This window comes from Emydura macquarii, unplaced genomic scaffold (genome assembly GCF_026122565.2).
Source record: "Emydura macquarii macquarii isolate MOO-44397 ecotype Brisbane River unplaced genomic scaffold, CSIRO-AGI_Emac_v2 contig_431, whole genome shotgun sequence".
Taxonomy (NCBI): Eukaryota; Metazoa; Chordata; order Testudines; family Chelidae; genus Emydura; species Emydura macquarii.
The window spans coordinates 12,590,751-12,652,097 of record NW_027130568.1 but is presented as its reverse complement, the minus strand read 5'-3'; the positions used below and the strand labels follow the sequence as shown (position 1 = coordinate 12,652,097).

General features: G+C 45.1%; 1 protein-coding gene across 1 annotated transcript; it reads right to left on the bottom strand.

The window, feature by feature from the left end:
* Nucleotides 1–2,578: 2,578 nt before the first annotated feature.
* Nucleotides 2,579–50,889, bottom strand: KIAA0319 (KIAA0319 ortholog). The gene is made up of 19 exons (XM_067537459.1): nucleotides 50,167–50,889; nucleotides 47,308–47,503; nucleotides 44,106–44,198; nucleotides 42,140–42,237; nucleotides 41,365–41,452; nucleotides 40,188–40,280; nucleotides 38,335–38,467; nucleotides 36,363–36,591; nucleotides 27,332–27,455; nucleotides 25,376–25,508; nucleotides 23,919–24,067; nucleotides 22,096–22,247; nucleotides 20,436–20,574; nucleotides 18,851–19,010; nucleotides 14,541–14,683; nucleotides 12,708–12,830; nucleotides 5,681–5,771; nucleotides 3,681–3,772; nucleotides 2,579–2,897 (listed from the first exon to the last, which is right to left on the bottom strand). Exons 1-19 carry the CDS (start codon nucleotides 50,860–50,862, stop codon nucleotides 2,719–2,721), a joined length of 3,111 nt encoding a protein of 1,036 aa, XP_067393560.1. The 5' UTR covers nucleotides 50,863–50,889; the 3' UTR covers nucleotides 2,579–2,718.
* Nucleotides 50,890–61,347: the final 10,458 nt, after the last annotated feature.

The window sequence follows — 61,347 nt, the reverse complement described above, 5'->3', positions numbered from 1 at the left end:
ACGGATAGCCACTGCCCAAGCATGGAGTTGGAGGAGTGGGACATGGGGAATGCAGACAGCATGCTCACCTATGTAGCTGCTGTTTCCAGTTTCTGTACCCCTCCAACCCAGTTCCTCTGGCTTTTGCCCAGCTCCAAACGGAGGGGAATATAGACACTATAATGTTCAACCCAACAGTGTCCTTTTATACATACTCATTTATTTTATTTTATTTCTTTAATGTCTGATCAGCCACCACTGCCCCAGATAATCCCCATGGGAGGGAGCCGGGTAGGTAGGAAACTCTACGAGGTTCATCTCCCAGAGTTCTCCAATTTGTTCCACACAAGGTGGGGTTTGTCCCCTCATAGAATGACCCAGGGCGTTCCACTGCCAGAACCATTCAGAAACCCTCTGACTCCAAACCAGCTCTCAGAGACCCTGCTCCTTGCCTGTACTGGGACCACATTGCCCAGGCTTCCTCCATCACTGACTGTCTCCAAAACAGCCCAGGATGGGAGGTTCCACAGAGCAGGACATATCCTGTCCCCAGCTCAGCCCTTCCCCAGCTTCAGACCTACAGCCCCCACTAAAGGTCTCTTCACTAGGCCAGCACAGTGCTGTAGAGGCAGATATCCCCACCACCCTAGCCATGAACAAATGAAGCCCACACACACATTGGGTCCTCTTTACACAGATCTCAAGGAGGTGATGGGGCACTTAGTGTCTAATATGGCACCCTGGAGGATAATACCTGGGTGCTGAACAATAATTATCAGTAAGGCTAAGATTTTGTCACGGTTATTTTTTAGTAAAAGTCAGGGACAGGTTATGAGCAATAAACAAAAATTCACAGAAGCCCGTGACCTGTCCCTGACTTTCATTAAAAAAATAACCGGGACAAAATGCGGCTGATAGGGGGGATGAGAGCCTGAGCCCTGCTGTGGGAGAGGAGCAGAGGCAGGTGGGGTCCAGCATCTGCAGTCCGTGGCGGCTTAGAGCTCTGGGGTCACCCCGCTACACACGATGGCTTGGAGCTCCGGGGCTGGGAGCTGCAGGATCCCGGCTGGGAGCTGCAGCGGCTTGGAACTCCAGGCTCCCTCCACCACCCATGGCCGTTTGGAGCTCTGAAGTCCCACCGCTGCCTATGGAAACTCAGAGCTCCGGGGCCGACGGCTGAGAGCTGCAAGGGCCCCCTACCACCCATTGTGGCTGAGAGTTGTGGGGTCCCGGCTCTGAATTCTGGGCTGCCCCCACCACCCACAGCGGCTCGGCACTCCAAGTTCTCCCCACTGCCCGCGGCAGCTGGGAGCCGCGGCGCTTCAGAGCTCCGGGACCGGCAGCTGGAAGCTGTGGGGTCCCTCCCACCCGCAGCGGCTCAGAACTCTGTGGGGTCTCTCCACCACCCGTGGCAGCTTGGAGCTTTGGATCCCCTGCCACTCACGGCAGCTGGGAGCTCCAGGGCCCCCCACCCAGGGCTGGAATGGAAAATGTCATGGAGGTCTCTGGAAGTCACGGAATCCGTGACCTCCGTGACATAATCTTATCCTTAATTATGAACAACAGTGAGCTCAAAACTCAGACAGTCTTGCCCTTCTTCCTGGCCCAAGACAGCCAACCCCCTAGCAACTAAAAAGTAAACCAAACAAAAACTAGTATTCAAGCAAAAGTTTTAATCAACCTAATCCCTACTGTGTAATCCAAGCTCCTGCTTCCTATCTTTGTTACAAGCTTTTGCTCAGTACCAATCTTGACACATTCTAGTTCCATTACAAGGCTGACATATTCTAGTGCCCATCTCAATTTAAGTGCATTAAAGTTCAATCTTGCAAGGTCCTGAGGACCTTAAACTCCCATTTAAGCCAAAGGAAGTTTACGGTGCTCAACACATTGCAGGAGGCACACAGGTCCTAAATTCTCCCTGCCCCTCGCTCCTCTTTATTACACACCCCTTGCTTGGGTCCTCAAGCCTCAGGGGAAAACAGAAACACACTCCTCAGTCATCATAAGAGAAGAGAATAAAAGACAGGATTTCTCTGCTGCCATCATTTTTTCAATGTAAATATAGGGAGCATGTGCTTAGTACAGGATACAAATGTATCACATTAGCTTGTAGCTGATTAAGTGAAACTACTAGATAGCAAACTTCCCTTAAAAACAAAGGCATTTCCACCTTACGCGTGCTACCCTAAAAACCATAGTCATAAAGCAGAGCTTAGAGATAATACCATGTACTAAAAATGCTATCTGTGGACTTCCCCTTTCTGTATCCAACGTAAAAACTGTATACGAAGATGGAGCTTATAGCCTCACTCTGCAGATAAAAGAGAAAGTCTGAATATTGGCTTTAACTATTTTCCATTAGCTCCATAACCATAGTGCTCCTTTGAGTGACAGAAGTAGAGTAAAGACACATCCTGTAGATAGCTCAAAGCCTCAGACAGTCATCATTGTTAGTAACATAATACTCCTGGCTAGGGTCATAGTAGCGAATCATTGGTCTACTATGGGAAAGAGGTCTGCTGAAACGAGGAATTAAATGTGTTTCTCTTTGTTCTTACACCAATGACATGAGTCAGTTGTCTGTTTGACCCCCCCCTCCACTGTACTGGAAATTTACTCCTTCATCTGCTGTTAATATATATTTTAAGGAAGCTTTTGATTTTGAAAAACAAAAGGCAGATCAACACTTTCTTGGTGTGTCAGATCAGCATGTCCTTTAGTTTTACACTCATTCAATTATCTGTCTTTTGAGCTGTAGTTGAAGGAAACTCCATTTTTGATGGAACCATTCATGATGTTCTTAGGATTCTCTCTTTCAACCTTTTCTCTGCTGAAGATAGTGTCCTGATCGCTGTCGAACTCAGACTCTGAAACCATCAGACTGGAATTGTGTTCTGTACTTCTGTGTTTTATACCTGAAAATAAACAATCAAACCAAAAGGTTCTTTGGAAAATTTTACTTTTAAATTTAGTAACCTCTCTCCTGTGCAGTGCTGTGCAGATTTAGTGACATTGTGCTGCACTGCCTATAAAAGTAACTACTCATGCCACCATCCATACTAAAGCTTATGCAAGTAAACACCGAATATCAGGGGCCAGATACTCCATTGACCTCAATGGAGCTTCACTCATTGATACTACCTGAGCAGCTGGCGTCCCATGCCTTGTTCTACCTCTGTTTTACTATAGATGCTCACAATTCACTTAAAGCATCTCATCACATAACGCAGTCCTCTCTAACAGCTTGAACCTATCAATTAAATCTATCCACACAGACAGCTATATGATTGATCTAACCGACCATGAAAGGTCTGTGCTCCTGGGAGAATTCATTACTTTTTAGAATATATATTGTTCAGGAGGTTTTCCTCCATTGGTCTTCAAGTTTCCCCATTAGACAGAGGGAAATCAAAATGAATGTCCCTTTATTGTGAATGTAAACTGATAACTAGGAGCATGATCTCAAGCCTACTGAAGTTAAATGGGACATACTTGGGCCATGCAACATTGCTGTATACCAGCTAGAAAAGCAGTTTTAGCTTTGTAGTGTAAAAATAGGTTATTTTCATGTTTTCTTTTAAAATGAAGAAAATATGTGTGGAAGAGAACAGTGTAACTAACGGCTATAAAAATAAGACAAACATAGGAGTTTAATGATCCACTGCCTAAAAAGGTCCTAATTAAAAAATAAATCTTACCATATTTGGGCCTTAGCTCCATTCTCTCCTGGTCATCTATGTTATCTAGGATGGTGTACTTAGTTTTCTTTCTTATTTTTGTCCTCTTTCTGCTAAAAGGAAAGTTACCACCAGTAAATCAAGTTCTCGTGCACACTACATAAATTCACACACATTCACAGAACAGGGACAGCCAAAGAGGACAATTGTGCTCTCACACCATCTCTATGCAGATATAACTCCACTGATTCCAAGAGTGACTCCTGATTTATGCTGATGTAAGTGGGAGCAGAATCTGCACCCCTGAGTGCAAGTCTTTCCTTCATATGCAGGAAACGGGCAAAAATGGGGCTGCTTAACTAGGGAACAGTCTTATACAACCTAGAGATGGGCCTAACAGGACGTGCATTATGATCACTGATCACTTTGCATGTATGCTGTGTCCCTTTTCCACACCCTTCTTCTGTCTGTCTTTTTTATACTGTAAGCTCTTCAAGGCAAGGACTGACCTCTGTTTGAGAAGCACATAGCATATAGTGGGCACTGCTACAAGCTAAATAAATAAATAGTAATTAAAAATCACTTGGACACTACACACTCCAGACAGGTTGATTTAATCTGAGATGTTGATAAAGGTACCTAAAAAACAAACTAATCCCTGGAAGCCATGCTATCTTTTTCTTATAAACTCCACAGGGCCACGGGCATCTCCTACCTCTGTCCCCGCCATTCCCTGCCCCTTCTCTCCATGTCAATCTCTGGACCAGTCGGATGCCCTCTGCAGAGTCTGAGACAAGTTAGGACAGAGCCAGAGGCAGCTATGGCCCAAATCTATGCAGGAGTTTCACCAGTCTCTGCCACATCCCAGTCTGGGAGGTACAACCCCCTCCACCCCAATGTCAAAGAAAGCAGTCCAAGGTGGACAGCTTTTCAAACAATATCCCGTATGTCTCATCAAAATGTCATCATGGGGAAGACTAAAAACCCAGACAATTAATTTTTTGTTTCATCTAAACAAACTCTTTCTGGGCTGTTTCATAAGCAACAAAACAATCAGACCAATGACTAGAACCAGCAAAGACCAAATGGAAAAATGTGTTACCTGGGAGAGAATTACTGATTGTCTTGCTGACATTTGATTTACGCTTAAAAGTTAGGTTGACAACATGGTTACGTCAATCAGGGGTGAGAAAAAAAACACACACCCTAGACCAAGGTAGCTATGCTAACCTAGCCCCCCAGTGTAGATGCAGGTACGTCGACAGAAGAATGCTTCTGTCAACAGAGCTACCCATCACTCAGGGAGGTGCAGTTCCTACATGAATGGAAAAATCCCTTCCATCAATGTCAACTGGTTTATACTACGGGGTTATGCTGGCACAGCTATGTTGATGTAGCTAAGTTAGTGTAGTGCAGATTCACCTGCAATTGATAATGAGATCAGAAAAAGCATATTAACAAGGCAGACAAAAAAAGAGACTCCTGCGATAGACTGTGTTAGCATACTTTGTACAGACTAGTTTCCTTGGATCTAAGACAGACCCAACCTGCAGAGCTACATCCATTCTCCATGAGGTACGCTCTACTTTAAAATTTACTTCCCTCCTCCCGATACAAAATAACCCTAGTTTAGTGACCTCCAGGACACACGGCTTTATCTTGGCGTGTGAGACTCGGAAAACTCTAGTGGGAGGATTGTAAAGATCTAAAATAGGTTTTCAGATGAGGGGTAGGATATACATTCATTGTTATGTGGAGCGGTGATGGTTCCAGAAGTAGTCTCTTTTTATAACTGTATTTTTTAAAATGTGTCAAGGAGCACCTAAAGCAAAGGACAGGTGAGATACTACTTTTAATGGAAAAAGTATATAAACCCAAAGCAGGAAGAATTATCTACAGACAGTAGAGTGTTTGAGAAGATCAGAATGGTTTAATGGCTGCAAAACTGACTATACTGGTCTCACAAGGTGTAGCGATGCCATGTTTAACACACTGTACTGAAAACTATACAATACACATACCTTTTGCAGCAGCAGATGCAGAGCCACGCTACGCCTACTGTCAGCACAACCAAAATGAAAGTGGATACTGTCACGTAGAGTATGCTCCATTCTAGAAAAGAAAACGAGAGAGTGATGTGCAGAGGAATGTCAGCAGGATCATGAATGTAACTGTCTTAACTGATCCCATGAGATAGAGAATGGCTTCATTTTTCATTAAGACTGATTGAAACTTGAGAGTTGTTCTCTTAAAAGGGAATCTGTAAAATTACATCATAAGGGTCCCTATTTCTCATTGCTGAGACTTAGGCTTCCAAATCAAATATGTGCCTTTTGTAAGTAAAATTTTTTTTTTTTTCTCCGGCCAGCCCAGCAAATTCAGCCTGGGATTTGAAAGTCAAACTGGGTTCTTTCCAGCTGGGGCATCTCACTCAAGTCATGTGTGTACCTCTTTGAACCCTCTGTACAGTACAGTTCTGACAGGGCAGGTGATTGGTGATAGTGTGCCATTAGAAAAAGGATACCTTCATATGAAGAAACTCAGAAAATATGATATGGGATCAGGGAGACAAAACAAACATGAAACCTCGAGATCCCATCTTTACAATCACTTTTGAGGGTATTGTTGTTATTATTTGAAGTCCAGCAGCACTTCGGATGGGGTACCATTGTGCTATTTTTATTTATTTGGATTTCTGCTAGATGGTGCACAAACACGAGTCCAGATTCTGATACCCTGGCTCCTGGTGAGTTGTGCCTTATTCCTCAAGTGATCCTATAGAAATTAATCAGACTACTTGAGGAGTAACGTATTTCTCAGCATAAGAGTTGGAGAATCTGTCACATACCTAAGCATAAAACTGTATTTTGGCTAATCTAATACTACTAGAACAATTTAATTAAATTAAGGCTATTAAAGCAATGAACAGTAGAGGAGATTTCAACTAGGATGTCAAATGGGTATCCCCAACAAAGAAGTGACAGTCCTGTCAAACAATAAAACAAACCAGTGACAACTAAACTGCAATTTCCAGTGGTAATTATAATGCACGTGAAATAAGGACAATTAGGAAAATAGTGAAAGTGGTCAAATAAAAAAGGCAAGTTTTTAAAGCTGACTAGGCAGTTTAGCATAGAACACAAGCATTTTGTAGCTACTACTAAAAATATGTAGGCCACCATATTAAAGCATGATGCACAAAACATACCTGCCAGAATGCTGGGGGTGTTATCTCTGTGTTGTTCCTCTTAACCTTAGCAGGAATCAAAAACTTTCAAGAAACAGCAAGTGCAATACAAGGGCTATCTACAGAGCCATCAATATGGCCCAAAATAATTACAAAATGTCCCAGAAGTAATATTTAGCTATTTTTGTACTTTTCTCCTAAAACTATGATGCAAAATTTGAAAAAAAAAAAATTTTAAATTACGTCTAGTAGTATTTAAAAGATTCTCAATCACTTTAAACTTTCATGCACATTTTCCGTAGTGCAATATTGATGGACTGGACAGCCAGAGAAAGTGCTAATTTTCTTTCATCATTGATTTCCTAATTTTCTCCATTTCTACAAGTAATACAACTCCAACCGTGAGGCGTATTCTTCCTTCCTTCTGTGCATGTAACTGCCACTGCCAGTAATGTGATCGCAGCACATGCAAGGAGGTGCCAATCCTGTGAGATGTCCTGCAAATTACTGAGTGCCCTCAACTCTGACTGAGTCAATGGTAGTGAGGGTGTTCCGCACCTTGCAGAATTGAATGCTGACAAGCCTTTTGGGAAAAAATAATCTTAGTAAACAGTAGAAGGGGAAAAGGATTCCAGAAAATTTGGTCAACTTTCTCCGATATACATTAGCAACAGTTTTACTACGTAAAACAAGGTTACTTACCAGTAAGTGATGTTCTTTGAGATGTGTTGCTCATGTCCATTCCACTAGAGGTGACTGCATGCCTCCGTGAACAGCTACCGGAACCTTTTTCCCCATAGCAGATCCCGGAGGGCTGGCTCTGGCACCCCCTCAGTCCTTTCTCAGCAGTATATGAGGCGCTGCCAGCCCTACGCCCCCTCAGTCCTTTCTTTCCGCCAACTCCGGTGGCAGGGACGGGGGGTGGGTTGTGTAATGGACATGAGCAACACATCTCGAAGAACATCAGTTACTGGTAAGTAACCTTGTTTTCTTCTTGGAGTGATTGCTCATGTCCATTCCACTATAGATGACTAACAAGAAGTACCTTGGAGGTGGGCCGGAGTTAGCGGTGAGCTGCCTGCAGCCCAGCCTTGCTGTAGCCCAAGTCTTCCTGTGCCCGTTGGACAGAGGCATAGTGGGACGTGAAGGTATGTACCAGCAGCCTGGCAGCTGCTCTGCAGATGCCCTGCCCTGGCACTTCCGCTAGGAAGGCTGTGGATAGAGCTTGAGCTCTGTTGAGTGAACTGTGGTGGCGCCCAGAAGCGGCACGTTCACCTGCTCATAGCTGAACATGATGCAGGAAGTTATTCACAAGGAAAATGCGCTGGGCGAGGACCAGTGAACCTTTCATCCGGTTGGCTGCTGCGCCGAAGAGCTGCATCGCTGTCTGTAATGGCCTTGTATATCTAATGTAGAAGCCAGGGTCTCTCTCACGTTTTTAGCGAGTATTGCCTTCTTCTCTCCGCCGAACCATGTGGTTCGGGGAAACCTAGGGAGAATATATGATTGGTCGCAATGAAACTGGGCAACCACCTTGGGCCAGAAGGCCCAGTGCGGTCTCAACTGAACCTTACCTCATAGACTATAGTATGAGAGGGGAGCTCCAAGGTCAGAGCCCTGATCCTGGAGGCCTTCTTTGTCGAGGGCCACCACTGCATCACTCCCTGAGGTGTCAAAGGTCCAGGTCTGAGCACCGCAGGTGATCGTGATCCTGGGAGCTGGGATCGCGCTGACTCGGAGGCTCCCAAGGCGGGCAATCGAGAAGTCCAGCAGTATGCTGAACCCGGGACAGTCGAGATGGCATCTGTTTAACCCCTCCTCATCCTTAGCAGGATGGAGGGGAAAGGCGGGAAAGTGAATATGAAGCTCTCTGACGGTTACAGACGGACAGCATTGGCGATCACCCCCGCCCCTTGACCACGGAGAGAGCAGCACTGTGGACATCTTGTGCTCCAGTCTGATACGGACAGATTCCTCTTGGGGGAACCCCCTTCCAGACAGTCGTAGATGCCCTCTGGGGGTGCAGCTGCCCATCGTGGTGAGGGAGAGCGACCCCTTGACACGGTCTGCCTCGTTGTTCATCACTCCTGGGAGGTGATCACTGCCAGGTCCTAAAGACCTATAGCCTCCCTTCATAAGGCTGATGAATGGGCTCCCCCCAGCTGTCGATGTAGTACATGGTCGCTGCACTGTCGGCACCTGTACTACCCTGCCCTCGATAAGGTGGAGGAACATTCCGGTTCTTTACACGTGTGCCGACTCCTCTCCTTCCTTGGCTAGACTCCTGGTGAGCTGAGGTCAGCGCTGATACGGCACCTTACCCTCTGCTCGAGGCGGCCGATATCAGGGTAACTGAAAGAGCCTGTTCCACGAATGGAACGCCCTTTCACACATACCGAGGAGTCGTTCACCAGTCTAGGGAGGCTAGGGCTTTCTGCTGTTGGTTTTTGTTTTTTGGGGGGTTTTTTGCATGGGGGAAGAGAGGGGATCGTAGGGTATTTGTGCAGGTGGGCCATCCCGAGGGACACTGTCTCACAGCAGGGCTGGGGCAAGAAGGTCTGGTCCCGGAGCAACCGGTCACGCCGATGCATTCCATAGGCTGCACCTGAGCTAACGTGAACTTTTGTGTGTTTATCAGCAGGACCCACCAGCCGCAAGTGGTGCCTGACCGGCTCACATTGCTCTGGACTTGGGACCTGGACCTGCGTGGGCGAATCTTGCACCCTCAAGCGTGCAGCTACCACTGCCAGGCCTTCAGTAAACACCCTCGAGGCCAAGTGACAGGCCACGGGGTAAAGCCATATAGCGTTAGAGGGAGCCAACCCCTACGAAGTGAAGGAAGGTTTGAAGATGTGCGTCCCTGACATCCAGGGCGGCATGCCAGGCTCCTGTTTCCAATACTGGAGCTGGGGAGACCATGCGAGACTTGAGTCCCTTGTTCAGTATTTGCAAGAGGACATAAGTCTGCCACTGTCCTTAAATCCCCCCTCCCTTTTTTTGGGGGGGGAGGGGGACTAGGAAGTACCTCAAGTAGGACCCCTTCTGCCATGCCCTGTGGGACCTTTCCTGCTGCTCCGGGCTAAGCCGGCCTCAACCTCTTGGATGTGGAACTGCCACTGAGAGGGAGGAAAGGGGAGGTGTCGAAGGGGCGGGGGGAAGAGACAACCGGGGGCCCTAGCTCACCAAACTATATCAAGGACCCTGTGGTCCGAAGGCATTCTGGCTCACATGAACCTGAATGGGGGTATAGGCTAGGGCGCTGCCCTTGCATGCCCCATCAGAAAGGGCCTTTTCCGATTGCCCTATCGCCGAAAGGACCCTTACTGAGGGCCTAAGGAGCCACTCAGGTCGGATATTGTCTTTTTAGATCCCCTGACTCTGTCCCATTGCCTGCAGGTCGCGAGACGGCCGTGGCTGACACCTGTACTGCTGCTGTCCCAGGGGGCCCGCCTGACACCCAACAATCTGTGGCATGTAGAAGCCCAGGGAACAGAGCATGGTCTAGGAGTCCTTGAGACCATGCAGCTTTGCCTCTATCCGAACGAAAGAGAAGGCTGACTCGGCCAAGGGAGAGCGCCGGATGGTGGCCCTTTCCCTGTACCGGAAGTACTGACTGCATCCCCGAGGGGTTGACGGACCATGGTCCGTCCACCCGCTGGGAAACCCCCTAGGCCTTCATACAGCCATAGGGGTGACCATTGCCTCTGGGGCCATCCATCTGGAGCTCTGGCACCTTTCGTTGGTGGTTGCTTCCCCAGGTACTACATCCCCAAAGGGACACTGAGGCACCGTCAACAGAACACTGCTGGGGCTGCCCAAAGGGCTCTCACTGTGTAGCACCATCGCTCCAGAGAGCGACCCCTCGACGTCGATAACCTCGACTACCAGGTTCGTCATGGGTGCCGCAGCCGTAGCAGGCAGAAGGATAATGCTCCAGTGAGCTGGGCTGACCCGAGCATCATCCCGGTACCGCGGACTTTGCGCTCTGCATGCATCTCGGCATTGAGTCAAGCTCTGGCGACTGGCTCTGTCCGGCCTCGGTGCAGGGCGAACTCCTCGGTGCCAAGTCTGTCTCCGGCCACCGAGTTTGGTGCAGCCTCGGTGCCCGGGGCTGGGGGGAGGGCGGGGCGTGAAACCTCGGTGCCGAGGCTGTCTCCGGCATCCGGGCTTTTTGCCTCGGTGCTGAGCCAGTTTCCGGCCACTGGGTTCGGCACTGCCTGGCGAATTCCTTGGTACCGAGACTGTCTCCGGTGACTGGGATCAGCGTCGTGTCCTTGCAGGTGAATTTTTCGTTGCCGGAGCAGCGGGATGGACCTCACCTGGTGCTGGGGGGTCGAGACCAGTGTCGGGCGGGCAACTTTGCTCTCTGCCTCGATGCAGGTCGGTCCGGCAACCGCAACCTGGGATGACTTTTAGGAAAGTGTTCCTGATCTACCCTAGGAAACCGGTCTGCAGGAGATCTTCCTCCCCATACCGGGGATCTCCTGAGCCATTCAGGGGCTTCCCCGTAACGCCAGCCCCATCTCTCTCGTGGACGTATGGGTGGCAGTGGCCTATGCAAGGCCAACAAGGCTCTTGCTGCCCTTCGACCACCAAAGATGATGGTGCCAGTAGGTGCCAAGGGGCTCCCTCACTCCCCCGAGTCAGAAGAGGCTCTCTGGCTGGAGACGCTGGCTCAGGCAGCGGGTCTCCGTGATCCGACCTCGGTGCGGATCGGTGCTCCACCCCGCCTGCTCCGACAATGCAGGGGAGTATCCATGCTCCAAGTGCCGATTCTGTCCTCGCGCTGTCGAGTCGGGTCAGTGCCGACGGTGCCCTCTGCATCGACGGCACACTGGGTTCCACAGCAGAGCGGGTTGGCTCAGAGCCGGCTCGGGGGCTCTATGAGCCAGGCTTTCAGGCGGATTTTCTGGAGGTCTGAAAGCCTTATCGATCCGTTCTCTTCTCACGAAGGGCTTCCCCCCCTACACTTCAGGCAGCGGGGGGTCACTTAGCAGAAAAGTCTTCCCGCCAGAAGCGCATGGCTTGAAGCCATGACACCAGAGCATACCTGGTCTAGAGCTAGACTATCTCTAACTACCACTATAATGGTTATTAATCTAACTAACTAGTTAACACAAAAAATCCTTGTTTAGAGTTTAAAACACGGGGAATTAAGCGCTTGCAATGGAAGCGCAGGCAGTTCCAGTAACCGTCACGGACGGAAAGAAGGAACTGAGGGGGCGTAGGGCCGGCAGCGCCTCATATACCACGGCATGTGCGTGGGACTCCAGGGGGCCCCGAAGCCGGCCCTACGGGATCTGCTAAGGGGAAAAAAGTTCCGGCAGCCGTCCACAGAGGCATGCACTCACCTGTAGTGGAATGGACATGAGCAAGCACTCGAAGAAGAATAAAGGTTTACACTAACTTTACCTCTGTCTTTTTTTCTAAACCTTGCTTGTTACATGGAAATAATTTCCCCATCAAAGAAACTGTGACATCAAGCTCAATCCAGCTATGTGCTGAGCACTCTGGTCCCATCTGGCAGTTATGCACAGGCTTTAAATTAAGCACATGAGAGGTCCTACTGATGTCAATGGGACTATTCGTGTCCTTCAAGTTAAGCAAGTGCCTACGTGTTTTGACAGATCAGGCTAGAGTGCTTGTCAACCTGCAGGATCACACCCATACTGACTTGCTTCTCTCATGCCACATAAATGACTGCATTTCCTGGTTTTGTTGATCGGTTCTGGAAGATAGTTGTGTGTATTGTTCACTGATTGTCAGCATATGTAACATTCATAGACACATTTATAAAACTGCTATACACAGACAAGGGAAATCGTTCTTGGAGCATACCACACAATACCATCCAAACTCACCACAATTACTCTCTCCATCATTTAGGTAACGCTGGATCAAGTTCTCCATCCACAGCTGATAGCAAATACAACGCTTTGTGATGGGATCACAGTGTCCGTGTCCAGAGCATTTTAAAAGGCAGACTAAGAACAAACCAAAAGTGAAGATAATCTAAGTTTAAAAGGGCAGCCTGTAACGCACACTCTGTTGAGGCACTAAAGCAGAGATGGCGCATGGTGCAGTCTCTTGCCCACAACTCCAGGGTAGAGAATGACAAATGAAAAGGTCACTTAGAAATCACACAGGGGAAATTTTACCCATGTGCTTCCATGAATCATTGGTAGACAAATATACCCCAATCACTGTTTTTATTGTCGTTACTAAACTGAGCCACTGTTGGGTCTTAATCTTCCAGTCATTTGTTGGGGATCTGAGTTAGTCAGATTTACTTTAGAGGCACAGTAGCCTGCTGGGTGGGAGCAGATAGATGAAAGCATATTATCCAACTGAATAATCAGCTGGCAAGCCAAAGATAATTTACTGACACTAGACCTGGAGATCAACCTGAGTCCGGGAGTTCAGTTTTATTTGTTTATGTATTATTTATTGGTATTTCTATGGGGTATATTCTCCATAATACCTGAGCACTTGAGAAATATTAATGTTCCCACACACCACCATAATGAGCAGCGTACAAATACCTGAAATAATTGTAGCACCAGAACTTCTGAGGGCCCAGCAGTCAGATACTTTATTTTTAATTATTGTAAATGCATGCAGCCAGAGGTAGTGTGATGTCTGCATTTTATGAATCAAAATATAAAAGAGTCAAATAAATTACTCTTTCCAAAAAAATACATAAAACTTGCTGCTGGGTTTGTTGGGGAAGGGTAGGGTTTTGCCTTAAAACTCGTTATGTGAATAAAAATTAAGTGAAGGCAAATTTGAAAATTATACCTCCAATTTTCTTCCATTCCAAAGTGACAAAAATAACAATAAAAAATAAAACAATTTTTACAGTATAACAGCTGTCATTTTCTTCCTCAGGAAATAAATTAAAAAATAAACCATATTGATCAATGACTATTTTAGAGCTACAGTTAATGTTTTTCCCCTTGCATTCTGATTCTCAGCAAAACACTCGTTTGGCTATAAATTATAAACAAATTCATATCTGTAATACCCCTGTGTCCTGAAGTATTTTAATTACCAGCAGCACTGCGACTTTACAGGAGATTAAAACTTGAAACTTGGCTTGAAAGCCCAAGTGTCACTGTGAAAAGCTCTGATTATGAAGAAACACTGAAGCCTGTCTACACTAGAATGTTTATCACATTGGGGGACTGGGTTATAACACAACGATGGCCTGACCATTTTGCCGCGGGAGGTAGGAATGAATCATATTATAATTCTGCTGGGGAATAGTGTAACAGCCTCAAAGGAACCAGGGATAGAACACAAATTCTGTATGGCAGTTACAGTAAGGTTTGTTCCATCCACAGAGTAAGAACAAACAACGTTATAGCACAGCTTTGATAGTATTGTGTTATAATACGGTTCCCCAGCATGGTACATATCCCAGCGTACAATTAATGAGCCTTAGTTTACAAAAATGATAGACAGCCATCATACTCTATGCCACCACTTGTATTTTTAAAAGGAAAGCAAGTAACTGGTACAAGTCGGTCATAGATAAACAGATATGTCAAGCATTATCAGCCTCATGTTTCACAAAACTGAATGCAAAACAGTGCAGAGAGGAAGCCCCTGCATACTGTTCCCATGTTGCCTATGCTAATTAATATTCCGATGGCTATAAAATGCAAGAAATAGGAAGCACCAGCAGAACATACCAGCTGTGTCCACCCGCAGAACTTTAAAAAGCAGGAAGTCAGCCTTCTCCTTTAACAGCTGCACGTGCAGCATCCGTGCGACATCGGAACCCTTTATTACTTTGAAAGGATGCCCGCTCTGCACATAGAATAAAATCGCTGTGCTGCAGAGAGAACGCACAAGCAAAATTAAGATTTGTGTTGTCCAATGAGCTAATATTTTTTCAGTTTGATTGTAAGAGACTATACTCTGGAAATCAGAAGCTTAAAATCATTGTCTTTTGTACGTGTGTGTGTATATATATTATTTAATCTGCCACTGGGTTAAACAAATTCATCAGAGTGATAGAACTATTGCACTACCATGGAGTTCAGGAGCGATAACAATTCTCTAGCTCCTCAGCTTCATGGGAGAAAGCTGAGGGGAGCGGGACACACCGTTCCCTCCCTCGTCCTCGCAAGCCTGGATTTGTTAAACTTCCAGGCATACTGCAAAGCCTCCCCCTTTTTTCACAAGCATCTGAAGTCTGATGCAAAACCCACTGCATGCAACAAGATACTCCTGGAGGGCTTCTGCAGCACTGCGCAATGCCGAATTTGCGCAGCAATTAATGTTCTGTGCAGAATTTCCTTTTTCCTCCACAGAATTGGCTCTGCAGAGCTGCTGGCCGCCACTACGGGCTGCTGGGTTTGGCAGAGCGCAGCTCCCAAAGAGAAGTCACTGCCATGAGGAGTCTGAGGGAGCTGGATGGTTCCAGGCAGCTGCAGTTCCCTGCATGCCCTGAAGGAAGGAGGTGATTTGCAGGAAACGCCATACAGGCCCAGGACACAGTCTCAGACTGTTTTCTCCCTCTGGATCTCTGAGCTCTTGGTCACCCCGCAGCTAGGCTTGGGCAGGGAGGGCAAAGGGACACAGGTGTCTGGGCTGTGGGGGCACCACGTGTGGATGTCTAGGCTGCAAGGCACCCTGTGACTGGGTTCTGGGGGGAGGAGGTGCAGGTATCTGGGCTGGAGGGGCCCTGTGGCTGGGCTCTGGGGGAGGGGATGTGGGTGTCTGGCCCCCTGGCTGGGCTCTGGTGGGAGGGGGCAGAGAAACAGGAACTGGTTTGTTATAGGGGTTTCTTTAACTCTACTCCTGGGAGGGGGATTTTTTTGGTGTGTTGTGTCCGTAGTGTTACAGACATAGTTGCTGACAGGTGTTTTGAAATAAATTATTAAAATAATCGAAACTGGCGTGATTATATTGTGTCATTTTTGACAAATAAAACATGCAGAAATTTGCAGAATTTTAAAATACTGTGTGCAGAATTTTTAATTTTTTGGCACAGAATTCCCACAGGAGTAATGAAAAGACTGGATCAGTGCTTTAGAGAGGATAGGGTGGATACGTGAGGGGGACTGGTGAACAAGAGAGAGATGATCAATATCCATCATGTCATGTTATGCTACAGTTGAGTGGGATGCTTTGGGGGGTTTTTTGTTTGTTTGTTTGGTTGGTTGGTTGGTTGGTTTTTTTGGGGGGGAGAGAGGGGGGAGTCCTTTCACTGGAAATTAGTCATTGCGATTTGAAAAGTATTAGATTTTCTAATAAGTGTATTTTTAAATTTTGGGAGGGGCGTAGGGCTCTGAATAGATGCCAAAAATTATTTTTTTTAAAAAATCAATTAGTTAATTTAGGAAGACATAGTTTAAAGATGAGTCATCTCAAGAGATTCCATCAACCCCACTGTCAGCTCTCATGTGCAAGCTACACAGAAATCTGGGGTAGGCTGAGAGCAACCATTTCCAGCTTTGCTGCCCCTCAAAGGCATCTGTGGAATATACTGCTCCATAAGACTCAGAAGACAGGTAGACTCTGCTCAGCATGCTCATCACTTACCTAGGGCAATGGTTCCCAACCGGGAGTCCATGAGGCTTCAGGACTATGGAGGTCATTCAGCCCCCGAGCTCCACGCTGGGTGCAGCCCCCCCAAGGTCCGCGCTGGCTGGAGCAGAGGAGCAGTCCCCCTCCCCCCAAGCTCCACGCCAGCTGGTTGCAGCGCCCCCCCCAGGCTCCGCACCAGCCAGAGCAGAGCAGCAGCCCCGAACTCTGCTCCAGCTGGAACGGAGGAGCAGCCGCCTCCAGCCCTGCACTGGCCAGGCACCTGGCTGAAGAAGAGCAGCCCCGCACTGCTGGGAGCCTGAAGCAGCCCCAGCCAGCCCACCTTCATTATGCTCAGTCTATGCGGGACGGAAAGAGGCCAGGCCACATGGGGCATGAGGTGACGGCTGCGCCAGAGAAGGCTTAGCTTCTTATTTAGATAAGAGTAATTTATTATTAATTATTATTATTATTATGTAATGTAGTGTTGTTATCATTATATGAGTTTATAGGCTGGTGGGGGAGTGAGGACACATTTTACCTAGTTTTAACTAGTGGGGCTTTCACTCAAAAAGGTTGGGAACCACTGACCTAGGGGATGAGATCCCCAATGCTGATTGTGAAAAAGCATCAAAAGAATCTGGGACATCAAAAATGGGGGGGACCCCCGCAGGGAACAAAAAGGAGCTTTGACCTGGATGGGACAAGTACATTTATTTAATGAAACATCTGCTTGTGACAATCTGTCTCTCTCTGTCCCATTCCATCTAGCCTTTGGAAGGACAAAGACAGTAAAAGAAACAAAAACATCAAAATAAATAAATGCAGTCTCTTTGAAATAGAGGGAAAGAAGTGTCTGCAGGGAGGTTTTTTCAAATGAGGCTCTCCGATTCCAGATTCCCTAAGCGTCAGAGAGCTCTCTCATCATACCGCCTGTAGAAGAACTGCTATTGCTAAAGCATATGCTCCAGGAAAATCTCTCTCAACTTCTCTTTACTCTTCCAGGTAGCTGCACAAAAAGTTATTAGACGTGAGCTTTGGCAAAGTCACAAGTCACAAAGCTCATTTGCTACTTATGAAAAGTAAAAAGTGTCTTTCAAAAATCTAATTGCTGCCATCCCGCAGCCTCACAAAATACTGTCAGTGAAAAAGCCATTTTGAAGGGAAAACCCTGTGTATAGTACAGTATTTTGCCTGTGTAGCTTATATCAGTTCTTCAAGCAAAATAAGTCATACTGGCAAAAGCATTTTTATGCCAGTATAACTGCACCTATAGTTAGGCTTTTGTTTTACAGCAATTTTGTCCCCCCGCTCCCCCCCCAAAATCACACCCCTAACAGACATTGCTAGCCAGCAAAAGTTTCTAGTGTAGATCTGGCCTCAGTGTAGCTTACTTATTTATAAAATGTATACAAGTCCTATTTCCTTGAACCAAGGTGGTAAAAAATGGCACATAAACATCTCCCTTTTGCAAAAAGCTCAGATAAGGCTCAACTGCTCTGTCCCAAGAAGCAACTGCCTTGGGTTCTATTCGGCACTGGTGAGGTCACATTTGGAGTACTGTGTCAGTTTTGGGCCACCCACTACAGAAAGGATGTGGACAAATTGGAGAGAGTCCAGAGGAGGGCAACAAAAATGGTTAGGGAGCTGGAGTATATGATTAATGAGGAGAGGCTGAGGGAACTGGGCTTATTTAGTCTGCAGAAGAAAAGAGTGAGGGGGGATTTGATAGTGGCCTTCAACTACCTCAAGTGGGATTCCAGGGAAGATGGAGTTAGGCTTTTCTCAGTGGTGGCAGATGACAGAACAAGGAGCAATAGTCTCAAGTTGCAGTGGAGGAGGTCTAAATTGGATATAAGGAAAAACTTTTTCACTAGAAGGGTTGTGAAGCACTGGAATGGGTTACCTAGGGAAGTGGTGGAATCTTCATCCTTAGAGGATTTTACGGCCTGACTTAACAAAGCCCTGGCCGGGGTGATTTAGTTGGGGTTGGTCCTGCTTTGAGCAGGGGGTGGGATTAGATGACCTCCTGAGGTCCCTTCCTACTCTGATCTTCTATGATTCTTTGAGCTGCCTCTCTCTCGGGTGCCTCTATTTTTCCCTCAGCCCCATCACTTTTCATCTGTGAGACCCATAGTCCCCCTTGGACTGCAAGATTTGGAAAAGATGGCCTGACCATTAACCCCCTTGTGTGCAGCTTCTCTGCAACACAAAAGAAACTCGAAGGTGCAACAACCCAGACATAGAAGAGTGCTTTAAGCCACACAATACCCCTTAATTATGCTCTGGGTGCAGTTACTTCATGGCATCTTTAACTCTGCATAGAGTTTCCCTAGGTGCTTATACACAAGTGACCCCTAATGTGCAACCCATTAGCACCTATCAACATACTGATACTTTTACTTTTATTTTAGGATGTTGCAGGGTAGCTGTCATATCCATAATCCCTCACAGCACGATATCTGCGTACCTTAAATCTGAATAGGCTTGTATCTTCTGAACTTTGATGTCTGAATCCAAGACGTTCAGCAGCACAGCTAGCTGTCTCACAAGGGTGTCCTTTTGTTGCTCGGTCAGCTGGCCAACTCCAACTTGCAAAATCAACTCCACCAGACCATTTTTTTTAGGGTCTGAGAAAACAAAAACACTGTTTTTTCAGAAACTGGCAAATATTTCAGTATTGATTGAAGGGCATGCTTAGTAACCCAGGTACCCCTAACCCTTGACTTTTATGGGGGAAAGTAATTTGGAAGGGTACTTATTTAATGATGAAACATACCAGAATATCTAGATTTCTACCTCATTTGCCTCTGCCCCAGTCAGTTACAATCCAGCACTATTTCTACATACAGAAATTAGAACCAAAGAACCTTTACAGCTAATGCCAAGTCTCTTCACCAGCTGTCCTGCAGAAGTCTCAATCAGTACCAAGAGGCCATACCCATACTTGAGTTCAGTGCTTAAAAACCTGAGGGTGAGTTCACACTCAGTCATATGTAATCCTATGTAAAACAATCCTGATGTCACCTTCTCTTAAAAGCCTCCCTAAATGCTATCTCTTCAGTCTTTAAGGCCCAGAGTCAGGAAAAGCACTTAAGCATGTGCTTAAATCCATCACTATGTGGGACAGCATGTATTTAAGTGAGTCTAAATGAGGAACATAAACTTCGGGCAGAAGTTAGACACATTTTTAAGGCAAATTTGACTTGATAATGTAGGTTTTGTTAAATACAATAATCATCATCATCATCAACATACTTTGTCCTTCTATAGGGCTTTACAAATATCATAAGTCTCACAGCAACTCAGTGACATAGTATTATCATGACTGTACAGAGGAAGAAAACGTGGCACAGAGGCTAAGTGACTTGGCCACAAATCACACAGGAAATCTGTGGCAGAACCAGGATTAGAATTCAGATTTCCCACATACCCATGCCCCCACCACAAAACTGTCCATCACCAAATAAGTTTTATAAAAATCTTAAAACCAAGAGAAAAATATTTCTGGTTTTTTTTATATATAATTAAATAACTCCAATAGAAATTAAATCTTAAACAAGATTCTTCAGAAGCATTTTTGCACCCAAGCACTGCAACATGGATGTGAGAATCAAGAAGTGTAACTGAGCGTTAAGTGACTAAAAATAAAAGTGACTTGTCTATTTGCATTGTCCAAACTAATTGCAATTGAAACAAATAATGAAAAATAAGTAATATATATGTGTCTTTCAGTTTTAATAAACAAAGGTGTTACTTGTAATATAGTCAAGAAAACAATTCTTTTTAAACTATGGGGCATGATTCTCCCCTGACTGATAAGGGTTCAATCATTTATACTTGTGCAAAGTGGACTTATAGTAGTATCACTAATGTGAGAAAAGGAAGAATTCAGATATGACAGTATTTTACACCCACTTTAAACAGATGTAAATAACAATACAAGGCAGTGGAGAATCAGACTCATGATTTTTAACCTCACGGGATCTTGCCAACAGCAAAGAAAAGAATGTGGAGATATACACAGCTTATAGATGACCTTTTAATGATCATACCAGGCCGCACTTCAACAGTAGCAGTATCAATAGCTGAATCTCCTTTAGCATCTGTGACTTTCAAGTGAAAAGTATAGAGTCCTTCCACAAGATTGGTTAGCTGCAGTACTTCCTCATGGTCTGAGCCATGAATCACATCCTGCAAAAAAAGATATCAGCAGAGAGTTATACTCCTTGAGAGAATTGAGGCTAGCAAGCTCTACATCAATCTACTGCAGAATGTGTATTCATAGATTCCAGGGCCAGAAGGGATCATCTAAATCTGACCTCCTGTACAACACAGGCCACAGAACTTCTCCAAAATAATTTCTAGAGCAGATCTTTTAGCAAAATATCCAATATCTAATCCTGATTTAACAACTGTCAGCAATGGAGAATCCACCACAAAGTTTGCCCTTGGACCTTCAAAACAAACAAGAAAGAGAACACCCAGAAAGAATCCTTCCCAGAATCCCTACGATAAAACTATTAAGCTACATCCACACTGCAACTGGAGGTGTAATTTGCAGTTTGTGTAGGCATACTCACGCAAGTTTTAATCTAGTGAACTCGCTGGAAACAGCAGTGAGGACACAGCAGAATGGTGTTCAGCATGGGTTGTAACAGGCACACTGCTGCGTCCTCACTGTAATTTTTAGCAAGCAAACTAGATTAGAGATAGTGCAGCTATGTCTATACAAACCGCAAATTACATCTCCGGTTGCAGCCCAGACATAGCCTTAGTGCAGCATGTTTACCTTCTATAAAGCTAGTAAGAGGAGATTTTGTGTTCAAGGCAGACATACATAGATGCACATCTGTTTGAAAATATAAGTCTCATTTGTTTCTGTTTTATCTCAATATTCTTAATTCTACCTCCTTGGACCCTAAACAATTCCTCTCCTTCCTTGGTGTTTATACCCTTGAGATATCTGCAAACTCTTATCTCTCCCTATTGTATATTAAGCTAAACCCTATTCAGTTATTTTAATATTCCCACATAAATCACTCCTTCAGATCCGGAATCATTTTGCTCACCCTCAGTTCCTGCCAATTTGCCACCACATTTCTGATCCGGAGGAGTTCTGATTCACAACCAACCTTCTGCGGGTAGTCCCACCTGTGTCCTATTGAGCTAGATTTTAGAGCAATTAGAGGAGCTCCTTGGTCTGTGATGCTATGCCTCTGCATATGCATCCCCAAACCATAGTGGTTTCTTTGTCATCATCTCACATTGCAAGTTCACATCTGATTTGCTACCTGCCATCATTCCTCAAGCTTTATCAGCCCTTGTGCTTTTTCAAGGGTCTTCCTCCTTTTGGAGTATCTGGGTTTCAGATTATTTTTCTCCAGGCGCATTAGCTTGTATTTTTCCCAGACAAATCTCATTTTACTATCACATGGCCATATTTCTAAGCGCTCTGTCTAGTGTCTTTTGCATCTCTGTCCTCACTGCTCTGCCCCCACGCACAGAGTATACTCTGCAAATGTAATTAAAGTGCCATTTACCCCTTGTACCAGTTCATTAATAGAGTTGTGAAATAAAACCAGATGTAACACCAATCTCTATGGCATCTGCCTGGACACTCTGCCAGCATGGTACACTGAAGTCAGAAAGGGCTTGCATGCATGTAAGAGGGGGCAGATTCTGTCTCCAATTAAATACTTTCAAAATACTTACGCCAGCTGCTGGGCTCTGGCCATCCCGAATCCACAGATATGATACAATCCCTTGGTCATCAGTAGACCAGGAGCCATCCAAAGTAATAGAGTTATTGGGAAGCACAAGAATGTGTTTGCCTCCAGCATGCGCCCGGGGAGGACTGTTGTTTTCTAACCACAAAAAACAGTAAAGCAGGAGGATTTTCTCTCAAAAGGGGCAAAATATAAATGATACGTGACTGCAAAGAAACACACACTGCTTGTCCATAGTACAGTCCTCTGAATTTCAGACAATTAAAGACAACTAAAATAATTCTGTTCAAAAGTATCAACAAGGTAGCAGGTGAAATTCGGCCCTAGTGAGTGAAGGTGTACAATCCTACTGACGTCAATGAAGCAGTTATGGCAGGGCTGAATTTGACCCCAGGATTACTACAATCTGGAAAAAACAGCTGCATTCCTGAAAGGATTACTGCTGAAGGGTGCTCCCACTTTGAAAAGTGACCCTGTAAACATGGCATTGTGCGGTCCCATATTTATTCTCTCTCAAATTTTCAGATCAGATTTTTTCAGTATACAAATGTGAAGTTTTTTCCCCCTAAAGGCTAGCTTCACAAACTCAACATGGGATCCGAGAGTCAAGCTGGCTTCTTCTCTTCCTGATCCTCACTGATTGTACTGCCACCACAGCACAAATGAGGCCCTCAGGAGTACCTGTGCAGCCATGTTGTCTTCAAATTATGCACTCAGCAATACCTGTGCAGCTCCTTTGAGTTGAGTGGATTTGCACAAGTATCACTGATTGGACCTGTAATTGGAATTCGGTAAACAGTTCTCTTGATGATGCACATGAAGGAATAGAGACCAGCTCTTTACCCCGGATGTGTTGGCGCTGCAGTGCTAACCAGAGCAAAGAGCATTAAGAACACATTTTTGTCACTAAAGCCAGCCACTATGATTTTGAATACACAGAGCAGTTCTGTTGAGTAAACAGGTATCATATTTACAGAGTGGAATAGCATTTCAGGCTACAAACAAATAACGTGCCAAATGACACACAAGCAAATTTTGCACTAAGGAGCTCACCTGATTTGCATGCAGTAGAACAGAGCGCAGTCACCTTGATCTTTAATACAGGGATGCCAGCCCATGGAGATCACTGGTCCCAAGCTATTCAGACCAAGAGGGACCAATAGATGCTGGGATTGATCACCCCTTACCCTCTACATCTCCCTATTGAAGATGAATGTGAACTGCAGGGTGAAGTGTAGATTGCATCTCTCACATGAACTGTACTTGGGCCCTTCCTGTTATAGAGTGCAGGACACCAGACAAACAGCATTGTAACTTCAGTAGGGCTTTCCGCAAGAGTGAGTGTGGGGCAAAACACTGTTTCTCTATCTCTGTCCTATAGATGAACAAACACGTACTAAGTAACTGTGAGATTTTAGCTGGAACGTGGTATATTTTGAGCCTGTGTTTCTTGAGTTTTACTTTCACCTGACAGGCGGCTGCTGCTAACTTTCTGACAGTGCAATACTACACTAGTCACAAAGGGTATACTCGGAGGTCAACCCCATTCCCAGGGACATTTTTTAAACAATTAATACCATGTATTATTTGTGTATGTGATTAAACATCAGTGAAATCCCAGAAGTAATTATATTACTGTCACATAAGAAAAAATATATCTTGATTAGATACTGGTTTTAGTCCAGTAGGGTGTCTATGAGTTCTCTGGAAACCAAATCTAGTTTTGTACTCATTTTCTCCCATTTTCTAAATGATCAACATAACATGCGAGTCAGACTGCTATGTACATGAAGAGGCAATTTGGCTTACCTTCCTTAACAGTAACAGAGAGCGTGGCCGTGCTGCTTAATCCCTGCTGGTCTTTCACTGTCAGCCGGAAGTGATAGGTACCAACCTGTAGACTGCTTACAGTTGCCACTGCTTTGTCTATGTTTCCCATTTGCACAGTGGTTGGCCCACTGAAACAAAAGACCACAGGAATAATCATGACAACAAGACACATTCTCCCCTTGATGTCACTCTGTCGTTTATTCTATTTGCATTTATAAAGCTCTTATAACCACAGTGTCTAAGCACTGACTGCACTGCAATTACACCAGGCATGTATTTGGCACACAGAATTTGAATTTTTATACCTGTTTTACAGATAAACTAAGGCATGCAGAGGTCACACCAAGTCACGAGCAGAAAAAGACTCTAGGAATACTGATTCCCACTCTCATGCTCTAACATTTCAGCAACACTTATGGGCACATTTGCTGTAATCATCGGAGAGCCACACAATCACAAAATATACTGAGTGTCAGCAAACGAGGTGCTTGCTGTGTTGCAAGTGTGATAGCTGAATGGATTTGTATCTGGTACTTTTTATTAAGAATCTGTTCACTTTGCACATACAAACACAATTATAAAATTTTGTAAAATATTGTAAATCACTGTCCAAAGATATTAAAGTTAAAATATTTAAACATTGAAACAGTCCAGTTAAGTATGTTGCAAAGAGACCGGATTCAAATATATTGGGAATTTAAGCTATTATTCAGTTCATTGTATTCACAGAGAAGTCTAGTTCTAGGAACATATGGGAAAACAGTGTACATTACTGATATGCAAATTTCTTGTTTGCTTTTTAATGGGAGACTTGTGAGTTCCTGACATTTTTGTTTTTTGTTTTTTTTAAACAAACCTTCTTTGTAGTAATCTGTCTTGAGGTGACTCATTGCAAAACATGGGCAGAAATCTCACAGGCTTTCAAGTTGAATCTGACATTTCTGTAGGTCACCACCAGACACACTACTAATCACGCTTAACAGAATGGCATGTTGATGCAACAGCATAACATGGCATCCAAGAAATCCAACACTTGGTGCTTTCATGTTTTGGTTGGGGGTAGGGACCCAGTATCAGAATGAGATCTTTCCTTACTTCCTACCATCTTCCTGGCTGTGTACAAACAATGGTACTTTTTGTGTGAGGAAAGGTATTTAAAATTGCACATGTTTGTAGGATCAGGGCTGGTTTAGAATGAAAGAAACAGGCTGAAGAGCTTTCTGGTCAACATTGTGGGGCAATAGTTTGCTCTGTTTAAACCCTTTACATATTCTCCTTTTCCTTCATCCCCATCAGTGCCATAGAGTTTCAATCCCATCCTCCACCAAGCCAAGCAGCATGAACCCCAGAGCTATCTCAGTCTTGCATCTCCTTTATAATGGTGTCGGATACTCTTTCAGCCGAGCAATTGGACTAACCTCATTTTTACTAGATACCTGATATTTTCCCAGTGATAGAAAACAATGCCTTGGTCATCATGGCTTTTGCTTCCATCCAGTATAGTGCTTTCTACTGGAAATGTTAATTCCTTATCTGGACCAGCCACTGCTACTGGAGGACTGTTATTTTCTGTAAAAACAATATTTTAAAATACAACATATTTCCTAATCAGTCACTTGTGCGGATTATCAATCACTGGGGCCATTTCTAATGAATACAGAGATTTAGATTATGTAGGACAAGCTTATGTAGGACACATTTGCTCAAAGAATATGAAGGCAAGGATCCCCAAGGTATAATTTATGGGAGTCTGCAAGATCTGCCAGGGTGTTAGTAAGTAGTTCTGCAGAAACCCTACTATGGGTCAGATTCTGTCCGGCATTTAGGTGGGGTGCACAGGACGGGGCAGGGCACGTGGCATTCCACCCCCCCCCCCCCCATACACACACACACACACACACTCACACCCATGTCACTTTTAGTCACTTTTCATGGCACAGTCACACTTAAAGAGCTTTTGCAGCTTCTTAAACACAACATTTAAAAATACTTTGCACCACGTGTTCCACTTAAATATAACATATACTTCTAATGGGTTATGATTCAGCCATCCTTGTGCAGCTCCACTGACTATGCATCTTGAATATGGCCCTTTATCATAAGAGAAGGAATCTTGAGTGTAGATCAGCATAACGCTATTGACGTCAACGGAGTTATGTCAATGTACGCCAGCCGAGGATTTAATAAGGAAACGTGTTTCCTATTCTTCTTCTTCTTTCAATCCTCACTCTTACAGCTAGGTCTCCGTCATGATCCATTTCCCAAGATATTTGGTCATCCTTGGAGCACATTGCCCGAGCCACATTTTCAGAGTGCCATGCTGTCCTGTAATTTTAAAGGCACAGACCCAGGCCGCCTTTGGGATTCGTGTTCCGGATTAATGCAGCAAACATCTATAATGGCGGTTTACTGCAGCGAGGCCATCTGTACAGAACTGTGTACTTAGAGCAGGTCTACACTGCAATTAAAAGCCAGCTGACGTGGGCTCCCGGGGCTGGGGCTAAGGGGTTGTTTAACTGCGGTGCAGACATTTGGGCTCGGGGATCCGCCCACCTCGCTGGGTCTTAAGAGTCAGGGCTGCAGTCCAAGCGTCTACACTGCAGCTAAACAGCCCTTTAGCCCCAGCCCTGTGAGCCTGAGTCAGCGGGCACAGGCCAGCTGTGGGTGTCTAACTGCAGTGTAGACATACCCTTAGACTACCCTGCTGGAAACAGGTCATTATGTGATTGCCAGTGGTATTATAGGATCTTCAGATGGACAGAACCCACCACCGCTAATGTGGGAATCAGAGATGGGCAAACACATCACCCAAAGAAAACATGCATGAAAATCTGATGAGACCTAGACCATTTGGGGTGTCCATCAGTCAGCTTCAAATCCAGAAGACAGTTTGAAAGGGGTAGTCTTTGAAAATGCATAATGCAATTTTTCAGCAACACTTATAAAGCAACCCTATTGAAAATCCAAACCACAAAAGGATTCCTGAAGGTGAACTACAGAGCAAAAAGAAAATTGAGTTAAGCACTGATGTAGGTGCTGAATACCTCACTAAGTGGGCTGGCTGTACAGGAAATTCAGCACAGAACTGCATTTCAACTGACTTCAAAAAGCCACTTAAAATGTATCTCTGGGCTGAATGCCTTCCACAGGCTGGTTAGCAGGTGCTTTCAGCACAGATGTGCACGCTCTATTTAATTTTTATTTTTTACTTTGCTGTTCACCTTTTTCTTTAAAGCAAGAGAGTCTTTGATGCAGCAACTGTTGGATACTCTGTCTGCCAACTGAGAGATTCAATACAGAAGGGACTCAGGTAAGCAAGGCCTGCAAGAATAGCTGTAATTATATTGCTGATGTACCATCTATAAAGCTAAACTTGTTTCCAGTCTACCTACCAGGCTGTACAATCACTGTGACCTCAGCTGTGGACCGCTGTCTAGCTGAGTCTGTAATAGTCAGCTGAAATGTATAATCTCCTTCCTGCATTGCAGATAACTGGAGGTATGGAGTCCGCACTCCCTAGTCATTAAATAAAACAGAAGATTATAGGAGATGAAGAAAAATAAAAAGGTCCAAAATGGTCTAAACACCACAACTTCGTATTGTAGCCAACCTACAGTTTTAATTCTTAACAACAACAAACATTTTGTCTGATCAAACAGTTCACATGTCTCTCAAATGAAAAAACAGATTTAAAAGCAAATTTCAAGTACACTATTCAAACTCTCTTATGCTAACATACAGTAGCATTTCATTTGTAATCAGTAAATTTAAATTTCTTATTTTGGCATAATTGCCATTGTTTAAAAAAATAATCAGCAATGAACAATAATACTTTCTTGTGGAGCACGTGACATTTACAATCATAACTAACAAATTAAATTATGATCATTATTATTACAACTTGTTTCATTTCCTTGAAGATATGTCTTTTTATTTAAACCCGGCACAACTGTTTAAATGTAATATTTGTAAAAAGAAGAGCTTCTCTCAGTTAATATGAAAACACAATTGAACTAAAATTTCATTAAAATGCAAAAACAGATCTGACTGTATTCATATTGGGAAGATAATATAGGTTTATGGGGGCATCTGTTTTATATCAATAAGACGTAACATTATACTGCATATTGTATGTTATCTTCTAGTGAAAATGTCAATAAAGAAAATATTTAGAATACAGAAGGACCAAAATCTGGGCCCACTGAAGTTACTAGGTATTATGTCAGGGACTTTAGTGGGATCAAGTATTCTCCTGTAATGCCTGACACACAATTAATAGCGTGGTAATATGATATTTATATATAAATGTGTAAAAGACTCATTATAGACCACCTATCAATCATTATATTAAATAAGTGATCATTATAATGCAACATCACCTATGTCTTTGAATAGAGATGTCATTGAAAACCATCTAAACTGGAATTTGTATTATTAATTAAACATCAGAGCTCATTTAATTACTAAAGATCAGCTATTGGTAAATGCAACATTTCACACATCTTCAGCTTTGTAGCCACGAAGACTATTCCCAGTTCTGGAGCAGAAATTGTAACACGTCCTCGCATTTCAGCATTAGGTAATTGATGAGCCCATTAGACATTTTGAGCCATTGTCCCATTCACACAGGGGAGTTGTTCTGCACTGGAGTATCTCCCAGAGCTATAGTTAGAGATTCTACAGACACTTGATTTCTCAGACTTGGAGCTTCTCTGCACACAGTTTCTCTACCACTGTATTAGTTTTGAAACCAATATAACTAAAATCAGTGCAACCTTCTATTGTGGACACAGTTATAGCCGTAGAAAGCTGCTTATATGAATGGGAATAAGTTATATCAATATAAGAAACTTTATACTGGTATAACTCAGTTCATATATTAGGGGTTTGTACTAATTATTATTATTAATTATTTTATATAATTTATATAATTAATTATTTTAATTTGTTTCTAAACAAATATAATTATAGAGGCACAAAAACTGTGTAGGCAAGCCCTGAAACAGCCTCATTTTCAACATGGACAAGCCCACATATCCTACAAATGTGGCTGATGTGGTTCAACTGACCAGGGAATTAATTAAGTCAACTCATTGCAGAGTTAAGATCTGTGTTTGGCCTTGCAGAGTGCAAAAAGTCATGGACAGTTTTAATTAAATTGAGTTCTTAAAATGGAAAACAGCCATAAAAATTAATAGACTAAATTGGCTTAACTTTAACATGACTCTACAATTTTATTGAGCATGGAAGATACTGTTATGATGGATGCTGAAGGACTGAAGCTGATGGAACTAAGAGCTGCCTTCCATTCATGATAAATGTAAGAAGCAGTTAAGCTTCTTTTTGGAGTAAGAGTGTTGAAAAACAAGGTTACTTACCAGTAACTGATGTTCTTCGAGATGTGTTGCCCATGTCCATTCCACTATAGGTGTGTGCACGCCTCTGTGCATGGTTACCCGGAACTTTTTTTCTCTTAACAGATCTCTTAGGGCCAGCTCCAGCGCCCTCTGGAGCCCCACGCACATGCTGCGGTATATGAGACGCTGCCGGCCCTCTGCCCCCTCAGTCCCTTCTTTTTGCCAATTCCAACAGTGGGGACGGGGGGTGGGTTGTGGAATGGACATGAGCAACACATCTCGAAGAACATCAGTTACTGGTAAGTCACATTGTTTTCTTCTTCGAGTGCTTGCTCATGTCTATTCCACTAGAGGTGATAACAAGCAATACCTTTGGAGGTGGGTCGGAGTTACCGGTGAGCTGCCCTCAGCACGGCTCTGCCGAATCTCGCATCCTCTCTCACCTGCTGGACGATGGCGTAGTGGGACATGAAGGTATGCACCGATTACCAGGTGGCGGCTTTGCAGATGTCCTGCAGGAGCACTCTCTCCAGGAAGGCTGTAGATGAGGCTTGAGCTCTGGTTGAGTGCGCTGTGATGGTTCCCGGAAATGGCACCTTCGCCTGCTCGTAGCAGAACTTGATGCATGATGTAATCCACAAGGAGATGCGCTGGGTGGAGACAGGTGAGCCTTTCATCCAGTCAGCCACTGCGATGAAGAGCTACGTCGATTTCTGGAATGACTTTGTGTGCTTGATGTAGAAGGCCAGGGCTCGTCTCACGTCTAGCGAATGCCATCTCCTCTCCTCCTCTGAACCATGAGGTTTGGGATAAAACACGGGGAGAAAAATATCTTGATTACAATGAAATTGGGAAACCACCTTGGGTAGGAAGGCCGGATGCAGCCACAGCTGAACCTTGTCCTTATAGAATACTGTATATGGGGGCTCCGAGGTCAAGGCCCTAATCTCGGAGACCCTCCTGGCTGAGGTAATGGCCACCAGGAAGGCTACCTTCCATGAAAGCATAATCAGAAGGCATGAAGCCATGGGTTCAAAGGGGGGCCCCATGAGTCTCGAGAGGACCAGGTTGAGATCCCAGGGAAGCACCAGGTCACAGACCTGCGGATAAAGCCTCTCCACCCTCTTGAGGAACCTGACTGACATGGGATGAGAAAACAGTGATCTCCCCTCTAGCAGCTGGTGGAAGGCCGAAATGGCTGCCAGGTGAACCTTCAATGAGGCCAGCGCCAGACCCTGGAGCTTTAGCTGGAGCAGGTACTCCAGGATCACCTATATAGGCGAGAGGCTGGGCAGAATACCTAGGGACTCCGCCCAACAGGTAAACCGTCACCACTTAACCCGATACACAACCTGTGTGGAAGACTTCCTGCTGCCAAGCAGGACTTGTTGGACCTGCACCAAGCAGGCTCTCTCTCCCTCCGTCAGCCCCAGAGCATCCAGGCCGTGAGGTGCAGGGAGTCCAGGTCTGGGTGCAACAGGCAACTGTGGTCCGGGGATAGGAGGGCATGGTGCCTCGGGAGCTTCAGGGGTGGGGCGATCGAAAGGTCCAGCAGCATGCTGAACCAGTGCTGTCTCGGCCATGCTAGAGCAATAAGTATAACGTTCGCCCTGTCCCTCTTTATTTTCAGCAGGACCTTGGGTAGGAGCAGAATGGTCAGAAACGCATCTATGAGAGTCCCCGTCCAGTCCATTTGAAATGCGTCAGAAATCGACCCAGTCTCACGACCCGGAGTGAGCAGAACTTCAGACACTTCACGTTCCAGGCCGACGCAAACAGGTCCAGTTGGGGAATGCCCCACTTCTGGGAGATCATAGCCACCACCTCTGGGTGCAACGACCAGTCGTGGCAGGGTAGAAATGACCTGCTGAGGCGATCCGCCTAGTCGTTCCTCACTTCCGGGAGGTGAGAGGCAGTCAAGTGGGAATTGTGCCTCACGGCAAAGTCCCACAGAAGGATAGCTTCCTCGCAGGGGGCCGAGGAGCACAGTCTCCCCTGCCTGTTTATGTAAAACATGGCTGCGGTGTTGTCCGTCAGCACCTGCACCACTCTGCCTGTCAGGAATTGGGGGAACACCTTGCACACTGGGCGAATGGCCCTCAGCTCCTTCACGTTGATGTACAGGAGCCTCTCCTCCCCCAACCAGAGTCCCTGAGTGCCTAGGTTGGCGCTGATGTGGGCTCCCCATCCTACGTCCGAGGCATCAAAAATTAGGGTGACTGACAGGACGAGTTCCCTGAATGGAACGCCCTTCATCACTGCCCTGGGAGTCTGCCACCAGTTTAGGGAAGCTAGGACGGGCAGGGGAAACTGTGGCCACCCGGTCCAATGGGTGTCTGCTCGGAACATATACCGAGGATAACCATGCCTGAAGCGGTCTGAGCCTCAGGCAAGCTAGTCTCACTACGTACGTGCAGGCCGCTATGTGTCCTAACAGCTGTAGGCAGTGCCTGGCTGTTGTCGTGGGGCATCGGTGCAGCTGGGAGATGATAGAGACCATCGCCTCGAAATGTGGCTGATGCAGAAAGGCTCTGGCCTGGGAAGCGTCCAGGGTAGCCCCAATGAACACTATTCATTGCACTGGGGGTAGTGTGGACTTCTGTTCGTTTATGAGTAGTCCCAGCCTGCTGCACGTGGAGCAAGCAAGGGTCACGCTTTCCTGCACTTGGGACCTGGACCTGCCCCTGATCAGCCAATCGTCCAGGTAAGGAAAAATATGCACACCCTTTTGTCTCAGGTGGGCAGCCACTACCGCCATGCACTTGGTAAACACCCTTGGAGCCGAGGACAGGCCAAAGGGCAGGGCTGTGAACTGGTAGTGGGAGCCAGACACCGTGAAACGGAGAAAACGCCTGTGGCTGGGGAGGATAGACACATGGAAGTATGCGTCCTTGAGATCGAGGCGGCATACCAGTCTCCTGGATCCAGGGCAGGGACTATGGAGGCTAGGGAGACCATGCGAAACCTGAGTCATTTGACATATTTGTTTAGATGATGCAGGTCTAATATGGGTCTCAGACACCCCTTCGCCTTGGGGATGAGGAAGTACCTTGAATAGAACCCCTCCCCTTCGACCTTGAGGGAGCATTTCCTCTGCTCCCAGGTTGAGGAGGGTGTCCGCCTCCTGCAAGAGGAGTAGCTCGTGAGAGGGGTCCCTGAAGAGGGTCGGAGGGGGGAGGGTTGTTGGGGGAGGTTGATGTAAACTGTAGGGCATAGCCCCCCAAGACTATCCCAAGAACCCAATGGTCCGAAGTGATTTTTGCCCAATCAGGACAGAAGGACCTTAACCTGTTTAGGAAGGGGCGGGGCGGATCCAGGAGAGCAGTCGGGACACACCCTCGGGCGCACTATCAAAATTGTCTCCTTTGGTTGCCCGACTTCCTGGGGGGCCCCTGCTGGGGAGCTGAGGACGAGCTAGGGGGCTGATTCCTTCTTCTAAACCCCCTGTTCCTATCCCTATTCCTATAGGGTTGAAAAGGCCTGGTGGAGGCCTTGGCTGCTGCTGCACCTGGGGCCGTGACTGACACCTGGAAAACTGGGGCGTGTAAAGGCCCAGGGAGCAAAACGTGGCCCTTGAGTCCTTCAGACCGTGCAGCTTCGCATTGGTCTGGTCAGAGAATAGGGCCAACCCATCAAAGGGGAGATCACCTCCTGGGACAGGCCCGAGGATTGCAGCCATGAGCACCTTCTCATACAGATGGCAGAGGCTATGGCCCTGCCCGCCGAGTCAGCAGCATCACAGGATGTCTGGAGCACTACCCTAGCTATTGTGGTTCCTTCCTCCACGATAGTGCTAAAGTCTGCAGCCTGGTCCTGGGTTGAAATTATGTCTGCTCAGGAGGGCCTGATGGTTGGCAATCCTGAACTGCAGGCTTGCCATGGAATAAACCTTTCTTATTGTCTTTGTTCTTGGGAGTGGACCCTGGCTGACTTTGCCTGTCTCGCTGATTAGCCATATCTACCATCAGGGTTTCCGGGGTGAACAAATACTCAAACCCTTCGGTCAGGACATGATATTTTTCCTCGGCCACCTTTGACGTAGGGGCGACCGAGGAAGGGGTTTGCCACAGGGCCTTTACAATCTTAAGGATCCTTTCGTGGACTGGGAGGGCCACTCTCGCTGGGGCAGCCGCTGCCAGCACATTAAAGAGGCTATCTTCGGCCTCTTCCAACTCCTTCACCTCCAGCCCCAAGTTGGAGGCCACCCTCTTGAGCAGCTCCTGGTGCGCCCTGAAATCTTCCAGTGGTGCCGAGTGGTCCTGGGAGACTGCCTCGTCAGCTGAGGAGGAAGAGGACTGCCGAGGGGCATCCTGCGGGTGCGCCCCCTCCTGGCGAAGGGTTGCACCGCTGAGGGTCCCTCCATGGGGTCCGACTCCTCGGACTGCACCCCCAAAGACATAATGGATTGGGGCCCCGGCCCCACCTGGATACCCCATGGAGCCCCATAAGGCCATTGTTGCGGCCATTGACCCTGGGACCAACCCAGGGCTGACTGCGCCACAGGCTGTGATGCTTTGTGGGGGTGTCGGCTCTCCCGACGACTGTCCCCCCTGGCAGACCCCAAGTCATCCGCATAGTCAGAGGCCCTGAACCGGCGGTGCCGTGTACATCCTCAGTCCCGGGCACCCTTCTGTGCCGGGGACCGCCCTCTCGACGCCTCTGATCTGGAGGATGATGAGAACTGCCTACGTCGCCGCGAGCATTGCCGAAGTCGCTCCAAAGAGCGAGAGGTACTGGAGCGTCATCTCAGTACCAATGATTTCCGCTGCCGCTTGCCTTGTGGCCCTGCAGACACCTTCGGTGACCGAGGTCGGTGCCGCTCCGAACTCCTCGGTGCCGAGCTGGACTCTGGCAACTGGATTCCACGTTGTGGACTGCGCGGTGCCGGGTCCTCCGACGGTGACCAGGTTCTGCGCCATCTCAGTGCGGGCGAACTCCTCGGTGCCAGGTCCTCCAACGGCGACTGGGTTCTGCGCCATCTAGGTACGGGCGAACTCCTCGGTGCTGGGGATCTGGAACGGGAGCTGTCCGAGTGCCACCTGGCAGACTTCGACCGGTGCTGCCTCCTGACATGCGCTGCCTCCGGTGCCAGGGATCGACGTCGGCGCCAAGAGGGAGGCTCTGCATCCTGTGCCTGGGGCAGGTTGGCTCGACGACGCCGACCTGGAGCGACTACTGGGGGAGCAGCTCTGTTCTATCCTCAGAGACCGTCCGGCGGGAAATCTTCCTCCTCATCCCGGGGATCTCCACTGACATTCAGGGGGACCCAACGCGGGTTTCCCCCGAGACACCGGCCCCTTCTCCCTCGGTGGAGGGGGGCAGGAGGTGGCATGGGCAAGGCCAACAAGGCTCTTGCCGCCTGAAAAGCCTCCGGTGTCGACGGCGTCAGCAGGGGCACTCTCCCACTCCCAGGAGTCGGGGAAGGCTCCCTGACTGGAGATGCAGGCACCGGAGAAGACTCGACAGGCCGGGTCCGGTGCATCTCCGTACTCAACCCTGCCCGTACTGATGGCACAGGGGAGTGTCCGCGCTCTGCACGCTGCTTCTTCCTCTTTGGTGCCGGCGATGTTGCACGGTGCCAAGTCAAGAGCGGTGCTAGCGGTGCACTCTGTACCAAGGTCACGCTCGGTACTTGCAGAGAGCAAGGCTAGTTCCAGCAACCATTACGGGCGGAAAGAAGGAACTGAGGGGGCGTAGGGCCGGCAGCACCTCATATACCGCGGCATGTGCACTGGGTTCCAGGGGGCGCCGGAGCCAGCCCTACAGGATCTGTTAAAGGGAAAAAAGCTCCAGATAACTATGCACAGAGGCGTGCACACATCTATAGTGGAATGGACATGAGCAAGCACTCGAAGAAGAACAATAGGAGCCACCTCCCAAAACATGGGCCACATCCCAGGATGGTCAGAAGCTGAGTTATGCAGGTGGAGCGGCTTCACTGGGGGGTGAAGTCCTTAAACCATTATTTGAGGACTTCACTAACTCAGTCATAGGTTAGGGGTCTATTATAGGAGTGGGTGGGTGAGGTTCTGTGGCCTGCATTGTGCAGGTCAGACTAGATGATCATAATGGCCCCTTCTGACTTTAAAGTCTAAAAGTCTATGAATGCAAACAAAGAAAGGAGGTTGGGTATTGTTTGGTGAAGCTGTCTCTCTCTGGGGAGAAGCAGCCAGAAGCAGCCAGCAAGGGAAACACTGGTAATGTGGGTCAGAAATCACAATGGGGATGATCAGGCCTACCGGTCAGAGCCGTGGCAGTCAGGCCTAACGGGCAGAGCCAGGGGGATCAGAGCTGGAATCAGAAGTCCACAACAGAGTTGGAGCAAGGCCAGAGTGACAGCAAGGCTGGAGCAGGACTAGGAACAGGGCTGGAGCAAGACCATGTCTGGAACAAGACCAAGGGCTGGGGCAGGCTAAGGCTTGGGAGTCACTATCATGTTCATGTGGCTTAATCAGACTCTAGTTCAGGGATGATTCATCAGCTTACAATGTGGCCCTGAAAGAAAGCTAATTGAGAGCTTTTAGGGCAGAGTGCTGGCTGGAAAGAGGCTTGGAAATGTTAGCAAAGAACCTACCGCTTATGATCTGTTCCTGTTATAATCAGGGAAACAAGACTTTGTGTACATTCTTTGTAAATAAACAGGATTGCATCAAAGAAATACCTGACTCTGCCATCAATTTCTCCTCCTAATGGAAACAACTTGCAAGACCCTGAATGCTAGCTAACCACTTGGGTCAGAAGGGATAACACTGTTGTAATAGCTGGATCCAGGGAGAGAAATTGTGACCTGGTATTCCTGTTGAACCAAGAAGGAACAAATAAGGAGCTACTCATAGAAATCAAAGATGGCTAAAATAAATTAAAACAACAGAAGGAACAAAAACAAGATCTACAGACTCTCAAAAGAATTTAAAACAAGAAATGTATACTCTGCATGAGTCAAAAGGGGTAACAGTACGCTTTAAATAACTACTAGCAAATGTGTGACAATTTCTAGGTATTTATTTGCTCTAATTAGAAGAAAGATAAAACAAGCTTTTTGATATTAAGCAAGAAATAAGCTTACCTGCATTGCTACTACTTTGCCTTTACTTTTGGGGCTAAGCGACCACTCGTAACTGACAATTTCATGATCATCACTGCTCTGGTTTCCATTCAGCGTAATGAAGTTTTGAGGCAAAGTTATTGCCTGATTTGGTCCTGTGTTGGCAACTGGTGGGTAATCCACTGGCTTGTTGACTGTCAGAGATGCAATTGTGGAGTTAGCTGTTCCATCTGAATCAATTACTGTTAACCTACAGGAAGAAGGAGGATATTGAAAATCCATTAGTTTGGATCTCTGCCAAGTCCTGAGTTCAGATGCCCATGTTTCTCCTGCAACAGGAGATGGCAACCTAAATAAATAAATAACACCTAAAACAAAGCAAAGTCAAGACCACTCTCCTGCCTTGATCTAGGTGTTTTTAATGTGATCAGCTGCTACAAAGGGAAATCCAGATTCCTGAACTCAGGTGTTATAGGTAAATGAGTAGGAAATGATTTCCTAACATTGCCTTGCACTATACTGAAAATATATTTGTAATTTTTTAACTCTACCCATTCTGGACCACGTGTCAAATTCTGGCTCCACTGAAGTGCTTTTAAGGACTGGAAGGTAGGAGCTCTGGGTTCTATTCCCAGTTCTGCCACAGATTGCCTTTGTGACTTTGGACAGGTTGCTTTAATGTCTCTGTACTTCAGTTTCTCCATCTGTACATGAGTATAATAAATGGTCACTTCACACAGGCCTTTTGAGACTTCATTACTGTATGAAGAGCACTTTAATATCCTTATTTGGAAGGCATCCTAGAAGCAATACCAATAAGGGCAATGGGTCAATTTCCATTCTCATTTACACCACTATGAATATGGAGTAACTCAAGAAGTCGTTAGAGCTGCTCCAGATTTACATCTGTATAAAACTCAGAACACAATATGGCCCTATGTCTAAGCAAGAATTAACCCACAAAGCTTGCACAGAGCACCACACTTTACACACATGTATATGAACTCTCTAATGAGGAGAGATTCATTATGTTGAAGATGTTATGTGATCACGTTATGTTACTATGCAATTTCAAAACACCCTGATAGTTCTGCCTATAAAAGGAATGCAAGACTGGGCCCTAAACTAAAAGTTGCTAGAAAATGGAGAATATATCATACTGCACAAACACTCAGAATTACAACAACAATCTCTTCCGTTGCACTGAAATCTGGATTGGCTCCAGTTTCAGCAGGCTATGCTAGGAGGCAAACGGTAACAGGGAGAAGGCTTTATGGAAGAAGTTAATGATTCTTGCAATATTGACACATCACAGTGCTTTGCAGTGATCAGTCTCCTAATCCCATTTTGTCTACTGTTAGTCCTAGAGCGTGACTACAACAGCTGACTACATACAGATACCAAGAACACTTGCCAATTTGTGGAATGAAAAATAATGAAATGAAAATATTCTCTCCTCAATTATAGAAAATATTTGGGAGGAGGGTGAGTTTCTGATGCATTATTTTGCATAACAACATGCTGCAAAGCAAATGTGACGCAACATGTCAGTTTTCTGAAATCAGTGTGTTTATTGATTATCCTATTCCCTAGGATTCTTCACCAAGCTAAATTGAGGGGAATAATTTGGGGAAAAAAACACAGCCATCTGTTTGAGGGGGCAAACATCACCACAAAGAATATTTCCAGAGGGGTAGCCATGTTAGTCTGTATACAGCAAAAACAAAGAGAGTCCTGTAGCACCTTAAAGACTAAACATTTCTGCGGGCATAAGCTTTCGTGGGCTGCAACCCACTTTGTCAGATGCAAAGAACATTATTATTTGTATTACCATAGCACCTAAGAGCTCTAGTCATGGACCAGAATCCCAGTGTCCTAGGCACTTTACAAATAGAACAAAAAGATGGTCCCTGCTCCAAAAAAGAAAAAGAACTTGAGTTGAAATCATGATGTGCTGCTTGAAACACAGGAGGAGGGAAAGCAGCCCACTTACCGGAAAGTGTAGTTGCCAGGAACAAGGTTAGACAAGTGCAAAACAGGCGTGTCAGCTGATGCCTTCTGTTCTCTCAAGGGACCTTTAATTTCCTCCCAGTGGTAACTCACTATTTTAGTGTCATCTCTACTTTCTACATCAAGTAAAGAAAAATACCAGAGTCCGGCATTAACAGTATGAATATTAAAAACTCTCATACTAGGAAACTTTAATTGGTTTTCTATATTTAACTTTTCAGACATGTTCACACACATATGAAAATACAGAGCAATCTCAATTTGCCAACAGTTATTAAACCACAACATCTTACCCAAGGCAGTATTTCCCTATATTTAGAATAAGGTAACTCCTGGTTATGGTGAGGGTAAATGTTGATTTTTTTAATGGCAACAAATCTACATATATATGTAGATGTATAATATGGCAATTATATTTAAAAGGGGGTATATTTAGCTTCCTTATTCCATTTTAAAAAGGAAAACAAGTCATGAGAGGATATAAAATGCCTATGACATACCAGAGACCATAGGTAATGCCACTCCAGCGCTTAGTTATCTATTTAGACCTCAATCCTGCTTAACTTTAAAATACATTAGTAGTTCCATTGGCTCAATAGGGCTACTTGTGCATGTAAAATTAAGCACATATATAAGTGTTTGTATGATTGGGGCCCAAACACTGGAGATTAAATAAACACCAATAAAAACAGAAAGAACGACTCACGATGATGATGATGAAGAGTGAGACTGATATTCAGCACAGAAACAAAGCAGAAGGAACAAGGGCAGGCAGGCATGTTCAGAAAACTTTACCCCATATTGGAGCTGTGAAGAGTAGGAGCAACTAGAGAAGTGGTTGTACAAGAGGTCTCAGCCTCCCCTATGTAACATGGAGAGATTTCCATTCTGGCCTGTAGAGACTGGCATGAAAGATGACAATGGGAACTGCAGGAAGGACAGGGAGGGGCTATGAGATTAACATGTCTGTGGATCCAATGGCCCCCAACACACTAGTCTTGTGGAGAAGCAGCTGATGGGGCTGCACCAGAGCCCTGCACTCAAACTGGAGAATGCATTTCATCTTCCCAACCTCACCATGCACTTGATTACGTGAAGTCTGATTGCTTGAGCTTTACGTAGGTGATGAGAGTAGAAGGAAACAGACAGCGTGAGAGCTCAAGAGTGGATTATTCCTTAATGAATTTAATTTAGCCTAACACTTTATACATATGATCTCCTGCCATGCACCTTGTTTAGTCATATATGCCCTGATTCAGCAAGATGCTTAAACACACGCCTCACTTTAGCCACATGAAGCGTTCCATCAACTTTGGTGGCACCACTCGTATGCTTGAAGTTAGGCACATGTTAAGTACCTCGTTGTATCAGGGGTTTACCCCAGTGCAACGTGAATATAAAACTTTGCCACCGATAAGAGTGAATGAATTCTATTCTGATAGCGTTCCACATTCATGCTCCCAGGCATAAATGACTGCATAGTGGCACAGTGGTGGAGAATCAAGCCCAAAGTCTAGGAAATGTTGCTTTCCACTTGAAAATGGATCTATAGAGAGCAGCTTTCGTATTTTATTAAAATAAAAGGCAAACAAAAATTACAACAGAAATGTTGGAGCTCAAATTTACTGACAGACAAACTTCATAATCAAATGTCACTTCATTGGCAGGACAGAGATAAAGGATGTAATGTTATGTATATATAGTACTGAGGCTCTTATACAATATGCAGGAGATGGTGGTAATAAGTTAAATTTACCACCCATAAGAAATAACAACATTACAACTCTATATAAGGATCAAAGTATAAAAACAAAGATATATATGCCCAGTACATACGACTGCCATCAATGAAAGTAGAAGTTGTAGGCAAAGACACCTCCTGAGCGTTGGGGGAAGCAACTGCTACAGGTGGCTGGTTTACTCTGACTGCTGTGTAAAAGAGGAACAGAAAACTATGTTTAAAGAAGACTTGTGCCTAGAACTCTATTCTGCTGAGATAGCTATCTGCCAAATCAACATTCAACCACTGAGCAGGAAGATTAATGCTTAGGCAGTGGGAAAAATAATGTAAGTTTTGGGTGAAATCAGATAGAAAATTTGCACCTAACAATCTATTATTTTCAATGGTGAGTAGCTAAAGAAAAGAACTTAAAAATAGTGTTTTCTCAAAGAACTATGAGCTATAATTAAACAAGAAAACACTGCTCAGCTTTGTTCAATGTATCATCTAACAACCCCAGAAAATTAATTTCCTGAAAAGTCTGAGACCTGCAATTAAGTTTGCTGGATACATAAAGTAATCCACACAATTTTGGAGCCAGACCGTAGATCTGTAAAACAACAGTCCCTCTAATCTTAAATTTAGGATCCAGACTGCGAGTGATGAGAATGGCATCATGGCTCACATATCACTACTGCTCCAGATCCTTGGCCCAGGCCAAGTTCCCTTTGTGCTGCTCTAGCTACACAAAGTGGACTTAAGGCCACCCCACTGGAGTATCTAGGAATTTCCTAGTGGCAGAAAGCTAGCACATGCAGCTCAAGAACACACGCTGTACACTCTGGGGCAGTGTAGGGCAAGGCAGGGGAAAAGGGGTTAGGTCAGAGTGCACTGTGTCCAACAGTCCTAGGCTGGTGACTGTTTCAAATGGCCCAAGTTAGATCTGTCCTGTGGCTGCTTTAACTTGTGTCAGGGGCCAGTTCAACCCCAAAGAGCCCTCGGTGTCTCACTACTGGAGGAGGCAGTGAGGTCTATGCAGAGACAGACAGGTGAAATAATTCCACCTCAGCCCTTCCCCATCCATGCAATGAGCTCTGAAACAGCTTGGGATGCAGCATTTAATTCAATTTAGAAAAAATTCCCTGAAGAAATTCCCTGAATGCAAATCTTTTTGTGTGGTTAGGCGACTAGTTATTCTTTTAGACCACTAATGAATCTTTTTTTAAAAATGCGTTGAACAAGCCGTTATGCTGAAAAAGACAACCTAGTTACTATTTGGGCAAACTGATTTACCTGGTTTGACAGTGACATTTACAAATCCTTCTCCAAATGCATTTTCACCAGAAACGGTCACTTTGAAGACATAGAGGCCTACTGACAGCTGAAGCATACAAAAGAGTGTTTCCAGTTACAAGTAGGAATTTCACAGAGATCATCTGAACATTTAAAGATTTGCCCATCATACTGTAAACAAGCGACTTGAAATCCAGAGCTCCATCTATAAAGACAGGCACAAAGTGCTGGTCGTTGGCCAGTGGTGGGAATTGAGAAGGAGCCACTTAAGACACTTTTACTTTGCCCTAAAAGATCATCAGAGTCCTCTGAAAAACTCTGTATGCCTCGAGAAGACTCTGTGATACGGGCAGAGGAAACAAGGGAGCCTTGACAGTCAGTGAAACAAGATTAAACTTCTCTGTGATGCATAACATATCAATTCAATTAAAAGAATAGGAGGGTCCCATTTTACTCTGACGCTATAGGTCACCAACTTTTCCCTTCTGTTCAGGAACATGTTAGGCCAGATCCTCAGCTGGCATGTACTGAACACGTAATAGCTCCACGGATGTCAGCAGAACTATGCTGATTCACATTAACTGAGGATGTAGCCTTTTGGATAGCAGGTACAAATTGATTTATAAACCAACAATCCTAAAGCCAATCTGATAACTTGCTGAGGAAAGCACAATTGTGGTACTCAGACAAAATCACAGATGCCTCCAATGCAGACTGCAAAAATCTCATGGAGTGACTGTCTGAGTGAAGTGGGACTAAATTACATCTCACTTACTTTCGAGAGTTTCAGCGTGTGTGTATGCTTCCGTTCCATTTCACCCTCATAGTCAGCAGGGTGACTGATCAAGCTCCACTCATAGCTGTAGGCTGTTTCTGGGAGTGGGGAAAAAAAGAAATGATCAGCCTTGCCTTGAATATAAACAGCTGTGCACAGCCACATGGGGAAACAACAAAATGAAGTTGAATGTCCACAATGCAAAATAGTATAGTCAGAAACAACGACTTAATAAAAACGTAAGAATGGCCGTACTGGGTCAGACCAATGGTCCATCTAGCCCAGTATCCTGTCTTCTGACAGTGGCTGATGCCAGATACTTCAGAGGGAATTAACAGAAAAGGGCAATTATTGAGTGATCCATCCGGTCATCCAGCCCCAGCTCCTGGCAATCAGGGGCATAGAGACACCCAGAGCATGGGCTTGCATCCCTGACCATCTTGGCTAATAGCCATTGATGGACCTATCTTCCATGAACTTACCTAATTCTTTCTTTAATTCAGTTATACTTTTGGCCTTCACAACATCCCTAGCAACGAGTTCCAGAGCTTGACTGTGTGTTGTGTGAAGAAGTACTTCCTTATGTTTGTTTTAAACCTGTGGCCTATGGATTTCATTGGGTGACCCCTGGCTTTTATGTTCTGTGAAGGGGTAAATAACACTTCTCTATTCACTTTCCCCACACCAATCATGATTTTATAAATTTCTACCATATCCCCCCTTAGTCATCTCTTTTCTAAGCTAAACAGTCCCGGTCTTTCTAATCTCTCCTCATATGGAAGCTGTTCCATACCCCTAATCATTTTTGTTGCCCTTCTCTGTACTTTTTCAAATTCTAATATATCTTTTTTGAGATGGGGTGAACAGAACTGCACTCAGTATTCAAGGTGGGGGTGTACCACGGATTTATATAGTGGCATTATGATATTTTCTGTCTTATTATCTATCCCTTTCCTAATAATCCCTAACATTCTGTTAGCTTTTTTGACTGCCACTGTACATTGAACAAATGATTTCAGAGAACTATCCACAATGACTCCACAATCTTTTTTTTTTTTGAGTGGGAACTGCTAATTTAGACCCCATCATTTTGTATGTATAGTCCAGATTACGTTTTCCACTGTGCATTACTTTGCATTTATCAACATTGAATGTCATCAGCCATTTTGTTGCCCAGTCACTCAGTTTTGTGAGATCCCTTTGTAATCCTTCGCAGTCTGCTTTGGATTTAACTATCACCAGTAATTTTGTATCATCGGCAAATTTTGCCACCACACCCCCTTTTCCAGATCGTTTATGAATATCTTGAACAGTACTGGTCCCAATACAGATCCTTCGGGGACCCCGCTATTTACTCCTCTCCCCTGTGAAAACTTTTGATGTTTGAGTCTGGGACCTGAATCGCTGCTCCATATAATAATATGTGTCAAGCTGCTGCAAAGTGCTGTAACTCAGTGATCTGAAAGGTGGTGGGGGAAGAGGGCTGCAAATGAATGGACTGCAGGTATTTTAACATGAGTACTTACTTTCCTCATGGTCACTGACACCAACTCCTGAATGTCCTGGTGCTAAGCGCTCATGCACAAAGAATTCATTCTTTGCACCAGGAGCCAACAGCATTAAGAAAGGCTCAGTTTAGTGGCTGCAGCCTAAATTTGTTTCTAGTAGATGGTGTAAGTGGACACATTAGTCCAGCTCCTCCCTGGTATAAATCCGTGTAGCTCCAGAGGAAGATCTGGTTAATTAATTTGCATGCTGAAACACAAAAACCACACCCACTAATCTCTAAAACCCACTTGGAAACCCACAGCTGGTGCCACAGAGAACTGTCTCTGCAGATTAGAAGGGGAAGTTCTGCCCCATGGATCTTGTCCTAGCTATGGCGGTACATACAGCGTCAAAGCCAAACGGTGTTCATGTGTCAATATTTTGGGTCTCCTTGTTTGAAAAGACTGTTAAAATTCACCTGTGGGTGGTGCTGGCACAACAAAGGCATTCAGTTCAACTTCACTTTTTGGTAGAGTCACCTCTAAGTTATCTCCAGCTGACACCACAAGTTCTGAAGAAGATAAACACATTACGTCTTTAAAAAATAGAATAAGGGGGGGGAAAAATTGATTTGAAAAAGAAATTGTAATAGGGATTGCATTTTTATTGTACATCATCTGGCAACTTTCTGAGTAAGGACGGGAGAGAATTACATTTTCTTGATAAATTATCAAGAATAATCAGGATTAAGAATTAATCTGCTCTTACCAGCCTACACTTGAGAACTGCCCCCACTGAAGTTGAAATCAGAATTAACTCATTTCTGTTTTAAATACATGTCCGTGGTTTTTCCAGTACACCATCTACATTCGTTTTGCTCTGAATCATAATTTTCCCCCACAGTACAGATATGGACATTTGGGAGACTAAAGGGCAAAAAGTGGTGAATTAGAGAGGACATGTATGAGAAACTGAGCATAGCTGCATTCAATCTACATGTAGTTTTTCCTCAAGTTTCCCAATCATTAGTTTTCCATTTCCATCAGATACCTATAGAGGGGATATATGCAGCAAACTAAGGGCCACAATTTGGCTAACCCTGTACAGGTGCTCTATGGAAAGAAGAGAGTAAAGGAAGCCTCCTCCAACCTCCAAACCCCCATACATGATGCTTCCAGAAAGCCATTGCTAGCGTTCCTTGAGTACAGACCAGGAACCAGCAAGCACCGTGGTTCCCAACATGTGGCCCACAGGCCATGGCTTTCAAAGTGGCCCACTGCTCCCCTCCTTCTGGCTGCAGAAGGGACCTACTGCCTAAGGACCCAGGCGAAGTGCTGCCACGGGACTGCAAGACCGGTGCAGCTCCTTGCTGCAGCCAAGGAGCAGGAGATCAGTGCTCCCCCCCTCCTGGCTGTAGCAGGGAGCAAAGCAAAGTGTTCCACCTGGGTCCATAGACACTGGGGTCCTTGCTGGAGCCAGAGGGAGGGGAGATCAGCGCTCCCCTTCTTTGGCTCCAGAGAGCAAAACACTCTGTCTGGGTCCCTAGGCGCTAGAGTTCCTTCTAGAGCTAGAGGGAGGGGAGCACTGATCTCCCATTCCCCTGGCAGTGGCTGCAGAATGGAGCCACAGCCCAGGGACCCAGGTGGAGTGCACAGGGCTACAGGATGCATGCGGTTTCCCTGCTGCAGCCAGGGGGACGGAAGAAGATCAGCGAGGAGGGAGGCAGCCTCTAAAGAAGAGAGGAACTCGATCCTTAAACCCCCAGTCTGGAGGAGGCAAATTTATGGCCCAAATATTTTGTTAAAATAATGTTTTTGCCCTGCAGCAGGAGGTCAGGTCATCCTCTCTGCAGTTATGGAGGCAGAACCAAAATCTGGTGGGCTCTTCACCCCTGTCAGTGACTGATAGCTCAGGTGCTGCACGCAGGCTGAGTGCCTATTGGTTTAATGGATCTGTGGACCTTGCAGACAGAAGAGAATAATGCTGTGCTGAGGAAAAGTTAGTCGTCAGAACTTCACACTTAAGACCCTAGGGGTACATCTACACTGAAGAAAAAAAAAACCAACTCTGCAATAGTAAGTACCGGAGCCCGGGTCAACTGACTCGAGCTTGTGCTACAGGACTAAAAACAGCACCGTAGACACTGCGGCTTGGGCTGGAGCTCAGGGGAGTTACGTCCCGCTGGTGACAAACACAATCATTTTCAAGGAAAGAAAATAACCCAGCACCTTGCACAGACGGCTCAGTGCTAGATAATCCATAGAAACAGCTCGGACAGTTACTCTGGTCATATCTGTGACGGTCCCTCAGCTTAACGGTGTGTGAAAAGGGAGCACAGCTGGAGAAATGCCTGGCCATTACAGCCAAGGTGAGCGAGCATGCCACTGACCACTCTGTGCCACGCCTTTTTTTTAAGTTCCATCGGTTCTGAAAGGTCACGCAATGATCACGCAATGATCCTCCAGAGACCCCTGCTGAAAACGATTTCTCACTAAGTCTAAAAATAAATCTTTTTTCTGAACATAAAACTACTTTTATAACGATAGGACCCTTGTACATCCTCACTTGTGCAAAATTCCTGTTCACTCAGATTTCAATGGGAGTTTCGCCTAAGAAACGGTTATGGGATTGGGCCTGAAGTTGGTGGGCTGTAAGCTTGCCAAAATGGGACACTAGGTTTGAGGTGCAGAGGAGGGTGGAACCACTAGCAGCAGCAAAATCTAATGGCAAACAACATTAAACTTGTTCAACCTCCTCCATTCAAGTATATGGATTTAACAATCGAGTTTTACTGTCTGACATTCAAGCAACACACTGACTTTTGGAAACATATTTGCACACAGACATTATCATTGTTGTCATCTCCATAGCAGGGAGCGGGGTATGTCCCTACATTCATACAAAGCCTGGGCTCAGATTCAGGTTTGAGTCCAAGCCCCCCTGCTGCCCACATGCCTATCGACCTGACTCAGGTCAGCAAACTCTCAGGACCTGGGTCCTAGGCCCCTGCAAGGGAGGTGGGCCAGAGCACGAATCTCGCTGTGACTCAGGTCCAAGCCTGGTCACTTTGGAGTGTTGGTGCAGCTCAAGCCGCATACCCATGTCAGAAGGTTTGAACAGTGCAGCATGAACATGATAGCATGACTGCGAGACCCGGTTCCAGCAAGTGTAAAGCCAGGTTTACAATGCAGTGTGGATGCTGAAATGTGGGCTTGGAAACACCAAATCAGAAGCTGGGGTCTCAGACCCCGGCTCAGAGTGCACTGTAGGCACACCCAGAGTGAGAAAGCTTTATCACACGGGGCCAGTCTTGCAGCATGCTGTGAAAGTAGGCAGACCGTAGATTAGCCGGCTCTCCTTCGGAGGCTCATTCCACAGCCAGTCCCCCTCAGCCGGGAGCACCTTTGAAGCATCTATCAGCAAAGAAACTAATGAACTCTGGCTTTCAGATTTTTTTTCCCCACGCAACCTGTGTCACAACCTTAAAGTACAGCGAAGCTGTGTTTTGGTATAAAATCTCCCCTGTCCCACTGAAGTTGGCAATCAGAAATGACTTGAGCTACCGATACGGCGCTCAGCGTCGGCACTGTTGGGGCCTCGGTGGAGGGTTATTTGCCTTACGAGGAGTCACTGTTTCTCAGCTGCTTATTTTAAAAAGTTCGGCCTTGAGGAAAAGTTACCTGCTTTGGCAGCAGTGGGGGGAGATGTGAACTGCTGTGCAACAGTGGACTGAGAGAGGACAGCAACAGTGGGAAGTGATGTGAGCTCATCTTGTGTCAGACTCCACAGGGCTGTGGTTGGGGCTTGGAATCTTTCTGCAATTGCTTGGGTGGACTCCACATTGTCTGAAGGAGGGTTCTGGGAAGGCGTTAGAACCTAGACGAGGAAGAGGAAGGGTACAATTATTATGAACAAATCATTTTTCCTATTCAGATATTCTGTATGATGCATAAGCTGAGCCCAGTGACTGGTGTCATTTAGATATCCTGAACATGAAGAAAAACACTACCAAAAAAGGCCCAGTCTCCCATCAAATTTTTAGAAAACTACTTTCAACTTCAACAGGAGTTCCAGATGCAGAACAATGCAAGGATGTGGCTATTCAGATAAGATGCCTTGAAATGTTATTAAGGTCACCGATTGTTCTCATCACTATGGATAGTAGCGAGGGTGACCAGATAGCAAGTGTGAAAAATCAGGACAGGAGCTGGGGGTTTTAGGTGTCTATATAAGGAAAAGCCCCAAATATCGGGACTGTCCCTATAAAATTGGGACATCTGGTCACCCTAATAGAAGCAATAATGGCACAGTAAGACATACCTAAAAATAGTCATAAACCACCATTGATCTGACCTCAGAAAGTCAGAATGTATCAGTGTGACACAATAAACCATTATTCTCACTATATCATATTTACAGAAACATAACAGATAATTTGCATCTTTTACCAGCTATAGCCATTCTGTTTATCCGAAGGCCTGACAATTGTTTTATGCCTCTATATTTTCTTAATGCTTGCAAATAAAATGCCACAAATCTCACTTTCAGTCATCTACTTAATATAAACAGTGTTCTTCAGCTGACTCGCCCTATTAGCAGATGTTGGCACCCCAGACTTAAGGGAGGTGACAGTAAATCTTTGAGCAAGACGAGTTCTAGGACAGGAACAGCCAAGCATTGTGCCAGCCCTAACTGTGTGATTGTCTGGTTTTCCCAGGCCTACCTTCATGTTTTACTTACAGACAGAGCTCCTTCCCTGCACCAGTCCTTCGTAGCTCTTCTCAAGATTCATTGCTGTTGTAACGGTTGCAGGAAGACAGCCAGCTAATGATAGCAAGGGTGTGTGGCATTTGTGGATAACTGACACTACTATAATTACTTTTAACTGATTCAGAACCTTCAAACTATGCACATTATTGGCCCAGATAAACACATGATCTTGTTACTATCACCCTTGCCTTGCCTCCCCACTTCCCGTGTACAGTCTGTCACACTCACTTGTGTCTAGTCTTAAATTAGACTCTAAGCTTTTCAGGGCAGGGAATATGTCCACCTTCGTGGGTAACGATTAAAGTTAAAGGTCTGTCATGGGTATTTTTAGTAATAGTCAGGGACAGGTCATGGACAATAAACAAAAATGAACTGAAGCTTCAACACGTCCCTGACTGTTACTAAAAATATCCTGGGGCAGGGGGAAAACCGAGCTGCAGGGGCTCGCAGCTACTCCAGCCCCGCTACTCCAGCAGGCTAGCCATCGATCAGCTGTTGAGCACCTGTAGTTGGCCGGCCAATCAGCTTTTGGTGGCAGCCCCGGAAATCATGGAGATCCCAGAAAGTCACAGAATCTGTGATTTCTGTGACCAAATCGTATCCTTAATAATGATTCTGATCTACTGATAAGGACCTGGACACTGACCTTCTAGGATGAAAAGCATTTCTATGGTGCTTCAAAGCACAACACAAATGGTAATAAATCACCTCAACACACCTGTGACATAGGCAAGTATCAGTATTCCCATTACACTGACTTATTTTATTGAACAGAGGCAGAGACTTGAAATAACTTGACCAAGGTCACACACTGACGCAGTTCCATGGCCAGGATACAAATGCAGGAATTGCTGAGTCCCAGCCCTGCGCACAGTCCCCTAGACCACATTACCTTAGTGCACATCAGGATGCATGTTGTATGCTGAGCTGTTAAAGGACAATGCATTTTGAAGGTCAGAAAGCCAGAATGCCATAAAGATATGTTGTAATCCGGATCCATGTCCACAAGCCTGAAAATTTAAACTGGGATTCCTATACCTAACTATAAGAAGCCTTACTCCTTACTGTCTGATAGATACCCAAGTGCCTTCCCTTGATCTCAGTAGCATTGCATTGCAATTAAATTAGGGCTATAACAGGATAAACGTTTAAACAGTGAGCAGCATTCTCATCGTTTAGCGAATTAATCAAACGTTTAAACGAGAGTGCCCGAGCCGCCCAGCTGATACAGCTCAGAGATCATATGCTGGGGGGAGGAGTTACTCATTCATTAGCTGAGCAACTCAGCCCAGCTGCTGTGGCTCAGAGATCATGTGCTGGGGTGGGGGTGAGGGGCGCTGGCCTGGCTATCCCTGAGAACCTGAGCAGCCCAGCTAGTGCGACTCACAGATTGTGTGATGGCGGCGAGGAGTTACTCATTTATGAACTGAGTCATTCAGTCATTAACACATAAATCATTAACTCCCCCAGTCATCAACTAATTAACTCTCTCTCTCTCCTAGTCATCAATAAATTAACTCTTTAAATCACAGTGGAAGGAGCTCACAGCGTTTCTAAATATAGAACATTTAAACAGATTGCTCATTAGCCGAATTTTTACATCCCTAAATTAAGTTAGCCGGGAGAGGGGCTGTTTGTAACCTGATCGCAGTGAACAATGCCAGGCTGAATTTGATTTCCTTCAGGGCTACACTAATCTATTTTGATCTGAAAAAGAACTACAAAGCAGAACACTTCATTACTTCTTCTGGGATCTTGAGGTACCCTACCTCTTTTCCCAGGTGGCCACTGGCTTGTACAGGTGGTTGTCTGGCTGCTTCACTTTCAGTGGATTCCACTGGAAATGGTGTCATCTCAGCGAGAGATGGCAGCTTCTCCTTGGCTTGTTCAACGGAAACAGCGTTTGATTTGGACCCACTTTTAGTCATGAAATTTTCCAATCCACTGTCTTCACTCTGCTTTTCAGCCAAATCCTCATGCTTGTCTCCATTATCAGCTACTGAAGAGTTGAAGCCATTGTCACTGGTCACCATCAGGCCCCAGTCTGTGTAATCAGCACTCTCCTTCTGTTCGTGCTTGATACTCAGCTGAAAGGGATCCTGCTCCAATTCCCTGTAGTCATCAGTGTATTCAGGTATCTCCTCAAGGTTGTGGTCTTTACTCAGCAAAGACAGCTCCTTCAGGTTACTCACTTCCTCAGATGGCTCACCCTGTAGTCCCAAAGAGTGAACCATATTTGGCAGCACCTGTCCATATCCAAGCAATGCAGCTGGCCTCTGAGAAGGCCTAAGTACAAATGTAAGGTAAGACTTCACGGTTTCGATTTTCTTGGGTTCACAATTTTCTTTATGTTGGCAGTTCACAATGTAGCAGCGCCGTTCAAACATCCAGGACAAGTCACAACCCGACAGATCGCAGCAAGCCGCTGTGCAGTCTGCCATTGACACAGCATGGGGAACTCTCATGATTTTAGTGGTTTCTAAATTAGGAGATATCACTGCGTCCGCATATGTGGCTCCTTCCCTGCACTGCTCACAGAAATATCCTGAAACAACATAGTCTGACATTAGGCAGAGAACTATAATCACACAGTTGTATCAGTCGTCATCATGCCTTGGAGAGACTTTTCATGCAAGGGCAAAAATTTAAACCATATTAAGATTGAATATAAATCCAGTTACCATGCACAAGTTTCTGCAGTATTTTTCTTACGTTTGCTAATTTTTGAAGTTGTGTGTAGTAAGAGTAACATTTTGCACTTAGATAGCATTTCTCTTCTGATGGTCTCAAAGCTACTTATCCCACTTTACAAATACAGAAGCTGAGGCAAAGAAATTACGTGATTTGCCGAACATCCTACAGCAAGCTAGCAGCAGAGCAGGAAACATAAGAACCCTGATGGCACAGCATACATATTGTGACGCTAGTAGACCAGGGGCCAGCTCTCGCCAAGGCTGTAGGCATCAGTTGAGCACTGACAAACTCATAGCTAGAAACCAGACCAGCTCATCTGTGTGTTAGTATTGTTCAAGACAGGTGTTAGACATGTAAGATGTGTTCAGTGCTTAGACTCTATAAAATGCTTGTAAATTGCTGCATGCATTAATTTTACTTGTAATGTCTGTATTCTATGCTACAAGGTAGTATGTAACTTTTGATTTATAACTGTAAGAATGCTTGCTCTGAACCCAGACAGGAGGACTTGTGAACCCATCAAGAAGGACTATCATAATTAAGTGTGCCACTGCGAAACATCATGATAGAAAGACTGGGTTAATGGTCCTCTCACACCCGTGGAGATGTATGTGCAAGGAAGCTTGTCCCATTAGCTTGAATTCTGGAAGAAGGAAATGAAGAATTTTCATGTCAGCTATCTTTATCTCTTTGCTGTTTAGACTCGAGCTAGGAAACAAAAGCAGGAATCCCCAGGGTCAACCTGGATTAGCCCTAAAAGACATTCAGATTATTACACCTCTTACTCATGGGGGAATTCCGTGTCAAAAACCTAAAAATTCTGTGCACAATATTTGAAAATTCTGCAAAAGTTTACATATTTTATTTGTCAAAATAACACAATATAATCACACCAGTTTCAATTATTTTGGTAATTTATTTCAAAACACCTGTCAGTAAGTATGTCTGTAACAATACAGGCAACAAAAATGATTCAGGAAACGATTTTTGACAAATAGGTTCCTTACTGGGAATACTACATTTAAATATTGAGTAATTTTTCATTGAGTAATAATTCATTTAAACTACAATACAGAAACATATTTTCTGTACCCCTCAGAAGCAATGAAAAGGTTTGGGGAAGTCGGGGTAATGGAGGAGCGGAGGGAGAGGGAAGTAATGGCTGGGCAGGAGCCTGAAGGGTAGCTGGTTGTGGGTGGGAGAAATTTGGAACAGGGCGTTTGGGGGGTGCGGGATTGTTAGGGAGTTGGGGAGCCTCCCCCATGAAGACCCCAGCTGACCCCTAGCCTTTCTCATTCAGTCAGGCACATCTCTGTACTCCCTCTTCCCCCATCCCTAAGTGTCCCTACACCCCCACTCAGTCAACTCCTCCCCCTTCCCCCAGTGTCCCTGCACCCCCACTCCCATTCAGCCTCTGGCTCAATGCTGTCACCCCACTATCCCTTCTGAACCCCAGTCTGTGTGATTCCCCCAGCAGTTCCCTGTGCCCTGCTCTGTCCATCCCCGCATATCACATGCCTCCTCACCTGGCCCCACAGGCAGGGCACTGTGAGGAAAGTAGTCTCTGTTCCCTGCCTCTCTGGTCATGAGCCAGCTGACCTCTGCTTTGGCACCACAGCATCCCCTGGTGGACGAAAGGTGTAATTGCAGTGCCTCCCCAGCAGAATGTATTTTCTGCAGGGGGGAAAAAAATCTGCGGGAGACCTGAATTCTGAATGTACATAGTGGCACAGAATTCCCCCAGGAGTAAACTCTATCACCTTTTGGAACATTACATTGTAACATATTTGTGTATTTGTGTTGCCTGCTTTATCCTGTAAATAATTCTATTTTCTTTCTCTTAGTTAGTTTACTATAGGATTGGTTACAAGCAGTGTCTTTGGTGTGAGATCTGAGGTACAAATTGACCTGGGGTAAGAAACTGGTCTCTTGGGATCGGAAGCAACCTGGATCTTTTGTGATCTTTCATGTATGGCAACGCACTATAACTCAGTCCAGCTTGCCTGGGTGGCAAGATTGACTGGAGTGCTCAAGGGGACTATCTGTGACTCCACAGTAAGGCTGTTATATTGCTTCAGGAATTCAAATTTGTTACTGGGTTGGCGAAATCTAATTATAGATAGGGCCCTACCAAATGCACAGTCCATTTTGATCAATTTCACAGCCATAGGGTTTTAAAATTAGTCAATTTCACATTTTTAGATGTTTACATCTGAAATTTCATGGTGTTGTAACCATGGGGGTCCCGACTCAAAAGAGGATCGGGGGGTTGCAAAGCTGTTATAGGGGGGTCCCGGGATTGCCACCTGGACTTCTGCACTGCCTTCAAAGCTGGACTCTGAAGGCAGCAACCACAGAGCTTCCTGCAGCTGGGGGAGGATCTCCCCCTTGCTGTTGGCAGCAACCCAGCTGGGGGCTCCTCGCTGCTAGTCCCAGCTGGGCTGGGGAAGCACCATGGTTCTGGACTTCTGCCCCACAGGAGACACCTCGGCGCTTCTGCTCCATGGGAGAGGCCTCGGGACTCCCACAGGTTTGAAAATATCTATCAGAGTTCCGCTCCGGATGGCTCTGGCTGAATTTAAGCCCTGGCTGCCCGTAACCTGGAGTACCTCACAGGGGACAAAGCAATGGGGATGCTCACTTCTGCACTGCCTTCAGAGCTCAGCTCTGAAGGGTGCACAGCTGTGGAGCTTCCTGCAGCTGATGGAGATACCGAGGTGGGTCTGGTCTCCCCCCAAGAACAGCTGTACAGAAGAAAAGGAAATCCCATCCTTCCCCAGCCTGTCTGAGGCTAGCAGCTGGAGCCCAATGCATGGTAGGAGCCCCCGGCTGGGGCGCCCCCAGCCCTGCCCCTCCAACTCTCCTCTAATAGCTAGATTTCATGAGGGAAATCTGATTTCACAGTCCATGACTTGTTTTCACAGCCGTGAATTTGGTAAGGCCCTAATTATAGAACATACAACTGGTCTGGGATGTCTGCCCAGCTTTTTGACAGTCTGCCCTGAGGTTGGCAGTCATGATCAGGAACCACTCTAGACAGTGTGACACATATACTTTTTAAAATTTAAACTAAAATTCAAAAAAGCATCCACATTTTCCTTCTGGTAAGAAAGAAGAAAAGAGCCACATGACAGATGTTATTCACATCACTTAATGTACTATGTGAAGGTGCTCAGATACCAAAGTGATGGGCATAGTATAAAACCTGGATGGAATCTACTCTCTTGACTCCTAGTCCCCTGTTTTAACCACTAGCTCCTGCTGCCTCCCAAGAGTTTGCTCCTTCCAGGACAACATTCCCTTACTACTGGATCTTGCAGTGAAGTCATAATCTCCATTTGTGACATCCCATTTATTTCCATAACAAGAGACTATGACATCATGAATGCAGGATGATGACATCACATAGGATGAAGTAGAAAGGTGTGTGTGTGACGGGGGAAATCTTTCAATCAAGCACAAATACAGACAACACTTAGCGCAGTCAAATACTTTTTGTAACAAGAATTATGTTTCATGTTTGCTCCAGTGTAAAAAATTCCTCTTCAGAATTATTTATGTAAATAGTCACCTCAAAAATCCAGCCATAGTTAGAAAAGTTGCTATGTAAAAATGGCACATTCTTATTAACATGCTTTTGAGTCAGAATTGCTAACTGAACTGATGAAACCAAAATGTAACTGCTAGTGCCGCAGAGCTAACCCAATTTTGGAAGAGTGAGCTGGACTCAACTCTGCCTCGTGCATCATTGACAAAAGTGTCAGCTGAGCTTCAATGACAGAATCTTTATTACTAGTGATGGTGAAAGAAGCAGAAAGAAAACAGCCTGAATGTCAAATCCCTGGTTAAGGATAAAATCCAGCCCTCTGCTGTACTAGTGGGGAAAAAGAGAGCAGGAAGAGGCCAGCATATAAACTTGACATTTCCATGGGTGCTAAGCCAAGGAGCTGGCTACCATGTGGTCCTTGGAAAAGAAAAATAACAACATCCTCACCAAGAAAATGTACAATTTCAAATAAAAAATAATTTCATATAGTTTCTAAAAACCTACTACTGTAATTTATTTTACAACTAGTAGCATGTGGTGGTCCGCGAAATGTTTGGAGGTTAAAAAGAGGTCCGCACCCTCAAAAAGGTTGGTCTAAGGTATCAGTGGAAAAGTTATAATATATTAAGTATATAGCAATTATCCTATTTAAATCCACTGTCATCACTGTGTCTGAAGTTATGAATATTGGCTATGTGTTTGTATCTCAAATATCTTGTTTTCTTGGGTGACGCCTCAAGATAGATTTTCATCAAGGTTGCCCCATGATTCAGCAAGGCAGGTAAGGACATGTGATCTAAGACTCCATCTTTTGCCAGTAACTTTCCATGCATTTGGACAGAAAGTATAAAAAGAGACTGTGACATCACTTCTTTGTCTTCAGTCCTGCTCCTCACTTCTGGACTATGATTGTCCAACAAAGGACTGATGACCCCAATCCGTTTGGGTGATCTGCAAGCTAGCAGATTTACCATCACTGCTATGAACCTGATCTACAGACTCTGAAATCACTTGTATTGTATATGATTCCTTTAACAATTTAAAAACTCTCCTTTTTTTGTTAATTAACAAACCTTTAGTTACAGTTTTACTAAAAGAATTGGCTACAGCATGGTATTTTGTAAGATCTGAAGTATATACACCTGGACCAGGGGGAGTGGCTGGTCCTCTGGGATCAGAAGAACCTCATGTATGATGAAGCCGGTTTTCAGTAATCTCTCATCATAAAGACCAGAGCTCTGGGGGTGATAGGAGCTGGATTTACTAAAGAGACTGTGTGATAGCCCTGTTTTTTTATTAGTCTGTCCTGAATTTGGCATTCTCAGCTGTGACCCACACCAGGCACGGTCATTGTACTAGCAGAGCATAAATGTCTCCATGTCATATTTACAGTAGCACTTTTCTGACGACAGCTCCACAGATATAGTGCTGCGGTTTTGTTTGTTCTTGTATTTGACATTTCCAGCGAGACCTCCATTCAAGGGAACGTAAACTTAAAAAACAGCTTCTGTACAACATAAATACAACGGTGTGTGATTCTTCAGGTTATCAGCACCCCAGGAGACCCTCTTATTTTCGTTCTTCTCTTCTACACCAAGTATACTATAATTAGTTCCTCCACATTCCCATTCACCTCTGAGAATATAAAGGATGCTGTTGCAGAGGTCTATGAAAATACTTACCTTAAATTAGCGGTTCCCAAACTCTACCACGTTGCGCACCACCAACATAAAACGCCACCACCTGTAGTACCACCACATTTTTTATAAACAGACTATGTATGAAAACTGTCTTAAAACCTAAGTGTTGTTAAAACACTTGTATCAATAGCATAGCTATGTATATAAAAAGCTGTAGTCTTGCAAAATATTAATAAATGCATTAGAAACTTACCCCATCTGAGATGGCAGAGTGAAACGATTTTTTAAAAGAATTCGGCAGACACAGGGTATGTCTTCACTGACAGCGGCAAATTTGGGTCTCTACTTCTGCTCAATTGATCTGGAAATCGACTTAATAAATCCACCCCCGAAAAAAGATTAACACTGTTGACAGGAGGGCATTTCCCATTGGCGCAGCATTGTGGGGACGCCACACTCACTAGAATTTAAGATGTCGACGGGAGATATGCAAGCTACTCTATGTAGCTAGCATATCTCCTGTGACTGCCGCTGAATTTCGCAGTAAGCATAAACCAGGCCTTAATTAGTCGGTGGACATATACTATTGGGAGGTGGCCTGTGTACCACTAGAGGTACACGTACCACAGTTTGGGAACCGCTGCCATAAATTATTACTTTAATTGTGCTACACAGCTTCTGACAGGGCAGCTGCAGGAGCTCATGCTTAAAGGAGAGGCCTGGGCTTTAGGAGACCAGTTTAACCGTTGTGTTATTTAGACATATTTATCCACTTCGATAAAAGCACAATAAATGGGAACTTGGAAAAAACAACAAGCCTCTTGTAAAGTAACACAAAAGTGTGACTCAGGTTAGTGTACAATAAGAAGTCAACAACAGTTCATTAAAAATAGGTATAAGGCCAAGACTTTTAAAAGCTACTAATTACTTGGATGCTCAGCACTTGCTGTTGTAAGGCTTGAAACTTTTCAGCTAACAAGTTGTACATTAAAACTTATGTAAATGGCTAATCCTCAAGGACAATGGCCCATGCAAACATCCGATGACCCAGGAAGCCAGATGTTCTCTTGTAATTCTAATTTCAATAAGAGCACCACCTTTGCTTTTGTGTTTCTGTCTGTCTGCCACCTATCTGTAAAGATTTCCACCCCCTTCTCCCTCCATCTTACCCCCCCCCACCGAGTGTAACCTTAGCAGTCTGGATGTAAATGGAGTGATTAAAAGTGTCTCTGTATGTATTTAATGACCATTATCACGGTTGTTCACTGTAGATGGGACAATGTCTGTATTTGTAAATGAATAGATAAAGAATTTAAAATGTATTAGGTAATCGATAAGAAAGGGTATATAATTTATCACTGTAACATCAGAAAGCTGAAGCTGGTTTAGCAGACTTCCCGGTAACGTGAATAAATCTCTCTCTTCAGTGTTGTCTATGCGGCTTGATTCTTGGGGAAAGAATCCTTTCGTGCTTTACACTGTGAATTAGGTGCCTTTAAGGTTTCTCAAGTTGGGCACCAAAATATTCAGGCACCCAAAACAATAACAACAATATCCTGCTCTTATAAAACACTTATCAGTAGATTTCAAAGCATTTTACCAAGGACAGCATAATTTCCCTCACTTTACAGGTGGGGGGAAACTGAGGCACAAAGAGGTGACTTACCCAAAATCACAGAGCATGTCAGTGGCAGAGCTGAAAACAGAATCCAGGCCTCCTGAGTCCCAGCTCACTGATTTAGCCACTAGGCCAGACTGCTTTCCCTATCACTAGTCACTTTTGAAAACCATGGCCTATATTTTTATAAGTGAACTTCATGCTGATGAAATGTTGTGGATTGACATTCCGACAGATTGAAATCCTCCATTTTCCCACAGAATAGATACAGCATGGATCAGTTTTATCTGTCAAAATATATATGTCCTAACCAGTCCTGGCCCGCTCAGAGGGCAGTACTTGTTTTAGATCAGTGATTCTCAACCTTTTATACTGTCTCCCCATGTCACAAGAGAAAGTGTTTCAGGACCCTTTCCCATCCATTCATCCTGGACTTGTTCAAAGCCCCAAGGTTGAACACCTGTGTTTTAGATCTTTTACAATTTCCTCTGCATTTGCAGACATTCACCCTGTTATGCCTAAGTGTTACAGCACACATTGGTAGCTTGATTTTCAAATGTGCCAAGTACCCAAAGCTCCTGCAGATATCAAATCTGGCCAACAAAAAAACTGTGTCAAATCTGACCCTCTGAAAATCAGCTCAAGAAGTTCAGTGGTGTCCAGCATTGAGCAACATGCATCACTGAGGACAGCTCTACACTTAAAAAGCTGCAGCAGTGCAGCTGCGCTGCTGTAGTGCGTCAGTGAAGATGCTACTATGCTGATGTGAGAGCCTCTCCCATCAGCGTAGTTAACCCATCTCTGCAAGATGAAGCCCTCCCGTCACCATAGCGATGTTTGTGCCAGGGTTAGGTCGGCATAACTGTGTCGCTCACAGGTATGGATTTTTCACACTCCTGAGCAACACAGTCATACCGATGTAAGTTTATGGTGTAGACCTGGCCTGAGTGTCTTGGAAAGTCAGCTGCTGCACTTCCACATGGATGCATGGTAGCTGATTATGCAAGAGAAGCAGTGATACGCATCACTTCTGAGAAGGAACAATTGAACCCACTGGGTCTAAGCCAAAGCCCCATGAAGTCAATGGGAGTTTTGCCCCTGGCCTCAGTGGGAATGCCAAGTGGTCCACTGTAGAGACTGAAGCAGTAACTGGGCACAACTGGATGATGCAAGGATGAAATTTCAGCCTGAACACATTTGTTGATTGGTTTCAGCTGGGATACGAATGCCCTGCTTTCAGAGGACACTCAATTGGATTTCCAGTTTTTCCATCTGCACTACACTGTGTTCCCAGGTGAGAGAATTTAGATGTCTATCTGATTTGTGGGAAACTTGCTGAAAAATGAGATTCTTAGATGGTCACACTTTAACGCTCGTGCCTGCAAAACTGGGTCCCCAATTGACTGCCGGCATAAAATTAAAGCAGTTTTTAAACTGTGCCTACAGTCAATTGCAGTCAGAAACTAAAGTGCCATTCCACTCTGGAAAGTGACTGTGCACAAATAGCATCATGCAGTTCCATATGTATAGTGCCTGAATGACTTGCAGATCAGATGCGCTCAGTTTACAGTTAAAAAGATGGTTTTCTTAATTGCCAGCCCTGCAAAGTCATGCTGTGAGCAATCTGGCTCATGCATCATCACCAGCAGTAAAAGGTTCTGTAGTCAAATACACCTACACCTGTGCTACCTTAAACCTACAGCAGGCTTACACTGGCATAACTGAGGGCATAATTTGGAGATAATGGAGTTGCACAAGTGGCCCTGTCATTGAATGTTAATAATTCTATTGATAATGCATAAACCAGTAAAGAATACTCTCACTCCCCCAGAGTTGTTTTGGACTAACTTCAGCAAAAATTAACAAAGACAATTCCCCCCCCACCCCCCAAGTCAGCAGACATACCTCTTCATACACATGCAGGGAGCAGATCTGCTGAGTAAGAAGGCACCATTTTTACACAGTCACTTTGTGGAGTAGTTATTCCTCATAAGGAATCATCCAAGCCCTTTGAATTGCAAGGTTCCCCTGGTTCCACAAACTTCCTGCTTTACTTCTCTGACCTCAGTGTCCGAAATCATAACAATGATTTTTCTGCCTGAGCAGCATGGGACACCATGCCTGAACTGAGCAGAGGGGTCACTGCAACAATTAACTGAGGCTTCCTATTCTCTCACTGTCAGGTTCATAGGCCAACTGAGCGATACTGGCGTGGAGACCATAGTAATTTACTAGGCACCAAACCGTGTCTGGCCTGGTGGTTACACAGGAATGTACTGAGGGTTATCATACTTGTTTATGTGGCAGATGTAAGCCCTGCATGATTAGGATGATGGTGCACATGGACTGGTTTAGTCATTGGGTCTAAGAGGAAGGTGTGCAGCAGGAGGGTTTTCTGTATTTTAAGGGACAAATAACTGATGGAATTAGTCCAGCTTTTAAGGACTACAAGGTGGAACCATTGATAAGAAAGAGCAGATCAATTTTAACCCTAAGTGTCCCTTTAAGAAACTGATTTGATGCCAAGCTGATGCTTTGAGATTTCCCTTCACATCCCATTACTCCCTCCCCAGGATTCTTGGCCCTGGCTCACTGTAGCCAGTCAGAGCTTGTTGGGGCAGAGGAGGTCTTAAGGGAACAACTCAAGTCAGTCCCGTCCCCTGGAGACTGAGCATACATGCATACACAATGCTCCAGACTCCGGCCATTGTGGGAAACGGGAGACAAGCTCAAAGCCCGCACTTGGACATGCTGCCACTACTCAGCCAGGCTATCCCTATATTTTCTTTTTAAAGTTGTGGGCAGGAATCCTGCTAATTCCCAAGAAAAACAAGCTGAAACTGTAAACAGATATTTCTACCTGGAGGGCTGTTTCCACGCATTTAAACTGCAGCTGGTTTTAAATCACCAGCCTCTCTGGAGCCACATGTTCAAATCCTCAAAGGACTTCATCCTTCCAAGATAGATAAATTGAATTCCATGTACTTTACTACATGAACATCTTTTGAAAAAGGCCTTAATCGAGGTCACGTGGGCACAATCTATATGAACATGGAATATCCAAAGGTAGTTTTCATGTGAGTAAGATGGGCTGGAGTCTGTCCCAGCCTCCCCCAACACTGTTGTGCTGGGGGCTGAGCGGCTTCCAGATCAAGAGGTAGCTGCATTTCAGTGGTGTTATGGGTATGTGTATTTTGTTCAGAGCTTTGGGAGCCTTTGAGAGAAAAAAATGCAATAAGTGTAAAATAATGTCTTTGATTATCCTCCTCCAACATCGTAAAGGGTTGAAACACTTTTGATGAGATATGAAAGCAAAAAAATAGCAGGCTCCCAAGATGAGAACTTTAATTCCAACTTTCAAGCCAGAGCCAATTTTCACAGCTGAGTTATAAGCCTCTGAAGAACGGGATTTATAACATAAATGCTGACAAAGGCTTAGCTCCAGCAGCCT

Bases quoted from the DNA above. Each gene is read 5' to 3' on its own strand.
- KIAA0319 (XM_067537459.1), bottom strand. From the start codon at position 50,862: ATGAGAGTTCCCCATGCTGTGTCAATGGCAGACTGCACAGCGGCTTGC. The intron at 40,281-41,364 runs GTAAATCAGTTT...TCTTTTACACAG, and splicing joins AAATGTCACTGTCAAACCAG to CAGTCAGAGTAAACCAGCCA. The intron at 36,592-38,334 runs GTAAGTGGGCTG...TTCTTCCTGTAG, and splicing joins CCTGGCAACTACACTTTCCG to GTTAACAGTAATTGATTCAG.